Source organism: Lagopus leucura, unplaced genomic scaffold, assembly GCF_019238085.1.
Source record: "Lagopus leucura isolate 7727_CA_CO unplaced genomic scaffold, USGS_WTPT01 Super-Scaffold_100037, whole genome shotgun sequence".
NCBI lineage: Eukaryota > Metazoa > Chordata > Aves > Galliformes > Phasianidae > Lagopus > Lagopus leucura.
In genome coordinates, this window is record NW_024962286.1 from 3,108,012 (window position 1) to 3,179,525 (window position 71,514).

General features: G+C 45.7%; 2 protein-coding genes across 5 annotated transcripts in view; both read right to left on the minus strand.

Moving 5' to 3' along the window:
• Nucleotides 1-19,369: 19,369 nt before the first annotated feature.
• On the minus strand, nucleotides 19,370-53,093 carry SPSB1 (splA/ryanodine receptor domain and SOCS box containing 1). Of its 2 annotated transcripts, none has more exons than XM_042883280.1 (3): nucleotides 53,039-53,093; nucleotides 25,494-26,322; nucleotides 19,370-21,479 (listed from the first exon to the last, which is right to left on the minus strand). In XM_042883280.1, exons 2-3 carry the CDS (start codon nucleotides 26,185-26,187, stop codon nucleotides 21,352-21,354), a joined length of 822 nt encoding a protein of 273 aa, XP_042739214.1. In that variant the 5' UTR covers nucleotides 26,188-26,322; nucleotides 53,039-53,093; the 3' UTR covers nucleotides 19,370-21,351. The 2 variants fall into 2 exon arrangements, with proteins under 2 accessions (XP_042739214.1, XP_042739216.1); XM_042883282.1 differs by lacking the exon at nucleotides 53,039-53,093 and adding an exon at nucleotides 27,626-27,647.
• Nucleotides 53,094-60,044: 6,951 nt separating this feature from the next.
• Nucleotides 60,045-71,514, minus strand: part of H6PD (hexose-6-phosphate dehydrogenase/glucose 1-dehydrogenase) — a 12,632-nt gene continuing 1,162 nt past the window's right edge. For 2 of the 3 annotated variants that reach the window (XM_042883049.1, XM_042883050.1), the window contains exons 2-6: nucleotides 70,758-70,925; nucleotides 68,470-69,126; nucleotides 67,160-67,277; nucleotides 65,309-65,578; nucleotides 60,045-64,646 (exon numbers count right to left, since the gene is read on the minus strand). In XM_042883049.1, the coding sequence (XP_042738983.1) occupies nucleotides 63,289-64,646; nucleotides 65,309-65,578; nucleotides 67,160-67,277; nucleotides 68,470-69,096 (2,373 nt within the window). In that variant the 5' untranslated portion in view covers nucleotides 69,097-69,126; nucleotides 70,758-70,925 and the 3' untranslated portion in view covers nucleotides 60,045-63,288. Of the gene's footprint in view, nucleotides 64,647-65,308; nucleotides 65,579-67,159; nucleotides 67,278-68,469; nucleotides 69,127-70,757 lie in introns of all 3 variants that reach the window. The other variant, XM_042883048.1, reaches the window with a different exon arrangement.

Here is a 71,514-nt window from a genome sequence, read left to right on the forward strand (position 1 = left end):
TGTTGTTTACACCAGTCTGTCTGTGTGACTCTGAGAAAATGATTTACTAATTAAACATGACATTTTCAACCTATGAAGTCTGCTTAACCAGCATGAACTACTCTGCTTTCAAGTGGTTTTGGCTGTAATTTGCAATAATTAGGGGGATTTCTTATGCTTGTCCTTCTCTTCCTAAGCAAAGCTATTTTTTCTGTCTCTGATCCTTAGTCTGGGTGGCATTTGGCCACCAGCTGTGCGCAGGTATCATATGCTCATCTGGCAGTCTTACCCTGGCAGAAAACAGGGAGCAGCTCTGCTCCACAGAGAACTTTGCTGATTCTCCCCATCACTCAGCTTACTTTCCTGGTGATTTATTCATGCCCCAAAAGAGCCAGTTGTACTTCTATCATCACCAGGAAGGAACTAACATCTTATACCAGTGTGAAGAAGAGCAGAGCTGTATTCAAAATATCCCTAAGTAGTGCTTTGGGTTGCAGTCTCTAACATGCTGAATCACGTATCCTCAAGATCACAAATAAAACAGTCAAACTCTTTGGAGTCTGTTTCTTTCAGAAGCTTCTCACTCTGCTTGACTTGCGACCTGACTTGTTTCACACATAGTAAACAGATTGTGCAGGGAAAAAAGCTCCTAATGGATATTTCCTCCAGCAGCGGAAAATTAATCTCGTCAAATTCCCTACCACCAGCAAGCTCCAGTGAGCCAAGGAGCCCCTGAACTTAAGTGGTATCATCACTTTTCACTGCAGTCCAGGAATCATCCAGGCAGAGCTGTGTCCTCACATTCAGGACATTTACAAATGAAAATGCTTCCCCTGGTCCAAAACCATCTAAGGAGTGAAGGCAAGAGCTCAGCCTACAGGGTTCTCACCTTCATATCCTTTGTGCGTAGGACTGAAAGGGCATCTCTGGTATTTATGCTGAAAGACATGGATGTGTTGTAGCCTGGCCGTAAGTTTACTGATGATGGGACATAGCTGTTGTTACAATCAGCCATCACCACCATCAATCAAGTCCTCCCTACCCCCATCTAGACATATATATTGTGAATAACACCCTCACTATGAATTAAAGCTTGGTGCTAGCCTTGGCAGAATAGAAACAAGCACTCAGAGGATTCCAATAACAACTTGTGCAAATCCCAGCCTGTGCTGGATAAGACTGATCTGAGCCAGATGGTTTCATCTCAGAACAGACTTTCTTTCTGTAAGCAGCCTGTTTCCACTTACAACAAGGCATCGACCACGCAGAGTTTCCCCATCTAAAGAGTAGGAAAGAGATAAGCTGATTTCTGTTTTCTTCCTGCTCCAGGATTCATAAAGACATAATAAATGCCATTGGAGTCCCAAAAGACATTGGGACTGTTTTTCTAATAAGTCTCTTTCTTTGACAGTGGTCAGTAACATACTTAAGGAAATAATACAAAGTAGATTACATGCATGTTGTGATCCTTCTCCTGATTTACCCCCTTACTCAATAGATGAGTTAGAGATAGCCAAGTTTCGGGTGTGTGACAGAGCAGCTGCCACCTTACCACTATTTCAACTGCCCACTAACACTGACTTGTGAAGCCCAACACATAAGCTGGAATGGAGTCAGATTCCCACTGAACTGCTTTCAAGCTTTACATCTGGCTCATCTTGGGACCTTCTGTGTTGGCTTCCTCAGCTGCAAAATAGGGCTGATAGCTCTTTGCCCACCCTTTACTGTGTGCAAGAGATCTTTGGATGGAAGATATGATATGTGCAGAAGATTGGGAGCTTGCATTTCTAGCTTAGGCTTCAGCGATGCTGAGCAACCCTAAGTCCCTGTAGCTTCATGGTAGGCAGCGTGCTTAGCACCCTCAAAGACTAAATCATTAAGTGTGTCACACCACAGGTTATGCATCTTACAGGATACAGCAACACAACAGACTGAAAAGTCAACTGATATGTGGAAGCTAGCCTGAAAATCAAATCAATTATCTCTATATAACAAGCAGCAAGCGATTCCTCATCTACAAGAGCTTTCAGATCTGCTCTTTGTAAATATATCTCTGTATTCGCAGAGGATCTAATTGAAGCCTTGTTTCTTGTGGATGTACATTTCATGACTGGGATCTTTTCAAGTGTAAAAAGCTGCAGCTCCTTTGTTGGAAGCAAAATTTAATTCCAGAGTTTCCGGTGAGAACTGAACCACTCCTTCCCAGCAGAGATTTTTACAATAAGGAGCTCTGTCCTTGATCAGGTGCCATTTCAATCAAACTTGCAAGAACTTAAAGACTTAAAAACTTCTCGTTAGAATCATCTGCAATGGGCTAACAGCTGCTTGGTAAGACAGATGGTCAAAGGGCCTAAATCCAGGTTAAATTAAATGAAGTGGTTAAAGTAATGAAAATTACTCTCTGCAGTCAACACCATTCATCACTGCACTGCTGGGTCACACATGTCTTTGGAGGGGCACCCACACTTCATATCTGATGTTATCAGCTCTTCATCCATAACCATGATTTGTGTTCTGCATCTGCATCTCTAATTGTCTGGAGACAGCACTCATCTCAGTATCTCATCTTCAATCACGAATCCGCCTCCTAGCCCATGCCTCCAGCTCTCTGCTCCCTCCTGTCCTGACTAATTATTACAGTCTTGTGCAGAAGCGTGGGTGAAAGCTGATCCAACAGGTCAAAAGCACTCCACAGAGAGGAAGTTACACTGCAATCGCATTTCCTCTGTTGGGACTTTTCTCCTCTATGTTTTGCAGAACAGTGAAGAAGCTGGGAATTATCTGTCATGAAGCCTTGTGAATTCAAGAGAAGGGTAGGGAAGGTTCTCACTCAAAAGCCTCTGAAATCTTTCAGTATGTGGCTTGGATTACAACCCAAAGCCTTCTAAAGCCTATGGAAAGTTACAGTGCTTTCAGTTTTCTTTGGATTGAGCTTCAGGTGAGCTGAAAAGATTGAGCAGGTGATATTTCCAAAGCCAGGGGGAACGATTCAGTAGTGCCTTACATTGAATGGCTCTACCAGAACTGGTGCTAAATGCAAAGATAATGTCAATATATAGTTCTGGCCTAACAAACAGAAGATAGGAGAGCAAAGGCAGCATAAGGAGAATGGTGTGAAACAAACTATACAGAAGGTTGTTGTGGTGGTTTGATGAAGATCAAACTACTCTCTCTGAAAGCTCCTTACTAACAAAATGAAATATTCATGTAGTTCAGTGGCAGGTCTGTGCAGCACTGATTGAGGGTGGGATAGCAGAGAGGGGTGGGAAGATGTTTCTGTAATCACAACTTGCAAAGCCACCAGACTGAGAGGAAAAACTACAGTCAGAGAGTAAGGGGTAAGAAGTGAATGAATTTGAGCAGGTTAAAGCACCAGGAAGAAATCAACCAGGTCAAGGGAGAATTGAGATGCTGTGTACCCAAAATGTTTTTGCTTCTTTACACCTCAGTTTCCCCAGCTGTGGAATAGACAGCTCTTCCCTCCTACACAGGGACATTATGAGGCTCAACTGATTAATGTTTGCCAAGCTGTTTAGAAATCCTCTGACGGAAGTTGTTGCACAGCATGAGCACAAAGTTGTTTTGTTGTGTTTTTGGGGGTTTGGTTTTTTGTTTTGTTTTTTTTTTTTGAGATACTGAAGAAGTGAATAAATGAAAGAATAACCAACATAGTTTACTGTCTCTTTAGAAATTCCTGGTGAAATTCTAGCCAGCAAGGGAAAAGGGTTTGCAAGGGAGATGAGATGGAGGTTGAAGCCAAGTCCAGTGGGAGAGTTCTGACACAGAGAGAATGAAAGCATCCATCCTCTCTCCTCTCTCACATTTGCTTGGTGAAGAAAAAAAGAAGAAGAAAAAAAAAAAAAGAAAGCAAAGGTGGAAAGGGAAAAAGAGAAGGAGAGTGAGTGAATGAGAGGAGGGAGGGAGCAGCAATTCCAACGCGGCTGGAATAACTCTGCTCACTGTAACCTGTCCAACAACAGCCCTGGCGGATCATAAAACAGCCTCTCACATCCATGTGGTTTTTGCTGCTAGGAGACAAGGTACAAAACACACAACCTCACGCCGGGCACTGTAAAACCTTATATCCCCCTCAGACCCAGAGTTCATCTGAAGAATTTGCATCATCTAATTAGAACCAAGCCAAGTTTTACAAAAAATAAAATAAAATATAAAAATATATAGAAGATAAAAAACCTCTTTCCCTTCTTTGTGCCTTTTTCTGTGATTTCAGTTACCATAAAATCTGAAAACTACCTTTCTGGCCCCTTCCCAGGAGAATTTCTACGCAGAGGCCATGCTGGCAGGTCTCAGCAACGAAGAACAGCTGAAAGCTCCAGTCACTTCCTTGCTCAGTCAGGTGTACCCAGCTCTCCTGCCTGCGTGGTGGGAACTGCTGACAGCCAACTCCGGGAAGCACAACAACTGGGAAACAGCTCTCATTCTGGCTGCTGGTAGCATTCCCAGGTTTGTTTCTCTGCACAGAGAATAAGAAGAAACCTTCACTTCATACAGACAGCACAACCAGGCTTTTTTCTCTTTTATTTTCTTTCTTTTTATATTTTACTGTAAAGCAGGATGAAGCACACTGTGACACAGTGCTGACGCCCCTCCCTGTGACAAGGACCCTACCAACCATACAACTTACCTGAAAAACTCCACTGCAATTAATTTCCCATGTGTGTGAAGGCACGACCTCCACCACTCCCATTTACAAGGCAGCTCTACCTTCACATCCTTCCACCCACCCACCCAGGCCCTCTTCACCAGGTGCTCCAGGCACCGCAGCCATTTTGTGGCTGGCTAAGAGCACCAAGACTTGGCAAGTGTCAGGTGATGGCGGCCCTCATCTTCCTCTGATGGCTTCCAGAACCCACTATTGCTGTCAGCCATGAGGTCTGAGCGCAGGGGGGAGGCCAATGATTCAATCAACCTGTGTCAGGCACTTCAGCCAGCGGGGACCACGGGGACGTCCCTCCCGCCCTCAGCACAGGCCAGGCAGCCATCAGAATGCTGCTCCAGTGATTCAGCCTCTCAGCTAAACCCACTCACCGTGCTTCCGAACTGACCCATCTCCCCTGCTGTGGGAAGGTGAACGTGGAGCTTCGCCCAACTCCTCTGTAGCGGCTCCTCCGCGTCCCGTAGCCACGCGCCGACCCTTGCAGCCCTCAGAGCCCGCAGTCGCGCGCCGGTGTTTCCCGCCTTCAGAGCACCGCAGCCACGCGCCGCTCCTTCCCGCCCTCACAGGGCCGGGCGGGCACTGAGGGGGTCGGTGCGGAGCCAGCGCTCTCACGGGAGCAGGCTGCAGCCCGGGCAGGGATCCGGCTCCCTCAGAGACAAGAAGGCAGTGAAGGCACGAGGGATCTGCTCAGGTGATGAAGGATGTGAGGAGGCAAGCCCGGGATGGCGTTTTGCCCATGCAGCCAATGCCCAAGCTGTAGAGAGGAGCAGTAAAACTGGATGCAGTCTGTTTGGCACGTCTATGGGACCTAACAGCATCGTGTTGGCGTGGCAGTGGTTACTCTGCTGTAGGACTCGTGAAATTGAGTGCTACTACAGCCTTAATCCAGCAGCCTGGGCTAGCAGCCAGCACAGCGAGGTCTGTGTGATAACAGCTCAACCTGCTGAAATCCCACAGCAGCAATGGGCCAGCGTTGTGTGTCCTATGGCACCCAGAGGGCACATCCATACTGTGAGGCAAGAGGCAGACATGTGGATGCCATGATGGTAGACACAGCATTGGGACCCTTCTCACAACTCACAGAGCCACCACACTTGTGAACAGCAGAGCCTTGCCCTTATTTTGCTCCCTTGCCTCTTAGCCACGCTTCATTTCTTCGGCTGGGATTTCAGCAGAGGGGCTGTGGGTAGGGGATGTGCTGTAACTGTGGGCTCAGATAATATTTTAATTGCAGGGACTGTGAGCTGCATTCATTCCTAGTGGGTGTATCACAGCTATGGCTTCCGGAGAAAGCAGCCAGTGGAACTGCAACAGGTCCCTGACAGGGAGGGCCGTATCCTTTACAGCCTGTACACTCAGGCGGATGCAGCTGTATCCTCCCAACCAGGTTTGCACTTGCACTTTCCTTCTCCAGAGCCCAAACAAGTGCTGCACCTCTCCTTGCAGCACCAGTGACAACTGATCTCCCAAGTGTACGTACCCTGCAGAAAGCACTCAGCAAGAACTAAACATGTCTGCCCTCACTTGGCAACTTATCTGCCAAAAGCCTTGGGTTGTCTGCAAGAAGAGGCAGCTGGAGCACAGTTTAAGAGAGAACTGACTATAACCTGACCTCTGCAAGCAGCGTCCACCCTCAGCCTTTCAACACCCTGAGAGACACTGGGAAGAAACTAGCCTAGAGTTGCTGATGTCAGAGGAATCTGATGGACACTGTGTGCGTCACTGCTTTGAGTGAGAGGAAAGGGTCATCTCAGGGAGGGAGAGCAGACAGAAAACAAGGACCTCGAAGATCACTTGCTTAGAGGATGAGAGGGGAAAGAGGTCAGTTCCTGACCAGCAGCTCAAAACAAATCCATTGTTCTGAGTGAGACTGTATCGTCCCTCTTTCACCAGGTGTTACCTGGAAAATCCATCTGCGGGTTCCCCCTCCTTTCCCTGTTCCTCTGCCTTGGCTGCTTGGGGAATGGGGAAATTCCTGAGACAGCTGTAATGGCACCAGCTTCCTGGCCAGTCTCGCCTCACCTTCCTAGAGGAAAAAAAGCAGATCTCATCCGATGCCCAGAGGAGGAAGCACCCGGCAGCCATGAGACAGAACATCTTTTTGGCAGGAGCATCACATCCCATGGTAGGACACATTTCATTACTTATGAGCTCTTCCCTGGCCTACAGAAATCTGTGTTGTGGGTTCACCATCCAGATGCTGCCCTGTAGTGATGTGTAGCGGTCTAGAAACAACACTGGCCCATAGAAATAATGTTCTCTTCCTCATCTCCATACTATTTCCATTACCTGCCAACACCTTCTGGAAAGGCTAAGAGGGCCAGACAGTTTCCTACAGGAAGGGAAAAAAACACCCTGGCCTCTCAGGTCTTTCAGTGTAGTAGGGAAAAGAATTTCAGATCTTTTCCTTGCTCCAGCTCCAGCAAATTCTCACATATATTCCTAGGACAAAGGATTCCTATCCTTTGGACAGTCCAATTTGGAACAAAGCTCTAGATCTAGATTTTGCATCCTGATAAGATCATGAGTGAAATGATGCCAAAAATAGTTTTCCGTCATGTCTGTCAGTGCCCTCACATCACAGTGCCATTTCCCTTAGCAGTGCCATGACAGGCTCCATGGGTACACGTGGAGTATATAGGCCTTTTCCATAGAACTATTATTTAAAAACTACTTGAGATGATAACCCCGAAGAAAGGACCCTGCAGAGGCCAGTGGTGCATACACAGTGCTGACATTATGCTCCCCAGAACGTTGTCCTGGGGAAGCAATGCAGAGGAAAAGAGATCCTCTTGTCGTGGTTGATTGATGGTTGCCTTGGTGCGCATCCAGCTCGGAATGCCCCGTGCTTGTGGAGAACTTTGGGAATGAAATGCTGAGGAAACTGTAGATCCTCCTGAAGAGTCAGCTAAGAACAGAGTGCAGGTTTTGTAAACATGGTGCGTGCGCACTGTGAAAAGGCAGCCTTTCTGCTGGGTTTTGGCACTGTGGCTCATACTGCTGGCCAGGAAGGTTGGTCAGCAGCAGGAATTTGGGGATTTCTTAAAAACGGCAGTATTGGAAAAAATGTTGAAATGTTGACATTTCCCACAAAAGGAGAGTTCTGAATTTCTTTCTGGCCAGGAACCATTAGGCTGTATCACTTTGCTTCTTTTGAAATAATATCTGTGTTGAATACGATTGTGTGGGAATGATTCTTCAAATGTAAACAGAAGAGAACATAAATGTTTTAACCTTGTGGTTTTTTGCCCTGTAATACATAACTGCCTACTTGTTTGTCAAAAGAAAGCAACCCCCAGAAAGCTCCTTAAGCTTTCTGATCCTCTTGGTGTGTCTTTTTTCCTGCCTATACTCTCTTAGGAGCACTGCTTTTAAACTGGTGGCAGTAACAGCCAGTTCAGGTGTTCTTTACAGACATCACCTATGTGAGTGTTTAAATTGGACAGTGTACTGAGATCTGGAAAAAGTGTGTTCCTGTGCTGAGGCCAAAGAAAGGCAAAGGCTGAGGCTGCTAATCTAGCTTTGCCACTGACAGCAGTAGGCTTTAGCATAAGGCTGTTCCTAATTACAACAGTCCTTAAAACAAGTCCTTGTCTTCCAGATATCTGGGTCCAGTTGTATGCCGATTATCTCCTGTTTATGGAGTGCACAAGCCCTGGGTAGCCTGTAGCCACTGTAGCCTTGCTCATCTGTTCTTCGTAAAGAACAGCTGCTATTTCAGATCAGAAGGGCATGTGTGTTGTGCACAAGTAGCTTGTCTACTTCAGAGCATGGCAGTTCCAGCTCCTCTCCTGAGTCCCTCAGTCCTGTCTTCCAGAGTCAAGCAATAAATTCCGTCCCTTCTACACAACTTAGCAAAGGCCACATGAGTCATCTCTGGGAGTGAGGACAGTGACGGATGTTCCTTTATAATGGTTCCTGCTCAACTATTCCTATTGTAAGAGGCCTGTTGGAAAGATCTGTTCAGGTCCCTGGTAAGGCATACTGCTCGGGGTCCTGACAGCCCCTATCATGCCTTCTCCTGTGAAAACCTGAAAAGACCTTGCTTAGGGCTCTAAGTTAGTTCTTTCAATTTATGTTAACTATTTCCATGAAACTTTTGGACAGAAGGAGATGCTACTGATAGGTAGGAAGTGATTGTTTTCTTTGCATTGTAATAGAAAATTCAGATGTGTTGGGGGAACAAGTGAGCAGTTGTTTGCAGTGTGTGTATAATACTAACTTGCACAGTGTGCTTGTCTGGAAAATGGGGGGTTATTTTAAACAACTAAAGCTAATAAGTGTGTTGACAATGATAAGAAAAGAATATAAATATGTAGAATTCTCAGCTAATCATACTTCTTCTGCGACAGCTTCAGTTTCCTTCCCTTCCATCTGTACCCCCTTCACATGAAGTATAGGTAACTGCTTACTGCACAGAGCCCAGCACAGGGAGGTGCTGCAGATTGCACTGAAACACAACAACAAAAACAAAGCCAAAAACAATGGGGTTTCAGTTGTGTTTTTAATTCTCTTACTCATACAAACAGAAGTTAAGCTCTCTTGTTTGGGCAGATGGAAAGGGAATCAGTATGGGGTGCCTCTCTTACAGCGACTTCAGGATCGTGGCAGGGGGTTAGACTCCTCTCTGCTGCTGAGCTGGTGGGCTGTAGGGCAGCTGCTGCAGAGGCCTTCCTGAGGTGAGGCAGTGTCTGGGATTGCTGAGGAGAAATGCATGCAGGTGGGAGAATCCTTCCAATGCTAAGAGAGTGGTTCAGAGTCACATGAGAGCCAATACCTTCTGCGAGGAAGCTTGGGTGGTCACCAATGAGCCGGGGGTGTAATGTCTAGAAAGCAGAGCCCAATAAAAAGAAGGTAAGAACATCAGTGGGCTGATTTAGACACCACTTCTCACACAGCCTTGTGCATATCTCCCTAGTTTGAAACAAAGAGCATAAATCAACTCTGTTGCCAAGCAGCTAGAAATACAGTTTCTTAATGTTGAACAGCTGAGAGTGAACTTGTACGTGTGTTTGTAAAAGATATGTCACATACGTATGTGCTTCTTTTGCCAGGAATCTGAATTTGCTGTATGAAACTTACAGTACTGCATCTTGAATTTCCTATAATCAGGACATGTATAATCCCAGTTTCTTTTTCCTTATTCTGTTTTAAGTGCCATCATTTTTTTAACATGCAGGCAGCACTTCAGTGGGAGCTGTTACTGTAGATGACTGTTCTGTGATAATATTTATGTAGCATGTTCTCCTACAGGCTTTGCTCTTGCCAGCTCTGCATCTTTGTTCCAGGCAGCCCTCCCATTGACTGTTAGCACTGAACTCTCACATCAGATGTCCGGGTAACATGTTTTTTTAGGAAGCTGGCTGTGAGCTGTTCCTAGCAGCACAAGAGTCATCACCCTGCCTGCTCCCCCTGGGAGGCGTTCACCAAGGCTTCCTAGCAGGCTCACAAAAAGTAGGACACACGGGGACAGCTCCGAATGTTTGTGTTTTCCTAAAAATAGAAACCACACAGTTAAGAGGAAAAAAACAGAATTTGCTTCTGCAACAAAGTGCTTACAGCAATGGCATGTGGCAGCAAGCACAGTACAGGCCAACAAGCCATCAGACAATTCTGCTAGTCTTTATGGCCCATATTTTCCCTCCTGCCTTCCTTTCTCGTGCATTTTGGTACCAAAAGGTAGGTCAGGCACCTGAAAGCTGTCTCAGTGTGCGTGCCCCCATCCATCTGTGACAGGCTGTGTGTGCCCTGCAGAGAAACCATTGGCAGGTCCAAGGAGAATGTGAAAGTATGCTATTATCAGCTGTGGAATAACTCCAGGAATAAATGATCTATTTCTTCAGCCCCTGGTGCACTTCGGCATCAGCTCAGCTGTTAGAAGCAGATCTGTGCATGCTTGGGTAAATGAGCATCCACTCTTTGTTAAGTAGAATCAGAAAAGGAAATTTAACAAGACAACTATTGAGATCAGAGATCTTCTCTGCAAAGGCAGAGCAGTCCTTGGTCCAACTCATCTCTCTGTCACAGACTTGGAGATTTTGTTTAGATTAGTCATATAATTTGTTCTCTTCCAAAATTTTCCCACTTCATAAAAAACAGGTCTTACTAACAATCTTGTGAGACTGGATGCTAAATCTGGAAAGTAATTATTTACTGACTGCAACTTGCTTTGAAAGACCTTACAAAAGAAACTTCTGGCAATTGATGTTGCTCAGTAGATCGAATAGAAGTCTGCAGGTGCACAGAAAAAAGCTGACAAAAAGTCAGAAATGCACTATTTCTCTTGATAATCTGAGCTACGTGTCCACATTTTATAAAGGTTGCTGATTTTCACAATTAACAAATGTAGGTCTTAGCACAATGTTCGTTCTTGTATCCTCTCAAAGCTTGAGGGTGGTGAGTTCTGGAGTGTGCTGCACGGCGGCTCTGCACTGCTGTGCTGAGGAACAGAAGCTGTATGAAACCCTCCGTTCAGCAGGACAAGCCAGCTGAAAGATGTGTATAGTGGAAGCCATGGAAGGCATAAAAACATCTGCTGTGCTCTGTGAAACTTGGGAGCTGTGCTGTGTAAGGGTGAGCTTTATCTGCTGGTTCCTTATCTGAAAACCATTTACATGTGGAGAAACAAAACGCTTCTGAGATGCCAAGCATCCCATGGCATGGCCCCAGCTAGATCTGATCTCCTCCAGGAGATGGCAGAGGGCTGTGTCTGCCTTCACACAGCCAGCCTCTCCTGCCACTCCGTGTCTGCAAGTTGGTTTGTCAAGAGAAGGAAGAAAAAAAGCCCAAAGCCCCAAGACTGTTTTTATTTATGACCATGTCTGTGGGCTGCTCTTTGTCTAGACAGCTGGTATTAGTATCTGAAGTTATCCTGGAATTTGAAATACCATTTATTTAGAGGGGAAATAAAAGCCATGAGATTAAACAGTTCGTAAAAGTAATCTGGGAACTGACACGAGGCCCAAAGAGACCAAAGGTAACAAGATCTAGAGCAGGCATCTGCATTTGTCTTGGCCATGGAGATGTTTTCTCTCAAAACCAAACAAAACAACTTCCCTCTCTCAGATACATCCCCCTCCAAGAAAACACAAACCATAACAAAACAAAAGAAACCCAACAATTTGGCTTTAGGAAAACATCTTTTGCTTTCTCCCCATCTTTGTTTGGCTGCTTTCAATATGCCTGCAAACAATGAATCTTCCAAACAAACTGGTCACTCACCCAACTGAAAAGAGGGATAGGAAGAGCAGCCCTTACTCATCTAAGAGAATCCTGGGAAATGGGAGCTGCTATGTTTTTTGCAGGGAGACTCTGGTTGTCACAATTGCAGCAAAACATAACGTTGCCATCTCTGACAATGTGTTCATTTCTGCTTGGAGCAAAATAATCACAGCAAGCTAGCAGGAATTTTGTCTCCTCCTTTTGCTTCCACAGAGGCTCTGCCAGGTAAGATCAGTGCCTGCTGCACTTGGAATGGCTCATCTGACCACCTCATCTGTATGGCCTTCACACCACTCTCATTTTCACTGCCGTTTGGCAGGCATAGAAGGTTTCCAGATGTGAAACTAAGCAGGAAAAGAGCAAAACAAAGTTCTGGGCTCCATCTGCTCTCTTCCCTTGAATGAGCCATGTCCCATCACCCATGAGAGAGTGTAATGTATGTACAATGTATATGTACAATGTACTATGTAAAATGTACCCATTTTACAGAGAACCAGTGGCTCCTTGTTGAAACAGAAAGTTCAGATAAATTTAAATGAACCACTGGACTTTGTGCATAACTGCTTGGCTAGAGAAGTGCTACAGTGCTCAAACCACGCAGGCACTGTTGAATCAGTAAGACTGCAGCTGCAGGAAAGCACAGCAATACCAGGCTGCTCATGGGCTGTGTTGGTGCAGTGCTGGCAGAGGCAAGAGTTAGACTGAGGAGGAGTGGCAGAAGTTCTGAGTCGTCTGAAGGTATTTGGGCTTAGAGGTGTATGAGGGGAGAAGCAACCTTGGGTTCTGTGATCCTCAAGTTCAGAACAAGCGCTGTGACCTTGTATTTTGCTTCACTGCTGTCTAATGTAGGTTTTCCTCATGCAGCCATTCTAGTATAAATGCAGAGTACAGAGCATACTTAATAAAACTACCAGTTATAGCTGGTAGCCTCATGTTTAAATACAACCCTAGGAAATCTGCCCATCCACTGCAACAGTGAAGAAGGGAACAAAAAGTCAATGTTGAATTAGGATCAGTGTTGAAATCATGACAAAGCAAAAATTCACTGTATTTAGGTATCAGGTTCTTGAAAAATCAGCCTCTTCAGATGCATGGCACAGCCTACAAGGAAAGATGGTTGCAGAGTGCGCCTGGAGCATTCCAGCTGTGATACAGAGCTCACATACAGCCTTGTGCAAGTTATCTCAATTCTCTGAGTTACAAAATTGATCTATTAAACATATTAGTCATGAAACTCAGCTATTCTATACTGTTGTCTACTTTATTGATAGGCAGAGGCTTCCTTTTAAAGCACAAAGAACAACCAGCCCAAGAGCCTGCGTGTGTTACAACACAATTGCCTGCTCCCTTCCCCTGCGTGCTCTCAGCCATCCTTGAAGCGTGAGTCACAGTACTGAGAATGCCTCTGCCACTTTCTGGGGAAGGGCTGACTTTTGGCTACTGTTACAAGACTCAATTTGCTAAACCATGGTCCTGACCCAAGATGGCCAAACTTGTCATGGTATGGAAATGCTAATGAGATCAGAGCCTGAAGAGGCAAATTCCAAAGTGCAGAGAGAAAAGGATGTTTTCTTTTCCGCTGGACAAAACACAACTTTTCTGGCAGGCACAAGTAGGACAGTCTGTCCACTTTGGCAATACCCTGCATGCCTGGACGTACACAAGCGTGTTTTTACATGCAACTCGGTTTGATTACACAATCTCCCTCCAAGAGAATTTGGCAAGAGAGATATCTGAGAAGGTTTAGAAATGGAGAGCAGCCCTGCAGCATCTCTCACTCTATTTCTAGCACCATTTGGAGCAGCTGACTATTGGGAAAACAACCAAAGAAAAACACCATAAATGTTGATCAGGTTCCCAGCCTGCCATTTCACAAATGCCACAAGGTCACAGGCCTATTTTCACTTGCCAGCTTATACCTACTGACCTTCTTCAAATAGCTGGGCCCATGTGCACCAAACCAGCTCTCAGGCCAAATCCCTTCCTCTTCTTCATTTTCCCAGGGGCAATCCTGAGCCTTTGCCAGATGCATCTGTTAAGAGATTAATAAGTCTTTTTCTGACCAAGAATCTCTTTGCATGTTGGGTTTTTCTGAAGCTAAACCTGCTTTTCCAGTGTTTGCCCCTTCCAGAAAGCACAGTTTAACACACATCTCAAGAGACAGTATTTAATGATGGACCTGATCCTTCTAGTCTCAAAGTTAAACTTACTTGAAATGCTCTGTAGCTTGTTTAGATTGCAGAGATCCTACCTGTATGACCGTAATATACTTTATTTGCATTACTCTTTATTGAGAATCATAAATGCTTTGTCTTTGTTGAACTGTATTTGAGATCAGTGTTACTGCCAGGCAGCCCTGAAGAACAAGACAGGTTTATTTTTTTAGTGAAGGTCAGTCTTGATTACGACGTCTTAAAAATAGTAAACACAGGCATAAAAACAAGAAAACACAAGTGCTAAATGCTAGGCATGTAGTGTGGCATTGCTTGCACGTAGACCTACATACCGACCTGAGGTCTGTCCTAACTTCAGGATGCATCTTCTCAGAATGGCTTCCTATCCAGAAATGTCTGTCCACAATTTAACCCCAAGATTATTTGCATTTTTAAAGGCTATTTTGTAATTCAATTGAGAGCATCAGAGCGTGTATGAAAAGTCACCTGCTTTCTAATGATGATGATCTTATCACTTTGGAACAGATACTTGGCATCTCTCAGAACAGTTAAGAACAATTGAAAACCTCTGTATTTGTCTAAGAAATATGCCTCGTTAGGAGTCAAGAGTGCTCATTCTTCCAGCTTTTCCTTTACTAAATCAATTTAAAACTTCATTTTTAGCATTCCATAAATCTCATTTTCAGCACTGTAATTTCTTACTGTGCTGCACTGTTTCAGTCATCTTTTCATGTAACAACATTTCACAGAGCCTATGTCATGCAGAAATATATCTTCCTGTTTTGAGGCCTCAGTGGGTCAGAGTATCATTATCAAACACCACAGCCAATAATTTCTGAAATCCTGGAATTTGTGCACTGTGTACACCAGGTAAGAATGAAGAATGTCAAAATCTCAGCCGTAACGATCAGATTTCCCCACTTGTCTACTGAAGTCAGTCTTCCCTTGGGTTTCTTTGTAGCTCATTAAACAAAACAAAAAGGGGCTTACACAGAAAGAAAAAGTTTGACATGATCAACTGGCTTTGCTGGTAATGTGTGCAATCCACCCAGATGTCTAGACGGTTTGAAAAATACAGATGGCATTCAGAGGTTACAGCTGTTACTCCTCAAGTCTCCCTCTTGTTGGACCTCAAATTAAGTAGGAACAGACCCTATCAAAGCTAGGTGGTCCAATTCCAAAGGAAACATCTCGTGTGTGGCAGGAAATTAAGTTATTGATTCAGTAGGCAGCACTTCACCTTTCAGATCAATGAACCACCTGGTCAGTCTACAAGGAAGTCCTGCACACCCAAGGTGCCTGCTTTGGGAAAAGGTAGCAAACAAATTGGTCAGAGCTTCAACTGTGGGAAACCTGCAGTATTTTTTTGTAAGCGGAAAAAGAAAAGTAACACCTGCATCCTGGCCTGATGCCATCTTAGGCAGGTGTTCCTTGCCTGCTCTTCTTACTTGCCCTGTGTAGTAGGAAGTTGCAAGGTATGTTTTCTTATGCAGGCTTCAGTCAGTACTATTCTGCTAGATCCTTCTAAATAACAGTTAGTGGCTCTGCAAGAGGTAGTGAGGTGAAACGTGGATAGATGCATGTAAGAATAGGTATTTTGGAACTCCCAGGACAGCCAAGAAGGTCATCCAGAAGTAGCATCTCTTTCTTGGCCTGTGCCCCCCAGTACCATCTTACCACGAGGCTTCCCTGGGACACGAGCTGCTGACTGCGGAGCATTCATACAAGATGTGAAAACACAGCACAAGGCACCTGAGAAGCCCCCTGATTCCTATGAGATGCAAGTCTGAGCAAAGTGAAAAACCACAGATTAAATGCATTCTGTGCCTTAAGACACTGTATTTGTGTGAGGCTTTGGAGGAATGTGTGAGTGGAACAGCAGCACAGACATTTGCAGGCACATTGCATTGCTCCCAGCCAAGTGGCTTTACACAAACTGTAACTGGCTGGGATGCTGCTGGAACTGGGTGAGCACAGGGAAACAGGAAGGCATCCCTGCTGGGCTGGGACATCTCCTGCTTGACTCGAGTGTATTATAATTATGAAAAAATACCGAGGCATTTGATCTGCTTCGTTGCTTTTGGGAATCTGTTGCTCACTTCACTTACAGAGGGAAAGTTTTGCTGCTCAGCTAAGTTACAGTAACCCAAAAGGCAGCCCGAGCCATGAAGAAAGTGCAGCTGGTCAGTGTTGTATAGCACGGTCTGAATACAAATAGGGTTGTTTGTGCAGGCCACGGCTGCTTTTTTTAAGAGACTGCAAACCACCTTAACTTTTATACACTGCGGCAACATGTGAGCGAAGGAATGTGGCTGGTCTGTGCTAGTCCCAGAAAAGGTCCCAGATGAGGCCAGCAGATTGGGCAGCAGACGTGCAATACGGAGCCTATGAATAAAACACACAGACTTGTACCTTCCCTGTGCTACGTGTGGATGTGAGCAGTGCGACGGGCAGGAAACCGGCACCGAGATGCCACAGGAACAGAATGCACAAGGGCAGCATGAACAGCCGATGGGAAGAGCAATGCTAAGCAGTAAGCAAGCTGTAAAACACAAGTCAGACAAAACATCTGGCAGCCGCTTCAAATAGTTCTCTGTCTGAAGGGCAGACAAGCCTGCAATAATCTCAAATCAAAACACGTGCAAGGATAGGATCAATGCTCAGTGTGCTTTGTGCAAGAATTGAATGAGTTTTGTTTCCTTCAGGACTGCTTCATACGCCAAGAAAGGCTGTGCTTTGGGTTAGGTTTTTAATTTTAATCAACTTTACTAAATAAATCACTATGTATTTCCCTCTCCAGTCAACTGCAACATGGTTGTTGGCAGAAGATCAACAGCATTAGCTCTGCATAGGAAGTACATGGGAGAGTCATGCTAGCAAGTTTGTCATGATTGTATTAACTTCTTCAGGCAAGAAAGTGCAACTGTGATGTTAAAAAAAAAAAATGCATAATGCAAATGCTTCTAGTTTGTACATCTCAGGCACAGGGAACAGGAAGACTGTCTGGAAGAGATTGGGTAGGAATGTGACAGGTAGAGCCTGATAGCTGGGCTCTGTTCAGGAGATTGCTTGAGCTCAGAGAAATCGTTTCATTAGCAATGTGCGTCAGCGCTGCAGATAAAGGAGAAAATCAGCAACTGTCCTTCCCCTCCTCACAATTTTGTTTTGTTTACGTTGTCATAGCTTTGGCCAAGACCTACAGCAGGAATGCTTACTGGCACTGATGTGCTACATGCTAACCTGCACCCAAGAACAGCTTTATTTTTAAAAGGAATTTTGACATGACTGCTACAGTACTGGCATACTTCCTTATCAGCTACTGAAGGCATCCAGAGAAAGCTTCCTCTTCACACTTCTAAACTCAACTTTTACCAAAGCATCAGCTTGAACAAAAGCTATGCTCCTGCTTACCCATGGCAGCAACACGACAGCCAGATTCTCTGCAGGATTGTCACAGTTCTCCTGCATCACCAGCAAGGCAACAGCAATCAAACTACTAAAGCCAGAAACCTCCTATAAAACATGAAGCTAAGTTCCACATGCACAAATATGGTTAGCCAGCAACAGCAAAGGGATAAGAGATGCCGGCCAGTGGAAGAGCATTAGTTTTCAAGGAGGCTCTAGTCAGTACAACCAGGACTTGTAATTTTTGATGTTGCTCATACAAAGGAGCAGGCCTGCCTGCCACATGCAGGCAATAGGAGGGGAAGCAGAAAGCCACTGATTCATTAGGATTTGCTAATCTGTGATATCATTTGTTGATTCCAGCAGGCCCAATCCCCATCTCATGACTTCCTCCGCTGTCACCATGGCGCTGTACATAAACATTGCGAACTCCCAGCCTGGAGCAGGTCATTTATTTCAAATATTCCATGCAGTTGGAACACAAGCCTGTTTGGGTGTCTGGAGCCGAGCATGAACTAATTTCTCAGTCTTCTGCACTTGCCCCACCTTACGGGCCCTCCCCAGCCTGCTGCGCTCCCAGCAACCCTCCAAGTCACACTTTAGCAAAGCAGAGGCAGCCTTACCCTGAAGCTGGCAAGAAACATGTTTCACTCAGGTCACCCACTACCCACAGCAGAACAAAACAGCAATTATTCAGCATGCTGGCTACTTAACTTAGGATCCACAAACAATTGTCTTCTATGAATGGGAAAAACAAACAAGATGAAGACTTCCAAAATCCAAAAAATTATTGCCATGATTGGAGATGGATAAGAAACAACTTTTTCTTTCTTTTTTTTTTTTTTTTTTTTAAAAAAAAGAAAAAATCTCTCACCCAGTACCCTTATAAGGAAGTTCACGAGCATACCTCTGAGCTTTAGTTGAGCCTCACATTTTGTAGTGTTTATGTGAACTGATGAAATCATTTGCTTTTCACACGCAAGTTAGTAGCTGCAGGCAAGATGGAAAAGTATGAGGACAGGAGGCAGAAATAAAACCTTTGTCATAACTGATGTTATGTTCAAAGCCATCTCAGCTCTGGTCTGGCTGGAGCTGCTGATAGAATTTGAGAGCACCCATATACTGCTCAGATTGAAAGTGGAAGCCATTGAATACCATAGTAGCAAGCAAGAGACAGTTTCTGCTCCAGAAACAGTATAATCCACAACACTTCACAGCCCAGGAATGAAGCCTCCTGTGCAAACAGATCTGTCGAAATTGACCACAACTTACAGCAGTGGGTAGGGAATGACTCAGGTGACTTGAGTTAAATCAAGCTGGTAAGCTGAGAGTATCCAGAATGCACTGAAGTCAGACTTCTTGAGTGCATGTGATCCAGTGCCAGCTCCCACCACTTGGCTTGACCCACCACAGCACTTCCACTAGTTGGCATGCTGTGCTACTGGCTTGAGGATCCGTTTTATTTTACTTTCTTTTGTTCACTGTCTCCCCTCCTAAGATGGAAAGGAGCAGTCAGGTGGCAAACTGAAGCGGTAGGTTAGAGCCTTGGTTCCACATGAGCCTCTCTCCTGGAAGAAAAATAATGGTTGTCTGCTGCAATAGAGGAATAAAGCTTGACAAGATAACTGGAGCCCCAGTCTATTGAATCCACTCAAATAGGAGTGGAGTAATGAGTCATGAATTTTCTTCAGCTCCACCTTGAATAGCTGTCTTTAGGCACTAGCAGCAGACTCATAATCTCAGGTTCCCACTGCCTACCTTAGCTGCACCTTGCCATCCATGTCACTTTTACGTGCCAGCTTTGAGATGTTCTTCCTGTTGGGGTTGGGTTCTTAGTAGGAAGCTCACCATTCACACAGACGCTAGGGGTAGAAAACACTGAGCGCTTCATACAAATAAATGTATCATCAAGCAATATTTAATAAAGTTTATTAGGTTATTGAGTATTATCTACAGCCATAAAATAGGATGTGAGAGTTTAAAACTGTACAAAATGTAATGGAGAAGTGAGAAGAGATGGAGACAAAGGAGCGTAAGAGTATTAGAAGTGGGGAGAACACAGCTGCTTCCCAGCAGTTAGGGAAGACACTGGTTCAGGCTGAAGGCAACCATGTAGAGTTCCATACACACTGTATTTTATTGTGCAATTTGTGTCCCACCCTGCAACAGAAACTAGTACAAACCCTATGTTAAAAAAAATCATAAAATATTAGTTTTAAAAAAGAAAGGGGCATATCACACCCCACCCAGTCTTGGCACCAATTCTGTGCTTTAAAAATATACTATGCAAGTAGTTTAATTTTAAAAAGGTACCCTACAGCAGCTGTTTAAAACATGTTCTTATACATACACCACAAATATATATATTAACATTTTCAACAACTAAACTCATTTGTACCTACACAGAACTGAGGGAATAACTCAAGAGCAAAAAAAAAAAAACCAACCATACAAACATTTTTTCAAGACAAAGAAATGTGCAAAATAACCTCAGAAAGGCAGCATAGTAACCTGCGGAGAGGTCAAGAGAGCAGCTCCTGCTAGTAAAGGAGTGTCATCCTCTCTTTACCTGGCTACTGAGGCAAGAATCTATTTGGGATGTGCTGATTTTGCCTGAATTGCTAGTCCTGTTTATTGAAGATCTCCCCTGCCAAACCCCAGCTCTGGGGAGGTTCTCTTCTTGCTGAAGATCACCCCACTGAAGTCTCACATGTTACATTCTGCAGCCACTTTCTGCATTCCTGGTCTTCCTATGGCACTACTGTAGTCACGTTGCTACCGCCTTCTCTGGGATGACTTCCCCAACCCCAAGCAAGAAACAGAACTATTCCTGCTGCATAGCTAAGTGGAGATCATGCTGATGGTCTACAGCAGAAGAAAGCCTGGTTTGGGTGACTAAGCAATCTATTCAGGAAGAAAATTTCCTGGAAGTCATTAGAGAACCACTATGTTTCTCTAAAGCTTTAGCCTGGAATGGGCTAAACAGAAAGCAGACCTAAGATGGCAAGACCTACAGCTGTCTGACACAAGTGTCAGAGCTCATCCAGCCTGTCTCACCAAGAAGTGCTTTGCAGAAAACATTTGCCCCTTCTTTGTCCCCACATCAGCAAGGAATCCCAAACTAAAACCTACAGCTTTCATTCAAGAGGAAGAGGGCAGGTGAAGACATGGGTTGGCTGCTCAATCAGCTGACACCCACTCAGAAGCTGCAGGACAGAGAATGGAGCAGGAGAACTGAAAAGGTGATGGTGATAAACAGGAAAGCAAGATTCACTTTTTATGAAGTAACATTAGAACATGGTGAGAGGTCCTGGCAGAGACAGACATGAGCAATATAACCACTTCCTTCAAATAAAGCATCCTGGTGGAAGGGTTCTTGGTTTTGGTGTTAGGGTGTTGTTTTTTTTTTGGTTTTTAAAGAACTCAGCAATGATTTTCTCTTGGTATTCCAGACTCTTCCCAATTCCACTGGCCACCCCATGCCTTTCCATTCTTAGCACCTAGTCTTAAGATCACTCCTAGTGCCTTCCCTTCCCCCAGCTATGCTCTTCCCTTAAGCTGCTATAGAAGGGCTCACTCCCAGGCTCTACGACCCCAAGGATGCAGTACAGCCTTTTATCAGGAGAAGCAGGGAAGCACAGAGCTTCTGTTAAGTTTCCTTTTTTAAACTGTGCTGGGGAAGTGACTTCCAAAGAACAAAACACTCCATCGCAAAATAAAGACTACTCGAGAGCTTGCCATTAAGGGCACATGGAGATTTTTAGCAGTAACAGGAGTACTTTGGCCAAGGATTTCCAACAGTAGCAATGATACGAGGGTGGCGAACCCACTGCCCAGTGGGTCAGCTCCAGACATTTTGCCTTGGTTTCAACTCTCTGTCCCACAACATGAAGGTCATTGGTAGAGCAGGTAACTCTTGAGGGAGGCTGGCAGTGGCAGGGTAGGGATCTCATTCAGTCTTTCCTTGCCCAGAGCAAGCCTCACAGCTCGCCGACACAAGTCCATCAGAGGCAGTGGTTCAGCTGGAAAAGAGAAGACCCGAGACATTAACATCTCAACCTACAAGCTACGTATTCATTTTGTTAACTCTAAAAATCCGTCCCCCCACAAAAACTGAGCAGGATGAGCAACGCCTGGCCTGTTCACAAAACCCAAGCCATTCAGCATTCACAAATCAGCAGCTTCAGCTCATCAAACATGCAGGCAGAGCATGACATCTCTGTAGAACTGCGTGAAGGAAAAGATACTCAGATTCCCTGAAAAAAGTTTACACTCTGCAATACCATTCATTAAAGTTAGAGCACAAGGTCTAGCTTGTGCCTTCCACTGCAGAATCCAAAAAGCTTTACAAGATTTACTGAAGTAAAAGACTGCAGTTTGATAGCATTGTGTGGTAAAAGTACCCAGGAAGTACTGATGTGTTTTTTACATAATAGGATAACAACTGTCCCCCCTTTCATTTATGCTACATACTTCCCAAGAAGAAAGCAAAACCATATGTCAGAGCTTTATGTCATTACTCGTAGGAAGAAATACCCTGATGGGAAATGCCACAACACATCAAAAATCTGGGAAAAATACAAGCCTTTGTTGGCATCTTATACGCTTATTGAACAAGATGATACTAGTTTTTCAGGCAGGGTATGTGGGGTCCTTCGTTGCTGAACAGTCATTTGTAGCATAAGAGATCGAGGTCAGAGCCAGAGTGAACACATTACAGCTGCACAGAAGGAACGTACAGATTACCAACAGAAGCTGTGAGAAACCAAGTCTGTCCAAGCTCACCTGCACACTGCTCAAGGGGGTGGGGGGTTCTTCCTCCCCCAAGAGACAGCTAAAACAAAGGCATCTCAAGCCAAGTAAGGATGCTCAGCACGCATCATTAGAAAGCTTAGAGACATCTTAGACCAAACACACCTAAAGACTTGCATTTTTGTGGATAAGTTTGGTTGAGAAGCTGCAGTTTTTACAAACTTTGATAGATGCCAACCGGCTTCAGCTTCTACTACAACCCAAATTAATCTGATTGTTCATACAGCTGCTTTAAGCTTTCCTAGTCTCTCTTATTTTCTACACATGATCATGTTACTGTATTTCTTACCAGAAGCCATTCTGTCAATAAGGTGGACACAAATCCCTTCCTTCCAGGCTCAAGGATAATAACTCTAAAAAGCTCAGATAGAAGTGCTGTCAGTAGTCTCTGATTAGACCACTCCTGATTCTACTTTGGAAAAAGTAAACAATCTCACTGCTCCACATTAAAAAACAACAACAAAACATTTCAAATAAGCAACAGAGAAAGCGATTTATCTAGTTTTTGGCAAGAATTCTGAAAAGGAGAACTTGCTTGCTGAAGAGAGACTTGGTAACAGGAGTTGCACTCAAATTGGTCCAACTCCTCTGGTTAGCAGAGAGCTGGACCAATGCCTTATTTCCTTCAGTCAACCCCTGCTAAGTATCACAAACTACCACCTTCTGCAGAGGAAGCTGCAGCACAATGTTTTTGTTTGTTTACAGCAGTTCTCCAGAGTAGCCCTTGTGCTTTGAGCATTATTAATGAGGCATCATGCCTCTGTAAGTACACCTCTTCAGCAGAAATTGGTGGGTGGAGAGCAATCAAACAGATCTGTCAGGGCACTGCTGCTCCTTCCCAAGCCCTACAATTTGTCACCCGTGTTCTGTGCCGAGAGTGGCCCCAGGGCTGCTCAGTGCTTCCTGCAGAGCATAGCTACACTCAGCCCCAGGCACTGCTGCTCTTGCCTGCTCATGACCTACTTCAAGATCCATGCTGCCTCCTTGGCAGGCACAGGTCTCTCTGTACAGCAGGACTACACGTCTCAGTTCTGGCTGTGATACTACCAGAGAAACTTATTACTGGCAACATTCCTTTGGCACTTGCCAGTGTAGCTTACCCTTAAAACCTGTACCCTCTGAAGTACAAATACACCCTATTCCAAATCTGTCCCAGCTCCTCTTGCTCTGTACAGAGATAGTTTGGACAGATATTGTCTAGCCAGAGGACAGTGGCCATAGGGGACAAGGGGTCTGGACTTCCAAAGGCTACAGGCATCAACTTAACAAATAATTCCCATTTAACAGTCTTAAAAGCTGAGAAGATCACCTTCCCACAGAGGTTAAGAAAAAGAACTTTGTCCTCACCTAGTTTGCTCTGATAATCCAGTCTTTGCAAAGATAGACCGGAAGAAAAGGCACACACATATCTGACCTTCTTCCATTCACAAGCACTACAATCACTGGACACAGTGCAGCTATTGAATGCTGAGAAGTGGTTAGAGCCAGACACCTCCTTTCTGCGTGTGCCAAAATAGCGTCCTGTCATTCCTGGCCTTATGCCCATGATTCACTCCTATGCTGAGAGCACATTACAACCAAATCCAATACAGGAGGTGGCTGTTTCCCTATTAAGTGCAGTTCTGCACAGACAGCTCCACAGGCTTGCTGGCTCAGAAAGGAGCTGCAAGTTTTGGATTTGACCCTACCAAAAAACCTGGTTACTGGAGCTGCTGCCATTCTGTAAGCTGCCGTGGCAGGATAAGCTAGGTTCTTTCTTTTTGTTGGTGAGAAAATGCTTTGCCAAGAGCTCTCCGTTCAAAAGATTGCAATTCTCCAGGGTTATTCAGCCTCTCCTGCTCTAAAAGCTCATCCGCTAAAATGCTGATGGAAAGAAGGCTGACTGTAGGAAGGAAAAAAAAATATGGAAAGAATACATCTTTTACTGAGCATTAGGAGAGTTTTTCAACATCCCTACAGTAAGCAAGTGTTTACTTTGACTTCCAGAAGTTCCTTAAAGTAACTTCCTCTGAAGTGTCAGTGAATAGCTATCATACCACTGAATAAGATAAAATAGTTGTTCAGAGCATTTAAGCAGCAGGAGATGCTATATGGCCCTTTTTCCCTGGTCTGACCAGGACGTGTTGCTTTCTAACCACATTAAGACAGGGCACATCAGGTATGCAAGTATCAGTATTGGTGCCTTGTCTGAGTTTTAGCATGTTTCTCAAAGTACCTGTACACCGATGTCCTCACAAGGCTTTTCTGGTTAGTCTGGTGCCCAGTTTTCTGGTGCCCAGTGCCACTTGGCTGCACCTCATGTCACCAGCACTAGGAGCTTGCCACTGCTGGCCCAGCATTAGAACAAATACATTCTGAGCACAAATAAAAGCCAAGTGTGCCACAGCCTTTGGACAGGCGCTGTTCTGAAACGCAAGGGAATCTCTACCTTTTTTATTATCAATTTACCACCTGATTTTTATTTCAGTAACAACCATCCAGATTTTCATCCACTTCCTTCACATCTCTTCTCCATCCTATCCAGAGGATCCTATCCAGAGACACAATCTGGCCCAATGGAAACCTTTATGAGAGATAAGACTTCAGCACACGTCGGCAGCCAAACCTATTACTAAGCTTAGCAAGGGATTGATGTTACTATTACTAAAAGACCTAGCATGCAAGTCGGCCTGGCTACAACATCCAGCCCCCACACTAGAAATGAGAACAGCCTGCCACGAAAGAGGCAAGCTACTTTCTTCAAAGATGAGACATTCCCACTTCCTCAGACAGGGACCAAATCTTCCCACTCCTTCCTGCAGGGAATTTTCAAAGTCCTTCCGTAAGGAATTACCAGAATTGTCCCTCAGAGACTGCTCCCTGTAAAGAAGCACCAGGAGTACATTGTAAACATTGCAACTGTCATCAGGAATGTCCTTTTCTTGACATTTTGGTAGCAGTATAAAAGGCTTGTCAGTCCAGATAAACAACTGGCATTACCCTCTCTCATTATACTGCTTTCCTGAATTTCACTTGCTCCCTGCAATGCATTAGTAGCAGCACATGTTACCTACTCAGACAAGCTCTATTTCAATTGCCATTAAGTATTTGGAAATTAAATCCTACTGCTGACATGAAATGCTCATCTCTTCCACAAAAGTGAAAACCCTCAGCGGTGTAGTAAACTTGCACGTAAGCAGCACACAGATTTGGGCTGATAGAACGAATACAGAGATTATACTCACGGTCAAGTCCGTTCAAGTAGCGCATCCTTATTTCACAGTGTCCCCACACTGCGCTTACCACTGGATACAGCTTTTTCCCTTTAAGTCCCCGAAAGGCAACACCCATATATTGCCCATCTACAATGAAACTCAGTGTCCCATCATCCATGTCCAGAACCACCAGGAAGGAATCCGGCACAATGAAAGTTTCATCTGGTTCTAGGAAGGCAGGATAGGTTTTACTCGGCTGGTTCTTGCCATCGTGGTACAGTCTGTTACGCCCAAGGTCCCATCCCCACGATTCATGGTTATTTCCTACAAGTGTGGTGTACCCTACAGAATGCAAAGGGGCATCTGCTGTTGCCACCCCTACCACAGCATGTGTGCCTCGCTGCCGCATTGCCCACGTTATCTGCCACACATGCAGTCCTCGTGTGTATCCCACTTTGCCTCTGATAGCGTCTGTGCTCTGAGCCACCGGATGCCGGTGAAATATGAGTTTATCGTCCTCCTTCACAAATACATTCAGCGAGCGATCATCATTGTTCCATGAATGCAATAACTGGACTTCATAGGATACAGGAGGCATGTCCAGTAGCAAGTCCAGACGCGTGGGTTTGCTGTAGTCAAGTCTGTGGAGCTCCTGCTTCAACGGTCTGTACACCGGGTCCCTCATATCCACAGTCTTTATCCCACCTGTGACCTTTTGACCCATTGTGGGTTCCAATTTTGCCTACTTAGAGGCTCCCAAGGCAAGCTCATCAATTCACCCAGCTGCTTCTGCTTTCATTCAGCTCTACAGAAAACGTTGCTCGGAGACCTTGTCAAGATGTCCACTAGTCAGTATTGCCTAATGGATGGAAAGAAAAACAAGAGACAAGTTAAACACTGCCACACAGCCTTGCATGCAACATTTACAGAGCACAGTATCGACCTGTTTATCAATCCATCCTTCCTTTCCACCAGCGAAGGTAACGCATACCACCTAAGCACTGCACCCTGCAAAGTAGAGACAGAAATGAAATAGGCACTGTGCTAAGTCACTAATGTCCTCTTCAGAAAAGCACTTCAATTCCTCCTCCCTAGTCTAAAGGAGGTATGGATTCAGCTACTGGAGCTCATCTTCTTCCAGTGAATGCACTGCTCCTTACTACCACACTATTAAACTTCAAGAACTCATCTATGGTCAGACTGTACAGCTGTCCCTAGTTTTACATCATTATCCAAGCTGGAGAATTTGAGCAAAGGATTTCTCCTCTAACAGAAGACTGAGAGCAGTAATGCCTGAGATTACAGCACTCCTGGACTGTCTTTGCTTTTCTACCAGCTCTTCCTACAACAAGGACAGGCTGAGCACAACCTCTCAGTGAAGCACCAGACTGCCCACTGATGTTATTTATTCCACCTCCTTCCAACCCCCTTAGAGAAATCCTCCAAGCTAAGGCTCCACAAAGGAGCAAAAAGTCACGAGGCATTTAATACCCAGAAAAAGAATCCAAACAGCTTCAGTAAATTTCTAGAATATACATCTGAGTTTAGTGTTTTTGGGCCCCGTAGTAACCTGCTAGAGCTGACCAGTACAAGGGACTGGTTTATACAGAAAACTACTCTGCAGAGCTTTGATCTGAGCCATTCCTAGCAGCAAAAAGTTTTCTGCAGCTTTAGTGCTGGAACTGGCCTTCAGGAGAAAGCAAGTCATTCACAATACAGTTTCCATTACAGGAAAAGGAAAGCAGGCTGCATTTCAGGATGGATACATTCACATTCCAACTCAAGAAGAGGATCACAGTTAAGGTTTGCAAGTAGAACAGGCATTGCAAACAATCTTGGTTCCTACAGTGTTTTTTTCAGGTCCAAAATAACTTATTCACATAACACACAGGATCAGCACTTGGCATTCTCCTAGCAGGTACTCCAGTGCTTCCAGATCTGACAGATGCCTGGGCTTTTCTGGCTAACATTCGTAAATGAAAGTTCTTGTGGAACCCCTACAATGCAAGCATCCCCAAAAGTTAAGGCTACATACCCCAGACATGCAAACACAGGGATTGCCAGGCAGGGTTATCCAGCCATAAATAGCTTTTATTCCTCCCTCAGCAATCAAACAGTTCCAAAAGGTAAATAAAAACAGCACTGAACACAAACCATCTCACCAGAACAGTGATCAAACAAGGCAGGAGCTGGGCAATAAAATGAGAGTTTATCCTCTTGAAGAATTACAAACCTTCCCTGGATCAGCTGACCAAACAGCCATGGATACAGGGTGGAGGAGAGTTCTCCTTAGCCCCACTCCAGCTTTGCAAAGTACCTTGAAGGCCTGACTGTGCAAGTATAAAACAGCAGATAAAACCTGCTGAATCCAGCCTCAGGCAACACCCATTTCAGCAACTGTTGACTCCACTGGACTGCTGTAGTGCTAAGAGCAGTTACACCTCCATGTGGCCCATCTCAAGCAAGCAGCTTCAGCTCCTCTTCTCCAGGAGAAAAATAAAAATAAAAATCACAGCCTGAGATGCAGAGTGCAGAGGGAGGCACAAGATTCTTCTCACAGTTTAGCAGTTTTCCTTCCAGATTTCAGAGAACCCTCTAAAGAGCTGAAGCCAGCTTGCCTGCCTAGCTCACTTCTCGTGCCTCTACTGTAGCACTGCAACCACTGGAGTGGCTCTGCTCTCGCTCAGCAACACAAACAACCCTCTGTCAGGCAGCTGCCAAACTGGGGGCAGCTATTAGGAGAATTAAAAGTGGGAGGGGAGCGAACTAGCTTTCTAAGAAAAAAAGTGTTATTTTAACATTTCCTGAAGTGAGGCAATCACTCGGGGCCGCTGCCAGCTACAGTCACAACACTTACTCACAACCAGGATCTCATCTGGCATAGAAAATAGAGCATGAATCAGGTCTGGTTTAAAAATAAGGTTACTGGACATAAGCAGCAAGGCTTCAGCTTGAAGGTAACAGGGAAGGTTTACGTATGCCCTAGGTTAGGGATCAATTCATCAGCCTCCCTACAGCCTCTTACTGCAATTTGGGGGATGCTGTGGGAACAGCACGCTCAAATCTGGTAATTCTTAAAAAGAAAGAAGATTCCTCTTCCTTTCCTTGTTCCTTTATCATTCATGAAGTGCAAAAAGGAAAAATCCTTGATATCCTTTAGAAGTGTCACCCCAACAAACATTACTAAGCTGTAATATAGCTGATTGCAAACTATTCATGGACTTCAGGCGCAATGGCACTGATGGGACAGTCCTCACTGTCCTGTCTTTAAGTCCACATGTTTGTATGAGCTCAAATCCTCAGTTTTACACCTCAAAGCTGACACCAAATCCATTATAAGGCTTCTGAAATCGCTGCTGGGAGTTCTCCCTTTCCAAAGAGATGCACATTAATGCTGACTGGATGCTACGGTTATTAAAAAGTTTCAGTGCAACTAATTTGCTTAGGCTGGGAGAAAAACCATCAGGCTGCTGCAAATGACTGATGTGTTGTTCTGCAGAAAGAACCAGAAGAACTATCTGGCATTCCCAAGGCCTATGGCACATGGACAAAGGCTGTCAACAAGGTGTTGGCTACAGCACACTTGGAAGCCTACAGGCAAGTTCAGCTGTTGGAACATTGATTAGGATAAAGGAACAAAACATTGGCAGGAGGAGAAGAGGCAGAGGTTTCCTGAGAGCTGTACAGTACATGTGAAAACACTGTATAGGAAGCAACAACCAAAACAAAGCAGGCTGCCAGACTGCAGGAGTATTGCTGCAGACTATTTTGAAGTGTAATGCTCAAGAGAAGTAACAGAATATAATTCAGTACTCTCCATTAGCAAAACAATGCTTCATTCATTATGATTTATTTTGCCTCCTGCTAACATAAGCTTTTATCATATTTTTCTCAAGGCTGCTGTACCTCAAAGGGAATCACCACAGTTAAAGACAACACAGACAACTGAAACACACTTGGTAGAATATGCCTCACTGCTTGCTGCAAGAAAGCACCCTTTCCTGAACTCAAGCATTCATCACTTGCCTTAGTTATGACTCTTTCCCCAAATAACCTAATAACACAAGATGGACTGTAGCTAGAAAAAAGAGAAATAAAGGGGGAAAGAGATTGCAACAAAGAGGTCAGCTAGACTGAGCAGATCAGATACTGAGCATATGCCAAAATTCAGGTGCAACACAGCTCCTAATTAGGGCAAGACAGCCACGTCTGTTCAGAGCTGGTTCCGCTGTCCTGGCACTAACCTGGCCTACAACTGCAGGACAGACAGATGCTGACCTTCCTAACTAATGGATTAATGCTCTGGTTATCTTGACATGAGATACAGCCAGCCGTAAATGAAAGGATACATTAGGGATCCAGCTACTCCAAAACTTCTGAACACTAGAGGTTTAAGTACAAATGCAAACACAGAGCACTTTTATCTACCACATCAACAGCTCAGGCTCTCTGGAATTCTGCTCTGCTTTATAAATATATGCCCATTCCCATGGCACTATTTTATTCCCATGCTATTTTCAGTTCTTCTGTAAGCCTTCTAGACTTAAAAAGCTTTGGAATAATTACAAAAGGGTCCCAGAGCAAAGCATTCACTATTCATTTCAGGGAGTTAGGCATCTCCTCAGTTTAGCTATTGACAGCAAGATGATCTGCTGTACTATAAAGACATCCTAAGCTTCAGAGCATCTGCTTACCAGAAACAGATCAAGGTAGGAGATTAACCATTTCAATTGAAAATGTCAGAGTCCTTGCAGCTCAATGGGAAAGACATGGCTTTTTGCAGAGCTTTGTAAAGAAAAGAACACGCACGGTAGTCAGTGCAGAGCTGGTTTCCAACTTTTTCTGTTTAGCAATCTGCACGAATCAGGCCACGTGTTTACCTACTACAGACATCTCCAAACCGAGGCAGTCATTTCACTTCACCAAAATGTTGTGTACAATAAAGCAGAAACATCCTCTATTGTGCCCATGGCCCCTTAAGCTGATGGTCAAATGCAACCAAGAACCCAATCATGCTGACGCCATGCAGACAGCAGCCTTTGATATCCACAACAGGAGATTGTTTCCTGGTATCAAATCAACCTCAGTTGCTTCCTGAATGTCACCCGGATCCCATGGGGAAAATCTCAAGACATGATTTCACATAGCTAGATTAAAAAAAGCCATCCACACTCAAAACATTGCTTAACATTTCAAGTCAATTCACTTCATTCCTATCTATGTCAGCACTCAAACTCATTCACCTCATCTAAGCACACAACAAACGCAATCTAGGCTATCAATGCACTGTGTGTAAGCCAAAGAACACTCGCCCGAGCTGCCCTCACTGTTTCATCTGAAGCCACGAGACTGTTCCCCTGTAAGTCCTATCACATAGTAGGAGGCTATCTCAGGTATCTGTATCGCCAAGTGACACAGGAATTTCAACAAGGTAGTGTGCATATTTTCATATTTGAAAGCAGCTTAGCAGCAAAAGCCCTTGAAGTCCCAGTCACACATCCCCAGTATTTGTACCAGCCATTCCAAAACTCACTGTCACTGCTGGTTCCATTAAGAACCCCTGAGCAGACGTTTCCATTTAGCATGGATGTTCACAACTCAAAACCCAAAAGAGCATTCAGAGTTCCAGAAGTAGCCCAACCAAAACAATGAAAAGCAAAAAACACTTTGTGGAAAGCTCACGCTGATGTTTAAGCACCTGTGAGGCACTCAATCGGCCACTGAAAACAGATGTTTTCATTAGGTCAAGTATTGGCAAGCCATTCTCACTCAGTTACAAACTTCACTAGAAAGAAAGACCAGAAGCACTTCAGACAGCAACAAAAGTCTGGTAACAGTGCAAAAATCTCAGCCCTGCTCAACATGGACATTCATCTGGAACATCAGTTACAAGATTACATGAAGACCCTGAAATTCCTTGATCTCCGACTCAGTCTTACTCTCCTATTAAGTTTACTGTGGCCTAACTTCCCCCACATTTATGAAGAGCACTTCTACAGGGAAAAGTCCACACCATTAAACACATGGCATGGTCTACAGGGAGTCAATCAACACCCCGAAGATTTTTGGTCTCAAGAGTGCCTCAGCAGGAGATAAAACATTCTGCACAATCATTTACTTGCTTACTCCTCTGGAAAGCTGAACTAAAAGAGAGAGCCCCTGTAAAATGAGACCACAAAAACAAATGCAGTTTCACTCAGGTTTCCATGACTTCATTAAGAAAACATTAAGTATATATAGTCAATTTTCTTGGGCTGAATATTCATCCCACAAACTAGTAGACAAAATCATATATAAGCTACTGCTAGCTTGCTGACAGCAGCTTACCTAGATTCACACCTAGCAAATTCTTCAGCTATCTGACGTGCTGCCTGCAGACAAACTTCCCCCAATGTCCCCTCACATAAAGCTATCCTCTTTCTTTGCTGTGAACTCCAGGAGCTGCTTAGGCACAAGTTTTTTCTCTATATGCTGAGAAGAACAAATCTCTTCATCACCAACATATAAAGCCAAGCAGGATCATCAGTGCTACATAACATACTAACTGGGTGGGGAAAAGAACTCGCACACCTCAAATGTAAATAGCATCCAAGCCTTTGTCCCAAAGAATCAGGATTCCCTCTTTTTCTTGACATTAATTCTTAGCATTAAATCTACTGCCTTGCTTGAATTGTGTGTTCCTGCCAACAGCAGAAGCTGATCACAAGATAGCTGTGACACCCCCACCTGCAGCCCTGATGCGACCATTTCAGCAGCACTCTAGTTTGAACACCCTTCCCACTCTCCCTAAAATGCTGATCAAAACTTTGCAGAGGAAGTAAGCTCACCTATGCCAAGGAAGTTTTGCAGTGCTGCATTAGCAGAGAACAAGTAGCTACAACGCAGACAGCAGGAACAGTTCTACTAGCAATGTGGCTGGAGCTCATGTCTGAGTGTTGCAGTTGCACTTGGATCAGGGCTGAGCAGACAACCCTCACTGCAGAGCAGCGGTTTGGGCAGCACTGACAAACCTTCTTGCTGTCTTATTCTGTGTAGAAGGCTGATGTCGCTGCAGGGGCAACTTCCCCATCCTCACCCACTGAAGAGCAGAAGCAGCTTGGCTCAGTTTGTTCAGCTGTTGGCAGGGCTGCTTGCTCTTCAAGAAAGCGAAACTTCCACCAAGACCATGAAAGGTAGGGCAAGTAAACGTAAGATGCACAAGTGCCAGCAAACAGGAAAATCCTCCAGTAAAATGAGTCCCTTGGCAAATATCTGTGCACAAGATATGCAAGGGATGGAGAGAACAAGATGCTTAGTATTTGGCAGTGACCTACCTAGGCTACAAAGCTAACAAGCCACATCGCTAAGGCAGCATGCTCATTCAGCTACTAAGCAACTCATTTTGTGGTCCTAGACACCAAGAGCTCTGCTGTCTTGTACATTAAGCAGCTAGCATAACCATGAGATGCACCAGCAAAGGCTGAAGAAGAAAGCCACGAGCCTGTCACTGAATAACACTTACAGCTGTGAACCAGCTTGTACTATACAGTGATCCACTCCTTGGATCAGATGTTTCTGCAGAAGCTTTCTAGCTGTTTTGGAAACATTGAAAGGCAGTGTGATGAAGACAACATGACCTCTTACACCCTATATGGAGTGGTTGGGTCTCCAGAGCGCTAAAGTTACTCGGAAATCAGTACATCCGAGTGAGGTAAAAGCTGGGGGGGAAAAAAGGGACAACCCATCCTCAAGTAAGCCACCTACTAGAAACCAACTAAAGTTTCCACTATCCACCTACCTAGCAACCTCCTGCTAGCTGCAGTGCTGCCTAATCTAGCAGCATTGAAAGAGGTTACTCTACAAAGTGTTTGTAATGATGGAAGGAGCTCAAGCAGAAAGTTCTGCCAGAGGTCCCAGCAGTTGAATGCTAGTTACAAATGACAACTATTCTTCCTTTTTCCCCCCTCTCAGAGAAACTATGGTATTTCTTTAACTTTGAGTTGAACTCAAGATGGTTTTCCTTACAGAGGAAATTTAGTAGGTATTTCAGGAAAGTCAGATTCTTTACAGCTCCCAGATAGCTCGTGAATGCCAATGTCAAGTCACAGACCAGACACGGTGTTTCTTCAAGGCTCTGTAAAGCAGCTTCTCAGAGGCAGATCGGAACCATTTGACTACTCTGGTGATCCCATCTTTGGCGGGCATTAAGTCTTAATACAGACAAGGCTTGCAGTTGTCGGGCTCTATTTTTCACTCAAACCATGCACTTAGTGACAGACTCTTCCTTAATGAGCTTTTAGAACCACAGCAGAACACGTGTTCTGCCACAGCCTCTCCCACTTATGACTAACATGTACTCACAGGCACAGCACTACGATCAGCATGTATACTGACATAATGACTTTGCCCACCAGCACAATCTATAACCTCTCATCCACCCCACATGCCTGAACATACTCCAGTGTATTGCAGACAGCACTGTTTCTTAACACATACTGGGCTGGAGATCTGCCTTTCCTTCAAGGATAAAAGGTAGCAAAGCTGGCTGCAGACCTCTGCATTACACTGCAGCAGTTTCTTCTTACCTCCTTGTCTTATGATGTGTCCATTTCCTTTCCATTCTTACTCATGGATGGGGGCAGTTACAGAGCCAACACTGTGCTAAACTCATGAGAGTGAGACTTTGGCTAGAAATACTTTGTATATTGGTCTTGTAGCAGACATGATAAAAGGAGTCAGGCAATTTGCTGTGGTTTTCCAGCATGCAAGTACACAGCAGAACTCAACTCCAAACATCCCTCACTTTGCAGAACACTGCCACATAGGCGTACAAGCACCTGCATGACAGGATAAGCATTACATGGCACAGTAAGTACAGTTGAGTTGATCTTGGGACCTTAGAGAAGACAGGGTAAAATACACAGCGAGCAGGGACTGACTGAACAGAACAGAAAGCCAGTGACTTGAGCTCTTCCTTTGTAAAACAGGATGGAGTCCTGAGTTCACCATCCCACACAACTGACAGCTCTGCATCTTAGCCAAGGGCTGAGAAACATAGCCAGAGTCCCTTCCCATGTCCCACATCTGCAGCTGCAGTAAGTGACCTTCCTTATACCTCTCCCCTTTGCTCTTCTCCAACATCCTGCTGGTCTAGAGGATCTGTCTGTAGCCAACTGGTGAAATGCTATTTTCCAGGAGCAGCTTCAAACTTACAGTTTCCAGCAAGTATTTACAGACAGCTGTTACAAACACAGGGAACTGATTGGATGAACTCCAGTTCCAGGTAGAACTAATCTAAACAATGTGTAAATCAAGCTTGATGCTACAGGACAGAATGGCATAGGCTCAGATGATGGTCAGCTCAGCTAGCAGCCTAACAACTCTCTCTCTGCAGCTCTCAAGTTAACAATGCATGGAAGTGGATTGCAGACATTCCTCATTTTAAACACAGATGATGTGGACAGGCTGTAGGAGGGATATGTTGCTGCTACTTAAGATCAGAAACAGTGAGTTCAGCTTTGAGCCACAGCACTGCGCTTTTGGAGACCAATTCTTTTGGATGAAATAGCAAGAAAGCTGTGGCTTGGCAGTTATATCTGAGTGAGGACAACACCTGCGTATAGTCTTTATAGAAGTAGGAAAACCCACACAACCCCCTTATTCCTCTGAGAAAGGCACAGGGGACAAATGGCAGCAAGGTCACAAAGCAGCAGAGCTAACACAGACGAAAGCCTGGAGAAAAACTACTAAATTACTACAGTTACTGTGCTCTTATGCTCAGCCCAATTCCTGCTCAAAGAGCTTTGCCCACGTTAGCCATCAGCAGTCATTCTGCAGCATAAGCTGTTACCACCTGAAGCACCGAGGCACTTGTCTGAGCATCTTGCCCTCCAGTGTTTCAGCATGCAGATACCCATCTGAAGAACACAGAAGCACAGGATCAAATACGACACAGACCAGGCAAGACAATTCCTGCATACCATGTTATCATCTCACTGGCCACATCTGGTCAGATACTAGACATCCTAGCATCACCTTCAGCCAAGATCTGTCAGGCAAATGATTCTTCTACTTGTGCCAAGAATACATTCTGTGGGGATGGGATTCCCTTATACTGAGATAAATGTTTTTTGGTAGAGCTGTACTGAATCAATGTGGAAGCAGTGTTCAGTGTAGTCTCTGCCTTAAGGGAAAGCACTAGTGTCTTGGAGTTTTGGGAGAGCTTACTCCAAGGAGAAAAGCTAAGCTAGCATAGAGATTCCAGCAGCAAAATCACCTGCACAACACACAGGCTTTTCACAGCTTCAATTTCCTTGCACGCTCTCAAGAGACAGCTCTGATCTGTTTGCAGACTATGGGAAACCAGTCACACAGCTAGCAGGAAGGCAGACCACATGACTTTCACCACCCCCAAAGGATCACCTTTCCTATACTTTTGAACCCATCTGACCACCTCAGGCACTTTTTCTCATGTTATTGAGACTCTGCATGTAAACAAGTGGTGTTTCCAGGGGATGCCTCCCATCCCAGTGAGGCTGAAATCTGTTTGGCACACAGCAAGCACAGAAAGCCCCAGTTTTATAAACAAGCTGCACTTGAAAGACTAGTTTGTGGGACTGAACTACCAAGCACGCTGTCTAACAGTACTTGTCTTACAACTTCCCTCTTCCTTAGCAACCAACTCCATGCTGCCTTTCTATTGCCACATTGTCTTCAAATTAAAGAGCACCCCCCTCTTTTAAAAAACAAACAAACAAAAAGACAAAAACAGCAAAACCCTTCTGTAACCAAGGATTTCACCGAGGCTTCTGATCTGATACCATATAACATCACCCTTAGACCATACTAAGAATTCAGCAGCTCCAAGACAGCCAAGTAGTAACACAACCAGCAGGGAAATACCTAAGAACTCTTCAGGACCTGTAGGTTAGATAGCTGCTCAAACCAAGTCTCACTTCCACTGATCATGAACTCCAGTAATGCAAGCAACAATTATTTAGGCTGGCTCTATGTTCCAGAAGACAATCAATAGATGGAGTAATCAACTGTTTAGCACTGGTATTCAAAGTATAAAATAAGCGCCCGGCCAAGTGGCCATTCCTGCCTCTTGTTTCTTTCTCCTTCCCTCTGGCACTGAAGCTGCAACATCCCTACATAAGCTGCATTTAGAAAAGCATTTCCTCCGCAACTGGACCACTGGTTATAGACAGCAGATGTTCATGTACAGAGCTATTTGCATTAAAGAAGTCCATCTCAGTCCTAATGACACACCTCCTCATGCAGAACTCCATGCTTGCAGTTACTTCTCTGTTTACTAGTTTACACTCTGCACAACTCACTGCCCAGCCCTCACATCCATTTAAGTATCTTCTGAGAAGAAAATACTAAGGAATGAAAACGTGGAAGAGAACAGTGAGTCAGAAGAACGAAACTTGATGTTTCCACCTCTGTTGAAAATATCCATTCTTGTACTAGAAGCTCTTTTCTGCAAAGACTGCAAGATGGGACAAAACAAGGCAATAAGACAAACGATCCAGTTACAATCCCTCCTTCCCCCTTGAGCTGAGTAAAATAAGGGATCACACCGTGGTTTAATGCTAGCAGCAACCCTGTTAAAAGAGATCTATGTTAAAAGTCCCAGCAGTCATTTACCAGAACTCCCCATTTTTCTCCTGCCTCCATAGGCAACAGCAAGAAAGAGCAGATCAACTTGTACAGCTGCATCTTGTGCTATCCTCTCCAAGTCCAGGGGTGGTCAGCCTCCTATTCTAGCTATCCTTGGCCTATAAGCAGATTTTTAGAAAGCCTTTCTCAAATGTGTGGTGTTTGAAGGAACAGGGGAAGCAGCATGGATCCCAGTTTGCTTTGGCTTGTCAGCCATAGGCTGACAAGTTACACCTCACTGTATTGTACCACATATACCTAAGTATTCCAGTCCACAAAGCAATTTTCAAATACATGACTTGAAAAATGTAAGATACAGTAAGGGTCTCAAGTCCCACTCCTTAAAGCAACACAGTCAATTCAGTCTGCAGCCATGCATAGGCCAGCAGGATTCTTTTCTCATAGGAAAACCATCTGCAGTTTGAGCTATTTCAATATTAAGGTTGCCCAGCTACAGCCTCCTCCTTCCTCTTTTCATTTAAAGATGTCACAAGCACTGCTAGCAGTAAAGCAAAAATCCCCCCAGCTGCCAAGCTCTGGATTACTCAGCCTGCTGCCCTCAAATAGGCTTACTGGGTCTGAAGCTACAGTACACATCTACATCAAATACAACTATACTAAAGGGGAAGTTGTGCAAGTGACTGGTACTGCTCATCAGCACTACAGAAAACTGAAATTTGGGCCACAAAGGAGAAAAAAAACCTCAGCCCATTCCAACAGTGGATCTCTGCTCCCTCCCACCAGTGCATTAGGTTCCTAATGCACCACAAACAGAATGCTGCAAAACAAAAGAGGACAGAGCTGCAAACTCAGTGACACTAAAACCAGCACCACGTGTACTATCAGTGCCAAAAGGACTCACCATGACTAGGTGTGCAGTGCTGTAGGATGGGAGCAGCTTAAGTAAAATCAGCATCAAGTTTTCATTTGCAGCTCACTTGTGGCATTGAGATAAGACGACAAGAGAGTTTCAGTTCATAGAAGTCTTTAATAAGAGATTAAAAGCAGAGGTGATGCTGAAATTGAAAAAAGTAATTCATCTGTTTGTGGGATTTATAGGACAGGCATCAATTATGAAAGGTTTTTTGACTAGCTTCCTTCTGGGAAACAAGCAGCCAAAAAACCACAAGTTACAGCCTGGCTGTACATTTAAGTCCTGTTGTCTCTCAGCTAATAAGACAGCATCCATTTACAAAAATCAACTGACAGCACTGCAGCAAGATGCTCACATAGAATCGTTACATAATTCAGGGTGAGAAGGAACTCCGGAGATCTCTAGTTCAGTCTCTTCCTCAAAGCAGAGTTGGACAAGATTACTCAGAGCTTTATCTGGTTTACTCTGATAAGCCTTCACAAATAGAGACTGCACAACCCATGGACAGACTGTTCCAACTCTTTGTGGTGAGAAATTTTACACTTTGCCTTATATATCCTCTCCATTCAAGTCATTCCAGTTTAATCAGCTAGTTTCAGGCTTCACTTAGTGTTAATCCTCAGGTCAAATAAATCTTAGAACACGTAGTACAGCCTTTGTAATCAACAGTGAATTACTAAGCAATTTAAACATACAGTTAAAGTATTCACAGGTCTTTGTCATCTTACCTTGTCACATGGAAAAAACTCAGCCTTTCCCTACACTATTTACCCAGATCACTTCATCCTGGGCTTGTTAAATGTTGAAAAAGAGGAATGAAGGCACATCCTGATGTACGAACACCCAGTAGATCTTTCCCAGCTTACTCAGACTATAAATTCAGGTCCTTCCTGTCCTGAGGTCTGTGGAGACTGAGGGTGTCGCTACTGAAGACAAAAACCTCACAAGAGGAGACAGTTGAGTCACTGAGGAAGTGATCTTTTTTCACAGACTATTTAGAAAGCTGTTCTATTCACTTAGCCAAAGGATGTTTTCAGAAATCAACACCCCTGCACGTGCATCCAAAGCACAAGTTCACACAATTACCCCAGCCTCTTTAAATCAAGTTCAGGCTTCCTAACCTGAAAGCTGGTCAGATTCTTTAATACCTCCAGCATCTGACTATGCGAAAAAAAGCTTTCTCCAGCCTCCTTCAGTAAGTCTGACAAACAAAAAGACAGCAAAAAGCACATTCACTTGCAAACTAATGCCTTTTACAATTCATCTCCAGAGACGTTTTGATTATCCCCCAGCCTCTACTCTTGAGTAACGTACACTTAGGATGCACCTACTCTGCATCAGATAGCTCCTGTAACATGCCACATCAAGGCAGCCAATCATTTCTTCTGTACCCTGACCGCTTGCCAAACCAGTCAGAGCTTAAGTTTTGGAATTCTCCATTTCCCTGAGCCACCTGCTCCACGAACAATCCTGTGGCTCACACTTATCCATCAGTGGCCCTCCCTGCGAGGCTTAGCACACCCCTTGGAAACAATACTCTCATGCATGCAGTTCAGCCACATCACCCTTTAGGAAGTGCTCCACCTTACAGGAACAGAACTCATCTTTTTAAGTGGAAAAGATGAAAGCCAAAAGCTGGATGTTCACACAAATCTCATGCTCAGTGCGAGTCTTTGAAGACAGGAAGGCTAGGAGGGCAGGGTGGACTGGGAAGAAGGCTGTCTGGCTAGCGGCTATGGATTGCTTCACTACCACAGCGAAGTGTCTGAAGAGTTGTTCTCCTCAGCTCCTTTCTGGAGCTGTGCTCCACCTTGAGCTACGTGGCTGCCACTCTTGCAGTACTCAACCATGCACTGCACCTTATCAGCTGGGAAGAAAGCAATCTGCAGGGACACTGCATCACACCAGCTTCTGCCTTCCCCATGCGCAGCCCCAGGATGATGAGCCCAGCTCCATCTGTACCTCTTAACCCACACAGAACAGCCAATGATGTCCCCAAGCAGGGATGGATAGCTCTGAGCAAACAGGGACCGGGAGCTTCCACCATTCAGATCAGTTTCATAGAAGGAATGCAGAATTAACTCCAATACAAAAAACAGTTCTATTATCAAAGATCACTAGGTACTGTGCTTTGAAATACCATTTCTCCCTCTACATCAAAGGGCTGTTACTTTCAGTCCTGTAGGAAGAAGTAGAAGTGAAAGCAGCATCTGCTTGGAAGAGATGAATGCAAGATAAAAGGTGTCAGTGACAGAAAGCTGGCAGCAGTCTTATGTTTTCTATTCAAGTTTGACCTGGGAACAACAACAAGCCTTAAAACATAATAAAAGCCATGGAAAAACCCGTTCTAAATCCAACAACATAGCCAGAAGATGCAATTTTTCTTCTCCAGCCACTGCAACAGCCAGTTGAAGTAAAGAGTCTAGATAAATCTAAACCTGCTACCCAGTGTAATCAAGCACCTTGGCTTGCTTCAGTCCACAACATCCCCCTCCACAGCTTTCAATTCCCTCTTCCTTTCCAAGCCTCCAGAGTGAAAGCAGTTTCCTAGGGATCTCCCTCAGCAGAAAGGAAGCGGAGTCACACCATGGCAGAACGCCTCCAGAATGTTTTGGCATAAATGGTTTGCAACACAGCCAGTGAAGAAAGGAAAAAAAACATTGGCATTTCTTGTCTGCCTAGAACTGTCTGTTCTCTGCAAAAAGTCAAGTCAGGATCACCATGTTTGTTATATAATACAAATTTTTAGATACTGTGCTCAAGTCCAGACCTGTAACAGCAACAGAGAGGCACTGAAGTTTGTCACAGAAGTGCATCAAGGGTACAACAACTCTGCTCTGCATCTCCATAACCTTTAATCAGATTTACAGGGCAGAGGACAGCAACCTTCCTAGCGTGGCAAAGCTATGAGGAAGTGCAGCCACCTCGTGCTGTACAATGGGCTTTCATTGGGAAGTAACCAAATGACAGCTTATGTTCTGCTCACACAACTGAAAGAGGGAGAAGAATATCTGAACACCTTGTTCTTCTGGCCTCAGTACCTTTGAGATAAGTCCCTCCAAGCACCTCTTACACAGACTCACAACCTGCCATCCTGACATTTTTGGTGGAGAAAAGGCTTCCTTGCCTTTTTTCCTCTACCTTTTAAGCAGCAGAAAGTTTTACCTATGAAGGCTTGATGGAAGGACCCCCTGATGGAAAGACCCATAAGGGACCAGTCAGAACAACAGTACAAAGTGCAAGCAGTTTGCATGAAAATTATCTCTAAAACATGGATCCACCATATGATTTACAAAGTCTAAATGCTGTGTGTATGCTTTGGCTGCCCACGTTCAACTACCATGTGTACACATTTGTTTTGATTTCAGCCAAGGATTTCAGCAAGGGCACTGATGATCTCCATCCTTTCACTAGTTACTTCTACAGCTAACACAGAAACCTGTCTTTCTATCTAACCTTTAAAATGTTTGAAACAATTGAGCAAAAAAGAGAAACCAACACAGTGCACTCAGCCTGACCCAATTCATTGCCATTCTCTGGAAATGACGTGCTAACCTCACTCCTGAAGTAGCAACCAGAAGCAATGCAACTCAAACTGTTGATGTGAGCAAAAATTCACAGAGATAGCCAGATAAATATGCAAACTAGTGCTGATATATTTGTCAACATTTAGCAAACCACTCCATCAGCACGCTCAAAGGCAACAAACCACCCCACAGCCACTCTCAATAAAGTGCTGAGCTAAGAGGATACTCCTGGCAGACAGATTACACAAGAGACAGCTCACACTGCCAGCTTTACTGGAACTTACACAAACTCCCCAAAGCAGAGCATTCTGGGATGATGCCTCACTACATTTCTGCCTTGTCATTAGCCAAAAAAAATTAAGGGCATGGTTAGACTGTGCTTAAATATAATTGACCTGGGACATACCGTAATTAGGAAGAGACGCTGCACATCTGAATGAAGGCTACAGCTGGGCAGTCTCAATATGATGCAATGTTTTGCTTTCACCATTACCCGATAGGGTCCTTGGAAATCACTACAACTGTTTGAGATAAGCAGGGTTACCAAAAGCTTCAGCTGGGTTCTTACATCACCCTGAATTGCACAAGGCTTCACACAACAGCAGAACTTCTGAAAGCTGCTCTAGCCTGGCTGTCTGAAGGTTTGTCCCCATTTAAGTGCAACAAGACAAATCAAATTCAAAACCAGAGAAGTGAAACGGACTGAAGCACACAAACTGTGGCGACAAGAATGTATGTATATATATATATGCTCTGTAGGTGGCCAGATACCCAAAAGCAACTTTTTCCTTGAAATAACAGTTTCAGTAATACAGAGCAAGTGGGGGTGAAAACACAACTAAGACATGTAGCCACAACACTGCACAGCTGCTCCACTACTGGTTAGTGTCCAGAGGGGCTATTCAAGAGGCTGGCAGTGGAATTTGTCCCTTAGTCTTAGGTCAAACTCAAAAATACATTCCTGAACAGTCCTACTTGCACAAGCTCTGTAAAATGAAGTAGCCATGACAGCTTTTACAACAGAAAGGATACTGTAAGGAAAATGTGTGTAAAGGGAATAAAATCCCCTTTAGGGATCAAGCAGTTAGCCTGTTTTCTAGGATGTTACTCTGCCTTGAGGTCTCAGTTTATGTATGGATGCTTTTGGCTTTTTAGTTGGTTCAGTCTGACAGCAGCCCGATATTGTAACTACTGGTAAGAGTAAGGAAAAGCATCTACGTATGCTATGCCTGAAAAGTTTCTGCCCACCAGTAAGCTCAATGGCAGAAACCAAAGCTACACCTACAGCCTTAATCTTCCTGTAATGCAGATAAAACATGAAGTTTTCAAAAGTATTTTGCCCTCTGTAAAGCGAGTAACTGAACACAGTTTGGGCTTCATTGAAGACTCCCCCATTGCCCATCTCAGAGGCGCAGACTTGTCCTGCTCACTTACTTCACAGGGAAGACACACGTGGCAATGAAGCTCAGCAAGTTTTGCAAATTACCTGCCACGTCAACCTACTGCAGAGATACCTACTAGCACATATGTTCATAAGGAAGGCTCCATACCACAAGCAGCTCTCCAGAGGTCTTTCCTTTCAATTTTAAAGGAGCACAATCACCTTCAGGGAAGGAAGGAGATGATGGTCCTCAATGTCAGAGGCGTACTGGGGAAAATTCCAAGATAGTATTTATTCCTTTTCTTTCTACTTTTCAAGTGCCCTGACACCACCACAGAAGCCTGAGTAAGCACAGTTTGAAGAACATAGATGTTCACCATCTTCTACTTCCTTCCCTAGGGATTCTCAGCAGACTAAACTGTGGGTTTCCTCTCAAGAACAGAAATTCCAGTACCTGTAATTAAGCTGGCTGCTTTCTACTCTGGCTATTCCAGACATTGCTGTCTGAGTCTTTTCCATTAAGGTTACATATTCAAAAAGCTCTCCAGTGTGAGAGATAAGAAACACTGCAAGAGTCAGTGATGGAGCAAGTGCATTAGATGTAAGCAGCCCTCCGTTGTCTTATCTGAGCATTAAACAGCTGCTGGTACTTTTTACAGTTCAAAGACAACACAAGAGCCTGTACAGTCAACCTATCCTCCCAACATACCGTAGTCATCCTAAGTCCTCATAAATCAACATGTCTTCTAAATAAGTGTTTAATACAAACATTTGTACAGTCACTTAATTCCTGGTGAACCCAACTATTTGATGTGGGCCACAGAAAGCTCCCATGACATCAGTGGAAAGTTTCCAATTAGGAAACTGAGTTTGAAGTACATGAAAAGAACTTAAGAAGTGTATATAAAGAGGAAGAAACAAGAGACCTGTTCTTAAAACGCAGTATACCTGGGAGCGAGGAGAAAAAGATAAGACGCCTTGAATTTTCAGCTTAACAAGTGAGAATTCTTAAGAAACAATTATCTAGCTACTAAACCCTTCAGTATCTCTAAGCTTCTCTCCTTTCTAAGGCTGGCCAGCCTCAGCCAAAGTACGTTCACCTCTTTTTCAGCTGCCACTGAAGTCCTGACTCCTTTTGAGCAGGCCAGCTGGTTCATACAGCTTAGCCAAGATTTGCTGCATACAAGCACTAATTTAAAAGCAATAAGGCGGCCACTGCCACCCACTGTTCAGTCCACCACAGCCTTCCAAACACGGAATAAGCATATGCTGTCCAGGATATCCGAAGCCTAGAATATCAAGTAAAGCCACCACACCCAACCGTATTTTGATTCCTTAAACGCCTCACATCAGACAAAACTTAGCATGCTATATTGTTTCTGCAGTCAATTCATTGCATTAACTACTTACTCATCCTACACCTATTCCTGGCTGATAACCCCAATGCTCTGGGATACCACCCAGGACCCAGCCTAGGACTTAAAGCTGGTGCAGAAATCTTCAGGCTGGCTAAAGGCATTTAGAAGGTGCTGACTACACTGCCCAGCTTTTCTATCAAACTTGAAGGCAAAAAGGGTTACATTCAGCAAACTGAAAAGCCACCTCACCACTGCTGTCCTGCCACCTGCTGGGCCACCTGCTTTGTCTGTCTATTCAGGGATGCTGAGGACTTCCACCTGATGCCCATTCAGCACCACAACCCTGGATCAAACTGGATTGCCATGACCAGCTTGCTTTGTGAGTGGTTTAGACATGCTAAAACAAGATTTAACAGTATGTGGAACCCTTCATTAGCACAAAAGCTGTTTCAGCAGTGAAGTCACTGGCAGGCCTCCTGCTCGACTACTTCATCTTGAAACAGAAATTCCCATGAGGCCAAGAGTTCTTTCAAGAACAGTCTTAAAACAGAAATAAAATTGCCAGCCAATGTCAGAAAGTTTGACAAGAGCCGAATTCTCACAACATAAGAGCACACTGCTCCAAACAGGTACTCCTGCATTACTTCTCATTCACCTTAATGACCATTAGATAGAAAGTAATTCTCCGACCTCAAATACAAAGGGAGGATTAGTCATCCTTCTTAATGCATGATCTACAGCTCACTCCGTTCCCCAGTGCTCCACTAAGGTTTTACCTGCATCAGAAAACTACCTCCCACTTAAAACTAAGAGCCATTCAATTCTTGTCTCTTCCCAGACACAGAAAAACCATTAACAGTCATCCTCCAACTTGACAGAAGTGTTGTTGCATTTAACCCATAAGAGTCCAGCTGAGGATAAGCCATGTAACTCACTCTTGTATGCTTCTAGATGCCTAACAGAAAGCAGGTCACCTCTCTGGCATAAAGCCCAAACCTGCTTCTCTCTACTAAAGTTAGTAGGACACGGCGTACGTCCCAACAGCAAAGTTTAGTTGATGGAATTTCTGCTTGCCCACACCAGTAATAGTGCCCACAGCAGCAAGCTGATCCCTTGTACCGAGTCCCCTGTCTGGGGAGAGAACATCAGAGCATCCTTACAACAAAGGGCAGACTGAAGGCACCTCACGAGTTGCAACCAAACCCATATCTGGAAAAAAGTGAACAGCAGGAAATCCTTAGAAAAAATACCACCAAGTATACAGATAAGTACACCTAATAGCAAAATTCTCTTCTGAGCCTGACAAACTCACTAATGCAGCAGATTCACTGGAATTCTTTGTAGGTGAACACCTGGACATACCTGCCATCCTGGAGTGACAGCACACTTGGCAAGTTTAGTTAAGTCTAGTTAAACCACGTACTGCTCTTGCTGTGGAGCAAGCTCAAGGATAGTTGCACAATCCGTCTGCCTGGAGATGTGGGCTACTGCTCCTTCCAGGCTCACTCTCATCAGATGTCCCCTCCCACTTAAAGTGTTGACACAAAGCTGTGCCTCTTGCAAATCCAGTTCAGGGTCCGCATACTGGGCAACCACCCGATTACTCAGATACCAAGCCTGGAGTTCTAACGTGATTCCTGCCAGAAGCGCAGAATTAGGCCTGCGTCGGCACATGAACTGCCCCTCCCAACAATCTCACTGGAAGGCAGCATCTTTCAGTCACGTGGCACACATCTCTCCCAGAGGATCAAAAGCACATAAGGAAATGTGTGGAGTGAACCTTCCTGGAGAGCAGAGTTCCTTCAGTACCTTCTTGCAAGCACAGAATTCAGAAAGTTAAGCTGCTTTGCAGTTTGTTGGTCCTCAAGTATATCATGAAGCTGGTAAACTCAGAAAGATAAAAAGATGATAGCATCGCCAAATTCCAGGATGAACCTTAGCCACTTAAGTTTGCTTGCATTAAGAAACATAAGAGTAACACTTCCCTTTTTTCCTCTCTCCCAAATGCCAACATGCAACAAATCAAACCCACAACTTGGACAACCAGTAGCACATTACTGTGTTGGTTTGCCCCTACTCCCCTGGATTTTCACTGTTACCCAAACTCACAGCCACTTCACAGCAGATTAACTGAGTTGTTGTTTTTTTTTTCCTACTTCTACAAAAGCTAGCAACAGCTGAACATTGGCAAGACAGCATGCCACATACCTAACCTCACAGCAATATCCTGCTGGAATCAGCGCCATGCATGCAGTCCTTCTGCCCTTTTCTTCTCAGGCTGCAAACTAAGCTACACTAGCAAAATCTAAGACATGCATGCGCCTGAATCAATACCAGAGCCAAATCTGAGGCTGAAACCACTTATGTCTATCTGATCCTTGCTGCAAGAGAGACACAGCTGTGATATAGTAGGGAGGAAAGCAACGCCTTGGCTCACACAAAAAGAAATGTTCAGGTTGATTCACTCCCACCACCCACCCCCAGTTTGTTCCAGCTAGAAGTGCACAATAAGCCAAGTGGAACATCCCACGCCAGTACTAGTGAGACTGTGAGACACCCAGCAAGGAAGTCAAGCCCTCAAGCCATTAGCACACAGCTGTGACAGCAAGCTATCAGGTAACACCACAGCACATCAACCTGCAGCAGCTCAGGGCTATCAGAAGCCCCAGAACAGACAGTCTAAGCAGCTGCAATGCCTGCCCATACCTTGACAAGTCAGGTTCTTTGTGAATCTATACAATCCACAGATCTCTTTTCAGCAGAAGTGTCAGTGGATTTCTTCTGCAACTACTCACGTTCCTCAGTGCTGGTCCTCCAGTTTCAGCTTCCCCTGCAGCTAACTGCTCCACAAACTAGCAGTTGTTTCTTCACACAGACACCACCTGAAGCTTCATGTCCCAACACACCAGCGCCCTGGCACTGGAATAGGACAAAGCAATCCCTCCCTCATCACTCAAGTTCAATAACATGGTATGCTCAGCCTTTAAGTAACTATGAAAAAATTGACTTGAAATAGTCTCATGCAGAGCAGCTGACAACACAACAGCAGCCCCTCCATACCACGTACCTGGGGTCCCAGTTCCTCCACAGTGCAGACCGAGACTACTGTCTGGAAGTATTTCAAGAGCCGTTATCCTTTACACTAAGAAGCAGTCTTCTGCTTGCTTCCCTGCCACACAGCCCACCCTGCTGCAATTCTGCAGATGCAAAGATCCTAAACACCACATGAAAAAGAATCATAGTGACTAAGTGAGAAATGCACTCAGCCCAACTCCAGGACACTTCAAGCCTTGAGACACCATAGCTGGAATCCAGACGTGTTTCACACCGCTGCTTAACGCAGGGTTTAGCTTCCAAAAGGTCCTTAAAACCAGAAGTTATCCACAGTGAAGTTGCCAATAGTTTAAACTAAAGATTTCTAAACATCTGAGACCAATGCAGTCTTCTCATGTAGAGAGCAGCCCAGCCTTAGCCCTCGCTTGATTTTGTTGGCTGTTTACCATCAGTGGCTCATGTTCTTTAGAATCAAGTTATTTCTGTAGCTTTTGTGCATCCAAGTGCCTTTGTACATTTATGGTATCAAGGTCCCATCTGCAGTCTCCTCAGGACAGATTCCTGACGTGATAACATACTGGTGATCCAAAAACAATCATTCTGAAACTAACATCTACACAGCTGCTCCAACTTACAAGCTTCATCAAACTCCCCTCCTAGGCTTGAAGAAAAAGCCCATGTTTCGTAACTCCATATTCAGACTCTACCTTCCTTCAAGTCAAAAGCTCCTGCTTTGAAATCAGGCAGATGTTTGTGTGCTGTGCTTTCTGTAAATGTAAAAAGCTTCTGGCTCCCAGGGGAGGTTTTGCAGGTTAAAAGCTTCAGTGTTACACAGTAGCAACACTCCTTCAACACAAACACACACACAAATCCATTTTCACTTTTCTTTTTAGCAGAGGAAAAATACCAGCAAAGCTTACAGTCGGTAAGAAAAAGTTAGTGAACAAGATTCTCCAGAGTTAAGAAGAACAGGTAAGGCAAGGGCAGGTCACTGTTTCTATTAGGATCAGAAAGAAGCTCATTCTGAAAAAGTCTTCCTGCTTAAACAATGCAATCAGGAGCAGGCAAGTCTTCTAGCATATGAATCAAACAGAAAGCCCACAGCACCCTCTCAGCTGCGATGCTTCTAAGCTGTGGACAGGGAAAGATTTTGAGTCACCCCCATCCCACTCTCACAAGTCCATGCATCCTAAATCTTTCCTACTCCAACTGCTTGGATGAGCCACAGGGTAGATACCATTAAACAAAACCTGGTTTTAGCAACCATCCTTGCCAAAGGTGATCAGATAAGAAAAACGTTCGCTTTATTTTCTCCTTTCCTGAAAGCCTTAAAGCAAAACACCGAGCGACTGAAGACTGAAGCAAGGCCACACATCAAGCCAGATGTATAGAAAGGATTAGCCTACAGCTGTCCCTGGCTCACAGCCGTGCACTCATCCCTCTGAACCACACTCCCTGGGGCACACACAACACTGTCAGACTGCTACAAGCACCAGCTGGCCTAGAAAGCTCTGGACCTTTAAGCCCCATCCCAGGCATGGCAACGTGCCACAAAAAAAAAAAAAATCTGTCTGTGCCAGTTGTCTGTGCCCAGAGCACAAACACAGTAAACAAGCTAAAGAACTGCTCTTCTGTCCATAGTCTTTCCAAAGAGGGGGAAAAGGCAGCCTGCAGTACCAGTCCATAGGGCCAGGTCAGTTTTACTCCACTTCAACTTGACAGCAGGACATTAATCACAGCTCAGCTGATGTTCTCTCTGTACTGTTACTCACCCCCTCTGTATGCAGGGGGTGGACCTCCAGATAGCATCCAGCTCACATCACATCCATCTTATCAGGGAAAGTCTGCTTGTACTTCCTTCCCTCAAATGCTACAGAGCTGAGGCAGCTCACATCACCCCAAAGCTACAGAACACCCAGAGTTGGGATTTAAGCCGCAATCTGTGTGTAAGAACATTCCTCAGTCACACACAGTTTCCAGATGGGCAACACTGGAGCATCAGCAACTCCTGAGCCCCTTCAGGATCAGTGCCACACTAATTCAGTCTGCTTCTTGCAGAGCTCTCAGGCAGGTTTGTTCCAAGATCACACTGCAGCTCCATTTCAGGGGGATGGGGCAGATGTAGTGACTAGCTGATAAACCACTATTCAGATAGTCACTGACTTTTAAATCCCTATAAAACTATTTAGCTGAAGCAAAGCAGTTGGTGTCTCCCAAAACTGAATATGCCAATGTTCAAGACACTAAGAACAGAGATACAGCTAAGAGGGTCTCAAACTTCAGGATCTGTATGGGCAAGGACTGACTTCAGTGGCTGCCTGAGCTGGAGCAGAGAGACTTCTTGATTTAGAGTTTCCCTTTGACGGAGTCTTTATCAGAAACAAGTTGGTGTGCCTAGACAGGCACACACAGCTGTCAAAAACCTCATCAGCTTGAGCCAGAGGTAATTTCAGATATCTTTATAAACAAGAATAAATATTAAGACTTCTCTTGGACGCTGCATTGATATCAAGCAGTCTTGTTGCCACCCAAATGTTCCAGCACTTCTTACCCAGAGCCACAATAAACAATCCACAGCCCTAGACAGATCTGCACATTTACTAAACAAAGAAAATGCAATAGCTCACAGCTGGGGATTGCCTAGAACAAATCAATAAGCTCAACTGCTGAAGATCATCCCTTACCCATGCGCCAGAAACAGGTGTTCTTTTATGGCTCAGCACAGCATTATGACAGACTGAAGTTCTAGATCTCGGTGCTGCACCTTTCATCTGGACTTGATAGGGTGCTAGTTTTTAAAAAAGCAAGTCCAAAACCTGTTTTGACCATTTATACATTAGACTTCAGTGAAAATTAAGAAGGGCATTAAGTGTAAAACTGTAATTCCCTCAGGAAGTCACCCTTCCATGCACAAGAATTAATTCCCTTCAGCCTCCTGTGATACTCAGCTTCCCACCCAGAAAGCTGGATGGCCCTGCTTCACCCAAGCCAGTGATCAGCCAGAAGAGAATTTCCTGCTCAACCCAGCATGCTGATTTATTCTAGCTCAGGTGCTCCCAAAGCATTACCTACAGTGCAGAATTGATAACAATCCCTTCTCCATTTTTATTTTATTTGAAAAAGTGACGCTGCTTAGTATTCCCATCCACACACTTGGAAGTTAGTACTAACCTAGGTTTTCCTCATACTCTGCTAAGTGTTTGACTATTTCTTCCAGCATATACCCCATCCTCACCAAGGATGGCTTCGCTCCCAGTAATTATTTACTGAAACACTGGCAGCTGTCACAGTTACTCACATGGAGTAGTAACTCAGGGAAAGCTCTGTTGTTCAGAGCTGTGTAGTAATTGGAAGTGAATCAGCACCCTGACATCAACCCATCCTACAGTGACCACCAGCAAAGCAGTGGTGACTGCAGTTTGGCAACCTTGGTTCTCAGACATTTACTCACTGGCATTCTGCAGGCATTAGACATCTCTGCCTGAAAGCAACTGGTGTCTTATTTGTATCTTGCACCAGCAGCTTAATTTGCTAACTCCTGTCACATGCCTGCAAACATGGAGGAGCAGAGCAGCAAGTTTCACAGCCAGCCTTGTGCATCAGCCTTTGGTAAGGTCAAGAGCTTGTTAGTATAATCCATGCGGGTCTAATATAGGTGCTGCTATAATGCTGCCATAACTCTATCAGTTAATACAAGCAGAAGCTTCTCTCCACATGACAGCAAAATAAGCTGCATCAACAGAGCACTTCTGCATAGCCCTGCTGAGGGCTCATTGATAGCCCTTGCCAACACCAGCTAATCCTTTCTCCTCCTGTCAACATAAGCTCTGACTCCAGACTGAATCAGTGTATGTATTGTGTGTGTATATATATAAATAATAATAAATATATATATTTTGGGGGGGGCTTCATCCCAAAACTGTATGCACAGCTCATATGGGTATGAGCTTGCCAGCCTCAGCTGGCCTTCAAACACCACTTCCATCAATTCAGGAGCATCAGCCATGAGATCTGACTGAAACATGAACGTCAGAGAGCCACAGAGCATACTTTCTTTCACATCCTACATTCTGCAAGAACACTAACTTGGAAGATTGGTTGTCAGTGGTCTGCACTCATTCACAAAGCTCGGCATACACCACATCCTGACTGGCTCACTGTTGACAGATTTTTAATTTGGTTACTTCCATGACTTTTTAATTAACCCTCAGGACAGATTAGAAGAGACAAGCAGCCTTTGCAGACTTCAGTCACTTTTTCTGAGGGAAGGAAACATAGAGGGGCAGAGAGAGAGAAGAGCAGCAAGCAGAGCATATTTTCCACATCCAGTATCCAGCTGCAGGGATCTGACTCCACACAAACACAGCACATCTCAGCGAGCCAGTTCCTGGAACACAAAACCACATCTCTGAAACATCTAACATGAGTTTACAAACAAACTCCAATCACATCACAGTGCAATTCAGTAACCTCTAAAGCAGGACAGGGGCTGTGAAAGCTCGCTGCTGATGTACTGCAACAACACAATGCCCCCCAGAGGAATACGCTGCTGAAGTTCATCCCTTGTCCTCAATAGAACTAAGGGGAGAAGAATAAATTGCAGCTTTGCGCATCCATCATCAGAACCCCTGAGAGCCACACCAGGGCTGGGGGCCAGGCATGCTGATGAATGGGGAGGGGACAGGCGCACCAGCAGCCGGTTGGCCAGGGAAGACTGCTCCAAAGCCAGTCAAGTGCCTCTCACAGTGCCACTTGCTTTGTAAACAGCAGCACAGCTCCATCACGTTCCCAGTAGCCTCCCGACCGACTTGCTGCAGAAACAGCCTTCTTCCTAGGCTAAGAATAGGTACTTTGACCTTGTCGATTCTATAACCAGACCTGAAAAAGATCACATCTGGGACAAAAGGATCATAAACTCCTCCTGCATCACTTCCAGTGAAAGAAAAATCAATCTTTTTCTAAGGCAGCAGCTTCCATCTTTGTAACCATTCTGTAAACCTCCTTATCTGGAGCAATGGCTCAGTGTGAAGATTTCCAACCAAGCACGGCCTTTGTGCCCATCAGTCACAGCCTGCCTGCTTCTCCATCAGGCACAACAGATCCCACATCTGCACCAGGCTATGGCAGCTTTACTCTCCCTTTAAAATAACGCTCCAGGTACTTCAGCTAGAGGATTATATAGGCTCCCATTATACCAACACAGTAAAAAAAAAAACCAAAAAAACAAAAGAAGCTGACATGTAAATTCACCCCTGCAAGGCGTGCTCCAGAGACCACCAAACGCAGCACTGCAACCACAGACGCTGAACAAACAACGCCACTTCCTCAAGAGCCCAACTTACTTCAAGTCATCGTCTAAGCGATACTAGCAGCGTTTATTCTGCAAACCCGCACGCTGCCGTGCCAGCCGTTCCCGCAGCCCACCCGCACCCCGGCAGCCCCAGGTCGGGCCCCAAGTCAACTCGGGGGCTGACGGTGCCCGAAGCGCGCCGAGCTTGCGAGAGCCCCCGAGCCGCACCGCTGGCTGGCTAAACCCGGTCTCAGCCCGGCGGCTCGTTCGTTTTTCTAGTTATTGTCATCTCGGAGCCGGCGCGGATTTCTGGCAGCTCGCACGGCCGAGAGAAGCGCCGCTGCAGAAGGAAGCGGGGAAAGAGAGGCCGCCGCAGCCCGGAGCTCGCCGGCCGCCGCCCCGGGGAAAGGCCACCGAGCCCCCGCCGCCCGCCCCCGCCGGCTCCTACCGTTCCCAGGGCGCCCGCCGGCCCATGGCAGCGGCCGCGCCGGGTCCCGCTCGCGGGCCGCCCCGCCGAGCGCCCGTCCCTCCGCCCCCGCCGCGGCGGGCAGGCTGCAGCCGCAGCACCCGGCTCCTCCCGGCGCCAGACGCGGCGAGTGGGGCGCCGCGCGTCACATGGCCCAGCGAGCGCCCGCGCCGCGCCCGCCCCTTGCACCGCCCCGCCCGCGGCCCCGCCGTGTTTGCCCAGCGGGCGGCCGCGGGCTCCGCTGTGGCCCCGCTGGGGTCGGGGTGGAAGCTCGTCGGAGTCCGCCCTGTCCTTTCTGCGCGAGGAGTGGCCGAAACGGCGCCTTTCGTCCGCTCTCTGTTTCGGTCTTTGTGGGGAAAAAGGGCGCTGCTCGGTCTAGCCGCTGTTCAATGAATTTCATCCTGATGGGTGGACGCACCGTTGCAACATTTGCATTGCAAAAGCTCTCGGGAGATGTGTTCCCTTTTTTAAAACTGATTTGTTTAGAAATATGAATCAGTGAAGTACGACTGTTCATTCCAACAAGCAAATGGCCAGGTAACATCTCTGAGATGGTGCAGTTTCGGTGTCTGTAGTGATACAGCTTGCAGCTATAAAGTGGTGAATTGTCATAAATGAGGTGAGCCATGCAGCTGGGTGTCTTTATTTGCATGTCCCTGCTTGCACAGTGCTTTGCTTTTGTCCCTGTCAAAGCTCCTTTGCAGCACAGGGTACAGCTGTAACTGTGCAGCTGTGTTCTTACCTCCCCTTTAATTGCAGCACTCACCCACTATTCTCCTTTCTGCACTCCTCTTAAGGACTCAGGGAGGTGAGTAATGCTGAAGGTAATTCCCGAGTATATGGACTTGCTGAACCCTGGGAGGCTGCAGGCTTTTGGCCACATTTCCCAGGCCATACGTTAATGGACAACTTACAACAGAACTGCACGGTCCCAGGGACCATAAGCTCCCTGCTGCTAGGTTGTTTCTTTAGTGAGGTCACACCCTGCAAGGTAGAAATGGGAGATGTTTCCGGTTAAATATATAGTAGTTTCAAAACTACTCTGCTTTGACCTAGTCCTGCTTTGGTGGCTTTGTTTTGTTACTGTCAAGGTGGGAGGCTACTGTAATGTGAGAGAGGAGCAAAGGCTAACATGAATTCATAATCTAGGAAGGCAGTTGCTAATTAGCTGGCCGACAGGATCTCTTGATGCTTAGACATGTGGATGGGGAAATTTCCTCTCACCCTAAGATCTTCCCCTGCTCATCTTCTGTGCCACAGGGCATAACAGAGCAGTGACCAGGGCTAGAGGCATTCAGGAAGCCCAGGTCTCACTCACAGGGATTCCAAAAGCAGGTTCTCCTCACTGCAGCTCCCCAGGGCTCTTCAATTGGTCAGCACAGCACGAGTACCTTCTGCAGCAGCAGAGACATGTCAGCACCAAGTCGAGGCGATGTTAATGAGGTCTGGGAACTGTGTAGGAAACTCAGCAGGCTTCAGCCGCCCACAAATTTAGCCGTTCTGCTGCTTCACCACAGTGGTGTGAGCTGCCTCCCTGCACAGCACACATCTGTTTCTTGAGGCCTGAATGGTGAAAGCAAGGTAAGAAAGGTTATGGTCCTGCCAAAGCAGAAAGAAAAGCAAAGAGCAAAGAGAAAAGCATGAGGTGTGATGTGATTCCTTCAGCCTGAATGTTGGCTCCCCTAACGTTTCTGTGTTCAGGGTGGAGAGGAAGCAGCATTCAGAAGCTGAAATTTGGGCCGACTTCTTTTGTAGCAGCTGAGGTGGAGACAGTCTTGTTCAGCTAAACCCATACAAGGATACTCCAGACAAAAAGGAAGGATCTATGAGCTGTCATACCTTTCTTCTGCAGAAAAAGATCAGGATCAGATTAGCTGCAAAAAGCACAATAGGATTTCACTCCACCTCTTCCCCACAGACAGTGAGTTTTGTGTCTGAAAAATGTCAAAAAGCAACTGGTGATTTTGGGTCCAAAATTGTCTTTCATGTGGCAAAATTATATAAGGGACGTGTGAAAAGCAAGGTCTTCTGAGGCATTGGAGGGTCAGATAATTAAAGCTGACCATTAAATCATAGACCATTATCATCCTAGCAGGGCTGGGCCAACTCCACTTGGCCCTTCTGCTTCCAGTGACCTCTGACAATTGTTTTTTCCATCTATGAAATTAGAGTATGGCTCCACACTCGCTGCGAAACTTCTTTAAATATCTTTAGAAACATTGTGGTGCATTATGCACTTCCTTATCTTGCCAAGAGCACATTACATCCCTCACAAGTAGAGGATATTCTTGTTTTCAGACTGAGGGATGACTTGTCCAAGGTCACACGCAGGGGATCTGTGCCAGCAATGGGAATGGAACAGAGGTCTCCCAGGTCTCAGGCTGGTTTTGTAATATCCATTAACCTGTCTGGGCCTGAGAAAAGGGAATATTGCAGTAGTTTAGGCCCTTTTCCCAAGAAGAACATTGAAGATAAACTAAGAGAGAAACTAAGCTGTACCTCCAGGTGGGACTGATGCTCTCTCACGTGAGGACTAATCATCTCACCGTGCTGTGAGCGCTGCTCTGTGCAGGATTCTCTTATCCTCTTTTCTTTATGTGACTTCCAATTATGGACACAAGTGCACAAAAACATACCCATGGCAACAGAATATTTTGTTCCACAGCTGACATTGCTTAAGTTCATCTCTCGTTCACACTGAGGCAGCCACACTCAAGTTTGGGAAAACAGCAGGTTAACAAGTGCCATATGGTGGGTTGCAAAGATCCTTTATTGACCCACCCTGTAAATAGAAGTCCGTTCTAGTTTACCCAAGCTGCTGCATCCATTCCACTGAATCACTGCAGAAATTCAGCTGTTAGCACCAGCAGCACATAAATCCTGCCAGACTATTGCAAAGGTGGCTTTGTGAAACACAGCTCGTCACTGAAGGGAGTCAGATTTGACAGTCAGGAAGCATTTTGAGATCTGGTGCTGATGATCCCAGAAGGGGCACCTGAACTATCGCCAGCTTGATCTTCTTTGTCTGAGGGCTGGCTCACAGTCTCACAGGTTCTTGCGTGCTCATTCCAGTTGTGCAAGGCTTTCCTGTCCCAACAGAAATTGCTGTCCCTTAAAGGGACGAGACTAAATGAGGTGGAGGGGGATAATAGCAGTGGGGAAGCTGGAGGAAACCAGATGCGACAAGTGCTGAAGTAGAACTTTTCAGCTTTGTGATGGCTTCCAGCCAGATGAGATCACAGCTCCTACAGAATCTTGTCTCCCATTATTTCCTTAATATTTTACTCTCTTCCTTAAGAAGCAGGAATTGCTAATCATCACCTGCCTTGAATACCCTCTGCATTTGAAGCAAATAGTAGCAGAGGGGGGTGGCTGACAAATGCTGGTGTTTATGGCCTGCAAACGGAATCCTTCTAAGCCTGTTTGGAAAACTAACAGGGGATGAAGTCTGGATTAAAAGAGACTTTTCCACCTCTCATCCCTGTGAATTTATGTTGAGATTACTAAAAGGCCGGCAAGGAGAAATGACTTGGCAAGCCTCCTTTCTTCTGCTCAGCATTCAGTATCATACATCAGCCATGGGGTCTGGTGGCAGGCAATAAATAGGACTCTTTGAGTATCTGAAGCTAAGCATCAAAATTCTTCCTAAGATCCCTAAGCACAGCTCTTGGCTGCTGCAGGTCTTGTAGGTACACTGTATGATTGGCTGATAGTAACCTTGCAGTAGATTAACAGACTGTGTCCAGAAAGCTGATCCAATTACTCTGCATCTGGGGATGAGCATGAAGACAGGCAGCAACCATGCAGCTTTCTGGAGAGACAGAGAGACTAAACACTGCCTGGAAGCGTGTATGTGCTACGTGCAGGCTCTGCCTGTGGGAATTAAGGGAGACAATGCGACAGATAGGGAACAATGAGTGTCTGTAATGTACAGCAACAAAGCCAAAGTAGCCCAGTGTGCTGCAGAACAGAGAAAGAGACTGTTAAACAGCAGCCCCATGAGGTAGAAATCCTGCCAAGCTGCTTAGAGGACAATCGACAGGCCCTCCTCAGCTGGAAGGTGGCTCAGTGCAGCGGAAAAGGCTGTGAAAGAGTGGGATGATGGAGGAAAAAGAGGCATCCTCAAGGGATCCTTCACAGAAAAAGAAAACAAAGTCACCTTCATTTTTGTTACTCTCTTCTTGTGGGTTCAGACCTCAGCGCAGACAACACAACACTTTGCCCACTGCAACGCAAACAGATGAGGTGAGGCTGTTGTGTGAAATGAAGCCCCGCCTCAGAAACAAAGCAGATTTCAGGTATTTTGCAGAAGGCCAGAAGAGAGTTTCACGTTCACCTGGTGAGCAGGGATGTCTGATTCTCCAAACCTCCAGTTTTATTTGAAGCAACCCTTCCAACACCACCTGGCTGCCCAGCTACCTCTGAGCTAGCCATCCTACTGACACAGCTCCAGCTCTCCATGCAAGCACTCCCCTAAAACCACAGCACCTCTACGAGCTGGGACAACACTTGGCAGTAAGAAGGACGTGGCGTAATGCTCCCTTTGCTTCCTGCACTGTGCAGCACAAGGCTGTGGGAGGCTGAGCACACATCACAGCCTGTGCACAAGAAGCCAGTGCGAGCGGGGAAGCAGAAAAATTAGTTCCTGGGCATTTTGATGGGAAAAAGAAAGGAAGGCATGAAAGCAGACTGGAAAGAGCCAGCGCAGGGCTCAGCCCTGCTTGCTGCAGTCACTCGCATTGTAGGGGAGCAGCACCCTCTGCTGCTGGCATGCTGGTCTCCAATGCACCTTTTTTTCTTCCAGAGACCTAAGTACTAGGAGAGAGGAGCTCGGAAAGGAAATGTCCCTCTACAAGTCAAAACACTGCAGCATGTGGGTGGTTTGTTTGTCAGACGGTTTGGTCATACAGCTGCTGGAAGAGGCAATGCCAGGCAGCATCTGCTTGCAACAGATAATAATGATGAGGAAAGGCCCTGGCCTTGTGCTGAAAAGATTTTGACTGTTGCTGTTCCCTGGCAAGTTCTCTTGTTGGTATTGTTTGATTAGTGTGACTCAACACACACAACAGGGAGCCTGTGGATTAAAATCTCCCCTAAATTCCTCTAGCAGCCTCCCTGCAGCCTCTTTGAAACGCCCCACATCCCTGCAGGGCAGCTGATTTATTATTGCTGTGCACTGAGAGGGAAGGGGAACTTGGCAAGCAAGGTGACTCACTTGCAGGGAATCAGGGCAGAGCCTGCACACAGCTCCTCTATGCCAACCCTGGGCCAGCAGAATCACAAAGGAGCAGGAGGTCCATGCATGGATAGGTGGGACCAAGCAGGAGCCATGCAGCCACTTGAATCCCAGCTGCCCAAAGTTTTTTTTCCTCCTGCTTGCTTTTTGCTTTTCCCAGATCAAACTGTTTAATATCAGGTTCATCCTACAAGCATTGTCCCAGATGAGATATGCTCACCCCAGGCATACTGAGAGCACTGAGTCTGTTTTCAACTTTCCTCCCTCTCCCTACTTGCATCCCTAGCATCCAGCCTCAGGATCCCTTCCTCCAAGGCAAGTTAGCTGAGTGATGCCCACTGCAGCTTCAGTACCCCACAGATCATCCAGAGACACAATCCTCTTCCTTTCTGCAGGCAGCACAGGGGAGTTTCTCCAAGTCTTCAGGCACACAAGGTACTGTGTCAGCTCATAAAATACACCCAATGTAAGAAAAGAAGCATGCAAAAAAAATGCCCAAACCCTGCTAAAAATAGGCAGGGATCTACAGGAAATAACCTCCTTGACTGTTTGTCTTTGTGCACAAGGTCTCATTTCAGCAATGCTGCTCAGAGCCAAACACCGCTCACACAAGACCCAAATTGTTCTGTGGGTAGAGATGCCTACAAAAAGGGAGCCCTGCTTAAGGAAAAAATGAGGCAATGTCTACTCAGAGCACCATCAGGACACAGTTAACGTGGGAAATTCTTCTCAGTAGAGCAATCTGTCAAACAGAGACAGTGGTCCTGCTGCAGGGAGCAGTGTGGGCATGGCTGGGCACAGCCTGCAGGGATGCTCACAGGAGAGCCTGGTGCTGCATTGCTACAGCACAGCGCGGCAGCATCTGCAGGGAGCGGCATCGAGTCGCGCTGCCCACAGACATCTCACAAAGCAGATTGTCTTGAGATCTCGTTTTTGATCTCCACCATCTCCCTTATTTCCCCTTTTAAGGTCATCTGTTTGGTGGAAAGGAAGCCATAAACCAAATCTCTGCTAAGGAAAGCAATGAGGCTGGAGGCACAGACCCTACTGAGGGCTGCCCTTAGCTATGACTGAAGGAGAAGAACAGCATCACAAAATTGGTTTTCAAAATAATTAAGACACTGGAGGCCTTGCTGCTCTTACCACCTGCCTCTGCTCACTGCGTGTGGGGAGGATTCAGTGATGCTGTAACTGCTCAAAGCATCTCCCTGCAGTGACGTGCACTGACTTCTGAACTAGAATAAAACTCTCTCTAAACTAGAATTAAAGCATTTCTGACCTGGGTAAGAAAATATTGTCCAGGCCCCACAGCACGAGCACTAGGCCTCCTCACCTGGACATCATCTCCAAACAGAAGGGCTGCCCAGATAATTCAGCACTGTTAACAGCACTGGAGAGTACCAGAACCACAGCAGGGCAGAACTGCCAGCTGGAGACTTACCTCAGGCACCAGCAGGACTGGGCGTTTCATGTCCTGGTGCTGGGTCCATCTTCTCACCTTGAAACAGCCTCAATTGCTCCTGTTCTGAAAAGCTCTGGCCTTGTTCAGATCATACACACACCAAAAAAAGACTTGGCCAGTAAGAGCAAATAATAAAGACTCCTGTTTTTAAACTGCAGAACATTCAAAAATGTCCTCTTTGCACAAGGAGAGCTTTAACACCTAAGGAGAGCTTTAATCACCAACAGGATTGGGGCACGCAAGGGAATAAATCAAGACGACTGTCAAGCTTTGAAAGAACTTAAAAGACATTAATGCTAAAAAAATATTTATTTTTTTTATAAATATAAATCTCTATTCATGACACAACATGAAAGGAAACATAAAATTTACTCATGGGAAAATAAGATTTTACAGCTTGAGTTATAAAAGTTACAGTGAGAAAAAATGAATTCCAGTGTTAGTTTTCTGTAAAACAGTAAATATCACACCACCAAATCACAGGAATGCAATGAAGAAACCATTTGTCATTCAAAAAAAGGAATTGTTATCAATATTCACTTAGAGACAGACTCTAAGCAGTTACTCCATGGATTTGATTCTGCAAAGAAAGGTTAACACACAATTCCTCAGGAAGGTGCAGCCTCCCTTTAATAGCTTTCACTAAATAAAAATAGTGCTGCTCCTTGGCCTACAGCCCAGCGGATTTCTACCATTCTTCTCCATCACATTCGTTGCTGGTTCTGCCCTTCTTCCCATCCACGGTCTCTCTTGCCAGTCACAAACGTTATACATTGCAAAGTATTTATTTCTCATTTGGCAAATGATAGTATTAAAGAGCTTATAAGGAATGTCTGTGGAAAAAAATATATATACAGTGCAACCCCAGCAGCTACACTCACTGAGGAAAACACACACAAGTTTCTAATGGATTTTTATAAGATCAGGATGAATTTCAGGGTGACCCATTGGGGCCTTCCCAAATGATCCCTATCTGCAGCTCTGAAGAACAGCTGCTCTTGGCCTGGTGGTGATGACAACACTATATAGAAGTGCAAATAAACCCCTCTAAAAATAAAGATCAGTGTTTATTTTGAAAGGTACCAGCCAAACGTTATAAAAGAATGTGCAGAAACCAGAAAACGCAAATGCCAGTCATTTGTAAAGCAGGAATAGATTCTGCCATTGTAACAAGATATTTATTCTCACATAGGTACATTTTTCATTATAACTTGTTCCATCACCCCAAACACACAAGAACTAGATCCAAGTTCACATGGCTACTTTTGTTTAAAGAAGGAAAATGACATTTAAATTTATGGACATACCAGACCTAACACATCTTCCTCCGCACAGCTGTTTCAGCCACTGTGGTATATTTTAGAGCCAGTGTTTGCTAGCACTCATCTACTTGTTCCAGTTAACTTCTCTGATTCCAGACTTCACTTGCACCAAGGTGCCTGCAGTGCTTGCCTTCCTCCTGCATTTCTATGCTATTCTCTTTCCCTGCAATTTATTCTCACCCTTTTGTGTTTCTGCTGGTAGTTAAGCCAGCTGAAACCGCAAAACAGGCAGCAGCAAATGTACTGATGAGCACACACAAAATAGAGGGATAACCAACCATCCCAGGTGTTGGAGCAGGCCAGGTAAGGCACTCATCTTTCTTCTGCAGATGATACAGCTGCACTAGAAGTCCTATCCTTTCCCATGCAAGAGCCAAGTGATGTGCATCGCGACAGCTCAGCTCTGCTTAGTCAGCTGCAGTACACAAAATGCCATTTTTCAGCACCATCTGCAGGCTTGGGAGGGGGCTGCCAGAAACCACAGCCATTCCCCGAGCATTTGGCCTCTTCCTGCAGCCCACAGTTTCTGCCAGCTCATGTTCTCCCTGGCACTGTTTGCCTAGGGACTGCTGACCATTAACAGGCTTTCTGGAGTTTGCTCAGTACTCTTTTATCTGCACAATTAGCAGAGGATAAGAATTCTGATTTCTGCATTAAGATGAGCAGAAAGAAAAGCAAGGACTTGAGAACCTGGGAGCATGGGCCATTCAAACTGTTCCGTGTGCCGCCAGAACACAGCAATTATTTGCAGCCTGATTTGCATCCTCATTACCCGAATTCAGCAGATGCCCCATGCAGGGAAGGATTTGAGGCCAATGCCTATCATCCAGCTGCATCAAACAAAGTCTCCTTCCTTCCACATCCTGTGGAACTGCAGGTCTGTGAAGGGTCACCAAATTCCAGGAGCAACTACTGAGGATCCCACTTTCCCTATGAGGCTACAGGGCTGTGAAGGGTGGCGCAGCCCCACGCCACACAACTCACTGCTGCTTCCTGGAGTCCAGGTGCCATTTCATGTCAGCACTGGGGTCCCTGCATCACCTCCAGCCCCGTCACCTCCATCCAGAATACCCCAAGTTGGAAGGAACCCGTAAGAATCATCAAGTCTAACTCGTGGCTCCACACAGGACCACCCAAACATCAGACACTATGACTAAAAGTGGATGCGTGCAGAAAATTCCCTGCCATTCTAAGTCAGTGTCCTGGAGCTGAAATCCCACCACCCCCATCCCCAAACATGTAACTACCTTAATGCACGATGTAACGAGGGACACGTGGATGGTCTTTAAAGCTTCAATTCTGAGGACAGACAAAACATGTTTTAGAGAATGAGACAAACACAGAAGATGGATATGGAAAACACCACTCCTTTGCTGGCTAAACACAAATGACTATTCTGAATACCAAGGTTTTCCCTTAATAATTATTGTGCTACAGGGAAATAACAGCTTTGCAAACTGCCATGTTCCTCACCCTGTCCCCATTACTCTAACAGCCTAAAAAGCAGTGTGGTTTCCTTCACCATCCCCCATGGTACCAGCTACCCACTTAAGGAAAGCAGCAAATTACTGCATATAGACTCAGCCCCTGCTGCTTGGCAACTGGCGAAGACCCAGAACTACAGAGAGCTCACAAACTGGTGTCAGCATTTAGGGGACACATGCCATGAAAGCTGCAGGAGAGCCCAGCCCTCGTCTGTGCTGGCTGACATCATGATGGGCTGCATGAATAAGACAACAAACTCATGTGCACGTGAGACCTATTTTGCTGAGGCCACACCAGTGTCCCAGACAAAGCTGAGCAGAAGACAGACATGTCATTACCACGTCCATCTTCAAACCTGAGAATATAAAAGGAAGTTTCTGGCAGGTATTTAATTTAATAAGTCTCCATTGTGTCTGCGAGGTAGCTCAGTATTGACAACCAAAAGCCTGAGAGGAGAGAACTGAGGCACTTCAAGGTGAGGTAATGTGTCCAAAGTCACGGTTCAGTCCTGGCAGAGCCAGCAATGCTGCACTGGGCTCTTGGCTCTTGCTTAGCTCTGCACACTGAGCTGAGCTCAAATGCCACAGGCACTGCAGGCCACCAATTTCCCAGAAGGTGACAGCACTCTGTCAGAAACTGCTGCTGGCAACAGAAAAACATGGGCACTGTGTAGGAAAATCCAGGCTGTAAGAGCCAGGACAACCACGGAGAAGGGACACTAGGAACATCACCCAAGCAGAGCTTCGTAATCCACGTACCACACCAGCTGTCCTGAGCTGGGGCTGACACCTGAGATAGGCCATTTTCTTGGCTCATGGCCCACCCTGCTGATCTGCGTGGTGATGTCATGTTTGCCCTTCCCCATAACTAGGACAAACACCTGTTGGGCCTTGTTGATAAGGGGCAGACTGAGGCTCATCCTCTGGTGAGGTTTGACAGGGCTCTCTGTCAGTACCACAGCCTGAGCCCCTTCCAGGCCGTTTTCAGAGTGGGGGAACAACGAGGCAGTATGGCCATCAGTGCCCACCCCCAGCAGCACCAGGTCAAAGCTGGCGTTGGCCACCAGGGCCACGATCTCCTTGGCGTACAGCTCTGTGCCTCCATCCTCTTCCACACAGAGCCGCTGGTGCAGGTGCACAGGCATGGGGTGGACATTGAAGTAGGGAACTCTGATGTTCTGCAGGAGGTGGTTGTGCAAGCTGAAGAAGTTGGACTCTGGGTCAGTGAGTGGGACGCAACGCTCATCCACCAGCCAGAGGTGGGTGTGCCTCCACGGGAAGTCATAATGGTGCCTTGCCAGCCGTTGGAATAGGGCCACCGGGCTTGAGCCGCCCGAGAGGGCCAGGTGGAATTGCCCAGAGCGTGCCACGGCTCTGCTTGCTGCCTTCTCGACATCAGAAGCCAGCTGGGAAATCAACGCCTCGGACCATGCTGAGACCAAGGGGCTTCTTCGAAATTTGGACTGGATCGTCTTGTAATCACTTGGCATCGGCCCACTGGGGTTCAGCAATTCCACTGGCTCTGCCACTGTGAAGGTCAGTTCCCCACTCACCATTTCAAAGTCTAAGAACTGCTGGTTCTCCACTCCACCAGGGTAGAGACGCGGGGCCTGGTGGGAAATGCTGTTCAGCAACGGTGTCCAGAATGCCCAGGAGGCCAGCAAGTTCTCAGTGGTTATGAAGAAGTCTTTCCTGCCATGGTAGATGTTGGAGATGAGGACAGAATACGCATCTCTCTCTTTCACAGGGCTGTACACGTAGTAATCAGACAGCAGCTGTCCAAAGATGTGCAGGTCAGGCTGCCCTACAACTTCTCTCCAACTGCTTTTTGGCATGATGGGCCTGAAAAGGTTCCTGCTCACCAGCACTGCTGGGGTGTTGAGCACACCATGTCCAATGTAGAACACAATCTGCTTGGGTTTACACTGGCTGTGCCCTGCATCCCTCAAAGCCTCACTCTGTGTGCAGTAGGCCCGGTTCTTGAAGAGAACTCGGACATAACCTACCCGTTCATCCAGAGCTTTTCCAGAAGTAAGGAGGAAAGGAACCCCTTCCCAACGCAGGCTGTCACTGTGGACAAGCACACCTGAAATGACACAGTGATCTCAGCTACCAAATTCAACTTGACACCTAAACAGCAAGCAGATTTGTGAGGAGCTGTCATCTAGCCACTCTCCTTCCTTACCTCCCAGAAACCCTGGCATTCACTGTGCCTCTTGCTCCACATTTAGCTCTTCAACAACAGCACAGGATTAACTGCTCTCCAGGTACCTCTGTGCTCCCTCCCAAGCATCCTACTTGCTCAACCCCTTTTTGCCTTGAAGGAAAGGTATTTCTAAGCATGAATATCGTTCAGACAAAACCTTTGATGTTAAGAAAACACAGCACAGCTAGAGGTGGCCTGGTGGTCTACCAAAGAATTCCTAATGCTTTATCCTTCAAATGTAGAGAGCAACTCTGTAAGAAAGCAAAGAAGTTTGCAGGCCACTTCTAAAAATAACACACAGACCTTAGCAAGAATAAAGGTACTTTGCTCTTATGCAGTGCTTCCCATTTGTAGCAGTATTCATTAACAAAAATGACAACAGTTCTATGTTTTTACAGGTCCAAGGTACCATGTTTGTGGATGCCTGGAGTTACCCCCATGTCAGCTGTGAGGTCCAGTGTCATGGAGCAAGGATTCTCATCTCCTGCTCCCCTTGGCTCTAGAGTACTCCTCCTCTCCAGAACCCAGAAGAAAAAACTCACCTGCAAAGGTTGGTGTTGTGCTGACATAGTTCTGCCCCTTCTGCAGCTCCTCCTGTACATGGCTGGCATACGCCTGATACTGACCCAGCACAACACTCTGTTTCTCCAGGCCTCGCAAGGACTGCAGGGCCTGCAGCTTGCACTGCAAGACTTCTTCAGCCTTGCTCAGGTTGCCTGGGAGCTCCATGGTCAGGAACATCAGGGCCTCAGTGAGGTGGTTCTGCAGCACATCCCGGATGACGCCATACTGCTCATAGAAACTGGTGCGGCCTGAGGACAGTGAGGAGGTAAGACACTGATAAATGAACTGAGTGTTCTGCAGCCCTGCTTTGTGCTATGCGTGTGCCCAGAAGACCAAAACTGGTTTGCGCTGCTCTCCTTCTGATCTAAAAGTTACCATGAGCCTATCAAGCCTCTCCTTCCCCTTCAGACGGGTTTCTGAAATGCCCCTGCTACCAAAATGAAGATTTCACCCTGGCAGAAAGAGCAGCACTCTTCTCTGCCTCTTTTCCCCTGATTTTCTGTCCTCAGGAGGCTCTGGCTGAGCCATGCCCTTGAGAGACAAAATTTTGTGCACAAAGCTCTGCTTCTCCCTTGCTTGACTGCTCATTCAGGGGAAGACAGACAATGTACTTTTAACAAACATGACTCAAGCAGATACCTTTCTGTAATCCTTCAGCAGCAGGCTGCACACTGCAGACTACATCATGGCCATAGGCTTCCCCTATTGATTGATACTTTTATCTCCCTTGCTCTAATCCAAAGATACATTCATTAGTGTAATCAATGCTGCAGATTTGCTAGGAGCCAGGCTGCAGCTGAAGCCACACAGAGGAAAGAAGACGTCAAAGGAAAAATGACAATGTTTTTCAGAGAGGGGAGGGCACAGGGAGTAGCTGGGACTACTCACACACAGCACTGTTCTCCCCAAACCTCTCTGCAGTGCTTCCCTCTCCTAAAATCAGGTCCCAGCTGAGGTCTAGGCTGCCAAACCAAACATTCTGCAGAGCCTGGTAAAGTCGCATTAATTGAGATTGTGGTTGCTGGGGGTGAGAAGGAGGGAGGAAGGTAGAAGAGGTGGTTGGGGAGTGGAAAAGCAACCCTGATGTTGCAGAACTGAGGGCACCTGACATCCCAAGAACTGCTGTGGGTGGCAGTCCTTCCCCATTGCTTTATGCTGAGTACTGCAAAGCAGATGCTGCAGGACTGCAGGGAGATTGCAGCCATGTCCTTCAGCAGGATATCCATGCTAGCAACTCTGGGCTTCAGTTTTTCTCCCTGCAAGGCTCTTAGTATCCAGAGAAAATGAAAGAGGCAGACAAAACCAGGATGTCCTGGGTACTGACAAGCCAGTTTGAGCAATGCCCAAGCAAGAGATACAAGAGCATCTTCCAAAGAATACCACAAACAAATACTCTGTACCAGCTTGATAACTAACAGGACAGGAACAAAAAAAGATTGCCAATAAAATAGCCAGATTATCGCATCACTAAACAGAGGAGGTTTTAGATTGCATCAATTCCAAACGCAAGGCTTCTTACTGACATCTAAGATCCCTGAACTGCAGAAAGCTCCCTGAAATTCCTCCAAAGCTCCATAGCAGAAAAAAGGTGAAGCTTCTACTGACCTGCAGTCGAATTCCAATGGGAATCTTTTCTTGGAAGGTGATTCAGTCCCAAGCACAGAAAGTATAAGACAGTCTCTCTCCATTTCCAGGGAGCAGCATGTCATCCACCTGCACTTTTGTTTCTGCACCAGCACTGCCTCAGGGAGCACTTTCACATAATTAATAAGCCTGCTGGTTCTCCCTCTCACCTAGCTACCCCAGCTTTGCACACTCGCCCCACAAACCTTTAGCATCCACAACCTCCTTCAAGACGATCTCCACTCTTTCCACATGATGTCGGTTCCAAATTGGATCCAGAAACTGGCGGTTCTGATCTCGAAAAGGCAAGATATGAGCTACAGCCTGCAAAAAGAAACATGAAAGATCCAACAAAAACTTACCACATCTCTATTTCCTCCTCACTGCCCCATTCAGCACTAGGATGAGGCCAGCTCTAGAGGGCCACACAGCAGAGAGAGCGAGAGTAAGGAAAAATCATCAAGAGCCTGTGATGGTACACAATTACCCTACCCTAGCCCTACTACAACACATAGTAGAACACTCTACTGACTGTACATTAAAGGTTTTGCTGAAGCATTCTGAGGTTTCATGTGAAAAAGGCTGAAAAGCAAGCTACAAGGCTCTCAGTTAATATCCCTAAAAAGACAAAGGGCTGAGTCAGACCATCCTGGGACTAACATATAGCTCCAGAGAGGTGAAATACATCAGATCAGGTGCTTACAACACTAAAGCCACCTTGGAGAAAAAAACAGTAAAAAAGGAGAAAAAAGAAAAAAGAAACAACAACAAAACCAAATCAAAACAAAAACCCTCTTAGCAGAGGTGGTCTCCTTATATTTGTTCATGCACCTTTCTGATTATAATCTGGTTGCAGAGCCACGGCTGGAGCAAGCTACTTTCAAAACGTGCTATTACATTTCTCTAAAACAAGGATGGCATGTCCTTGGATGCATCTCCTCTGGGACAATGCAGTGCTGCACATCCTGAGCCATCCTTGCAGCAGGCAGACCCTGCGCCCTGCCTGGAGCACAGGACATGATGAAGCCTTCCAATCATCTCACAAAGCTAACATCCCATCAGCTTCATACCATATCAAATTAAAAACTGCTTCTAGAAGCCACGGCTAGCAAAGGGCCTGTGCAGTGAGATGGAAGAACTGTGAGAGGGAAAGGGCTTACTCAGCAAAACCAAAGCCCTGACCTTGCTGAGAAGACCAGATGAATTCTGCACCTCTCCCTCATGCACACACACAGTTTAACCCTACACCCTGGCTTCCCACTAGAGAGGGAACCTTCATCACAATTGGAAAAAAGCTCATCTGCACATTTCCTCTGCTGTGCGAGGGGACAGACAGCAACACACTGCAGGGCATAAACAACTGTACGGAGCAACATAAACCAATGGATCTTGGGAGCACATTCAGTGACACTGCCTGAATTTGAGAGGGGACCATCACTCCCATCAGATGCAGAGCTGATGCACTCTCCCAGCCACCCTCAGCCTTGGAGGGGGCTGAGCATTGCACACTTCTAACCTGTTTGCCAAGGTAATGGTCCACCCGGTACATTTCCTCCTCCCTGAAGAAGCTTGTCAGCTCTGCAGCCATCTGCTGGGCTGATTCCAGGTCATGGCCAAAAGGTTTCTCCAGCACCACACGCAGCCAGGCACCTGGAGGCGGCCTGCAGCTGATGTTGATGTGGCGGGCAATCTCTGTGTAGGCAAATGGTGGCACTGAGAAGTAGAAGATCCTTCCGGCCTCCTTCAGCCCCTCCTGGTGAAGCAGCATCTCAATCTCTCTGTTCAGTGCAGTGTAGTTTTCGGCAGTTTTCAGCTGGTGGTATTGGCTCAGCTTCAGGAATTGGTCCTTGAGCACAGCACACCTGTTGGGAGATTCATCTGGGGGACAGGTGAGCTTCTTCAGCACATCAAACATCAGCTTCTGCCCCGGCTCCAGATCTGTCAGTGCAGCCCCATGGAAGGTGAAGCTGTGGCCACTGCTCACTTGATCTATGTAGAGCTGGAACAGACCCTGCCACAAATACTTCTTGGCTAAATCCCCTGTGGCTCCCAGCAAGACCACGGAGATGTGGCCCTGAGACTCCTCAGCCAGCGATGGCAAGGCTCCCATGAGCAACATGGTACACAGGACTCTTCTCAACATCTTGGGAGAGAGGAGGCAGGCTCAGGAACACTACAGAGAACAGGATTAAAGAAGAAAAATCAGTCAGTCCATATTATAACACTGCAAAACACAATGTAAAGTGCCTCTTCTCCCATGGCTCAAAAGCCAGGACTTCTGCCTGGATCCCCCACCCAACCACAATTCTTTCCCCGCTCCACGATTTGAATCATAGCAGGAAATGGAGCTCTTGGATAGACTGCAGTCTCCTTGTGCATACCAAGAAGTGGAAATCAGTCCGTGCCTAAGATCTTTCAGTAGCACAAGAGTTGCTTCCAAGGCTGAGTTAATGAGGGGATATCAATGTCTTCAGACTGTGAAACTGAAATCCAATCTAATGCAGATTTCAGACCCAGCTACAAATGAACCTACATGCTAGCAAACTCAGGCTGCTGCTTTCAGCAACATCCTGTTTAGGACTTTGCTCAAGTGGCATTATGCTTTGTTGGCACTGTTTCATGTCAATATTGTCATAGCAGCTCAGAGACAAGCACGACCACTGGCAGGTTCAGCTCACAGGCTCTCCTTTAATGCACTGCACTTCCACGACTCATGTGGACCACCACTCTCATGAACACAGCTGAATTAGGTTCCAACAAGCTACTGGGAGACAAATGGTCCAATAAAACAACACGGGAAGAAGCAGTTTAGCCCTTAAAACGGAGTCTAGACATGAGCCAGTCTAGATGCTGTCTCATGACGGTTGTGTATGCAGCCAGGAAACAATGCTGGGTTTGTGTTCTGCCAAGTGCAGCTTTCTGTCAGAGAAGAGCATGTGGGCACCCACTCATTGCTGAGCCGGTAACAGCCGGTCTCCCTGGCCAAAAAAACCCTTTACTTGTTCTTATTTAGTCTTGTTTCTCTAATTCAAAATAAAGCTCTTTTAAGAGAAATGACGCACCCAGTTCTTACACTTAGAAACAGGGCAAAGACCTGTGATCACAAAAATCCTGAAGTAAGTGAATATACCAACCTCTGTTCTCATTACAAGTATTAGTTCTGGTCAATAGGTTCAGACCATTTAACTACCTGTGTAGGAAAATACACCCACATAGCATGGATGCAGGTAGGAAAGACCTTTAACAGCCATTTTTTGATAGCATAAGGAAAATGTAGATGGCTCTATTCTGGTGCAACTGTAGTCTCACTGAGCTTTGCACTGGTATGATTACATCATTTTAAAATGGCAGCTTCATGAAAGTACAACTGGAAAATGGTCTTAGGTAAAAGAATTAATGCAATGTTCTTATCTTCCGTGGGCAAGGGGAGAGAGAAAAGCATATCCTCAGACAAAAACATTCATAGCACGCCTGAAAACACTTCACTGGCTCTATTACAGCTGTACAAACAGAAGCTCTTAGCTTCTACCTGCCCAGACCTACTTAGGACTGTTGTTTCCTAACTGAAGAAAAAGGCCTGGTCCTTACTCCTCATGAATGGAAAGGGGATGAACCACAGATGCTGTCCTAGTTCTGACTGGTTTGCCCACTAGAAAACTCCCACATAAATCACTATTCCATCACAAAGCAACATAGGAGCTAAGTCAGCTAGAGAATAACAAACAAAACTTCTGAACATCTCTCCCCACCCTTAGCTTGAACTGGTCTTCATAAATCTCATTTTTCTCTACCCAGCAGACTCACCTGAGCAACACTGGAGCTTTACAAAAGATGGACTGGCAAAAGCAGCTGGAAACTCATCTTCCTCACAGCCCCAATTGCAGATCTCTCTCCTCCTGTGGCTGCAGACTCAACGGTCAATGGTCAGGTGAGCAGGATTTTGCAAGCAAGATAAGGCAGCTTGTTCCCTTTCTGATAAATGCAAGGAAAGGCTCAATTCCAGCAAAGAAAAAATGACCAAACTCACAGAGCAACATTCCAGCTCTCAACCCATCCACATCTGCTGTTTTTGAGTGGGCAAAATGCAGGCAACTTGTGGCAATTCGTGACTCCTCTGCTTTCCCTGGAAAGCTCCATAGTGCAACTCCTCTGTTGTGACTGCCTCCCCTCTCTTGCTCCTTCCTCTAATCTCCACACATACACTTAAATCCAGCAAACAGTGGTAGCAACTGCACAGGGGCAGATGTGTGGCTCTGAAGCTTTTGCCTGCACTAGAAATAATTATCATGTTTAAGCAGAAGTTTGTTTTTCTTTTACCCACTAGGGGGTTACAATGTAGATGACAAAGTTCCCCAGTGCAATAGGATAATAGTTACACTTTCTTAACAACCTTTGCTCCAGGCCCATGCTGCCCACTGCACAGAACACAGCCGAGGTGCAGCCACCCGCATGGGAGGGAAAGGCTTGGGTGGGTCATACTTTTCCACATCACCAAAGAAACAGGAGAATTAGCCACAGAGCTTGCTGGCAGATTCAGCCACACAGTCACATGGCATTTCCA

Bases quoted from the DNA above. Each gene is read 5' to 3' on its own strand.
- SPSB1 (XM_042883280.1), bottom strand. From the start codon at position 26,187: ATGGGTCAAAAGGTCACAGGTGGGATAAAGACTGTGGATATGAGGGAC. The intron at 21,480-25,493 runs GTGAGTATAATC...TCTCTTTTCCAG, and splicing joins CTACTTGAACGGACTTGACC to CTGAACCACTGCCTCTGATG.